This window comes from Quercus lobata, chromosome 4 (genome assembly GCF_001633185.2).
Source record: "Quercus lobata isolate SW786 chromosome 4, ValleyOak3.0 Primary Assembly, whole genome shotgun sequence".
Classification (NCBI taxonomy): Eukaryota; Viridiplantae; Streptophyta; class Magnoliopsida; order Fagales; family Fagaceae; genus Quercus; species Quercus lobata.
In genome coordinates, this window is record NC_044907.1 from 3,571,571 (window position 1) to 3,643,659 (window position 72,089).

The 72,089-nt window shown below is 36.7% G+C and overlaps 4 protein-coding genes, 1 long non-coding RNA gene and 1 pseudogene across 6 annotated transcripts; 2 read left to right on the plus strand and 4 right to left on the minus strand.

Moving 5' to 3' along the window:
- Positions 1-6,805: 6,805 nt before the first annotated feature.
- LOC115984404 (putative disease resistance RPP13-like protein 1) lies at positions 6,806-20,370 on the minus strand. The gene is made up of 5 exons (XM_031107437.1): positions 18,134-20,370; positions 7,150-8,215; positions 7,049-7,065; positions 6,903-6,960; positions 6,806-6,820 (listed from the first exon to the last, which is right to left on the minus strand). The coding sequence occupies exons 1-5, from the start codon at positions 20,257-20,259 to the stop codon at positions 6,806-6,808; spliced, it is 3,282 nt and encodes a 1,093-aa protein (XP_030963297.1). The 5' UTR covers positions 20,260-20,370.
- LOC115984068 lies at positions 10,001-11,599 on the plus strand. 2 transcript variants are annotated; one of them, XM_031106949.1, is made up of 3 exons: positions 10,001-10,375; positions 10,448-10,851; positions 10,931-11,599. In XM_031106949.1, the coding sequence occupies exons 2-3, from the start codon at positions 10,687-10,689 to the stop codon at positions 11,453-11,455; spliced, it is 690 nt and encodes a 229-aa protein (XP_030962809.1). In that variant the 5' UTR covers positions 10,001-10,375; positions 10,448-10,686; the 3' UTR covers positions 11,456-11,599. The 2 variants fall into 2 exon arrangements, with proteins under 2 accessions (XP_030962809.1, XP_030962808.1); XM_031106948.1 differs by having other exon boundaries at positions 10,001-10,851.
- A 1,628-nt stretch (positions 20,371-21,998) lies between the features above and the next one.
- LOC115984304 (clustered mitochondria protein-like) lies at positions 21,999-24,217 on the minus strand. The gene is made up of 4 exons (XM_031107276.1): positions 23,944-24,217; positions 23,689-23,775; positions 23,256-23,390; positions 21,999-22,190 (listed from the first exon to the last, which is right to left on the minus strand). The coding sequence occupies exons 1-4, from the start codon at positions 24,187-24,189 to the stop codon at positions 22,107-22,109; spliced, it is 552 nt and encodes a 183-aa protein (XP_030963136.1). The 5' UTR covers positions 24,190-24,217; the 3' UTR covers positions 21,999-22,106.
- Positions 24,218-24,710: 493 nt separating this feature from the next.
- LOC115984305 lies at positions 24,711-27,347 on the plus strand. Its single transcript, XR_004090471.1, has 2 exons — positions 24,711-24,898; positions 25,957-27,347. It is a non-coding gene; the product is annotated as an uncharacterized LOC115984305 (long non-coding RNA).
- Positions 27,348-29,551: 2,204 nt separating this feature from the next.
- Positions 29,552-31,460, minus strand: LOC115984303 (AAA-ATPase ASD, mitochondrial-like). Its single transcript, XM_031107275.1, is given in 2 exon segments — positions 29,552-31,097; positions 31,100-31,460. Coding segments are annotated over 2 exon segments (1,578 nt in total). The 5' UTR covers positions 31,356-31,460; the 3' UTR covers positions 29,552-29,775.
- A 6,891-nt stretch (positions 31,461-38,351) lies between these two features.
- LOC115984405 lies at positions 38,352-50,870 on the minus strand (annotated as a pseudogene).
- Positions 50,871-72,089: the final 21,219 nt, after the last annotated feature.

The following is a 72,089-nucleotide window of genomic DNA, read 5'->3' on the forward strand; positions in this document are numbered from 1 at the left end:
GAAACCCCTACGGGGGTTTTTTTTTTTTTTCCTTTTTCTTTTTAAAATTAGGGGCTTAAATATGATTTAGGTTTACAAATATGAACATTAACATGAGCATGAACATGAAGGTAGATTTCTATTCATTTTCTTGAAGAAAAAATATACTTACAAAAAATTCCAAAATTTATTAGGTAAAGAAGAATCAAGTTATAGATAGCAAAATCAACAAACCAAAAATTTTAGGAGCCTAAGAGGAGCCATTACTCATTTGAAACAACCCAAAATACTTAAGAACAAAAAAAAAAAAAAAAAAAAAAAAACCATACACTCCACACATCCATTGCAACTACTTTAGCTCAAGGAAAACAATATATATCTTTTTTTTTTTTTTTTAATTTAGAAATAATTATAGTATCTATGCTAACCCCACAACTTGAACCTTTTCTCCCTAACTCCCACAATTTGAACATTTTCTCCCTTAAACCCTAGACACTTTGTGTATGGGGAGGTGTCAATTTAGTTACATGGCCCTCGACATATATATCTCATTCAATAAATATAGAACTTCCTTTAAAAAAAAAAATTAATATGTTTATCATAATTAAGGGAAATCCTAATCGGTACTTCACTTGAGCATATGTGAAAAAGGCATATACATACCACAAATGGTAGAGAAAGAAAAAGTTGTTAATCCCTTTTAACATGGTTAATTGCTTTGCCTCAATTAGTCGCCCAAACAACATACCGCTTATTCATTCCACAACCACAAATGACAATGCAGCATTGGCCATCGGTAATTACTAATCTGAAAGTATAGATTTCTTTAATAGCTCTACCTTCGTTTCTTTTGGCTAATATGTCTTTACTAAATCCAAATCAAACCACAAAAATCATATAAAAATCACCAAATTAGAGTTTAATATTATAATTAAATTTTTAAAAGAAATGTAGGCACAATTGCACAAAAATTCCATGTAACTAAGTCACACTCAGGAATATTGGACCCGTTTTCCTTTGTATAAATAGGGGGTCCCAATGGGATAAGAAGGCTAACAATTTTCTCTCCAAAACATTTATTGTAGGAACATAAAAATTTTCCATCGTAGACTTTTCACGCTTAAAGAACATGACTTGCCAATTAATCAACCTATAGTTTTTAGTACCTACAGCAATTTCACAACATCAAGAACAAACCCCAGTGTATACAGTGTCAAATTCCATAGTCTCCTATTACATCAAATGAGGGTTTAATTTTTCTCGCAAAGTATTGAATAGTAAAGCTTCTGGGCCACAGTCTCAACTACAACTCTCAATCATGTTGGACTTGGATGACACCTTTCCACAACGTATCATTATGAGATGCAGAAAAAATTTGGAGTGTACACAACGTTTAGTGTGGACGGGAAGAAATTTCATCCTATTCCAATTGGTTAGGTCAATAAGGGACCTATTCCAATTTAATGATCTTGGAGTTTTGTATACAAGTAATAATCAAGGAAACTTCCGCCTAAAAGTCGGACTTTTGGCAAGAGAGAAAATTGATGTCTAAACAAATCAAGCCAACCAAAATGGACTATATTCTTAATTTCTTATCTTGATTTGTTCCATGTACAAGATTTACAATCAATGCTTCGCGTATAAAAGTTGAACATCTTATCTAAAGTTCATCATTTGAAAGCTTGAGAAAAAATTCATTTAAACCAATACAATATATAAATTATAAAGGAATCAAAGAAAAATTGTCAAAAATAATGAAAATTTAATCTGTGCTTAAATTCTTAAAAGGATGAACACAATAACAATATCCTTTTTTTATTTATTTAAATAAAGATAAAAAAAATCTATGCTTATTTTGTACATACGATAAAGCCCTATCACAAAGTTTTTTTAGACTCATGCTGATTAGTGATTAGAAGTTACAAAGGAATAATCATCAATACATATATATATATATATATATATATATAAAGCAGAGATCTCATGCGGGTGTGCATGAGATCTTGCCAAGTAACGATTTAATTTTGCATTTAGCATTTTTTTTTTTACCTCTTTCATTAAGTTTTTTTTTACTGCTACCCAAATATGCAATGAAGCTAAACTAATTTTTAATACCTTAAAATGTATATGTTTCTGTAAGGACTCAATTTGTAACGATCCCAAACTGATATTGGATTCGTACGTTAAAAGCCCAAACAATAAATTTGTAGAGAGTGGGCTAAAAGACTAGGCCTTGGTCACCAGACAGTGGTTAGTCATGATGCTCATGGTGGACGCACAAAGGTGAGCCATGTTTGCCTAAGAAGTCTTTCTCCTCGGCACGGCCTGAGAGGCTCTGGTTCTTGGCCTTTTTTCCCAACCTCCTTTCTGGATTGCTTACTTCTCTTTTTATACTAGCCTTTATCCTCCCTCCAACGTCCACGTGTAGGTTCAGCTTTCTAGGGCTGATACTTGTCCTATCAGTCCATACCCAAAATAGTTGGGGGTGGTTGTAAAAACTGAAAAGTATTGCTCTGTCAGGCACAGAGTATTTAATTGCAGTAATGGTAGCCTTTCCTTTGTCCTTTGTCGCCATATTGTTCAGGGGTCCTTTCTCCATCAATGCGAAGGTGTTCAGTTTTTCTTTAAACTGTTCCTATACCGTACTTGCCCTTTCTTTCAGGAGCGCTTTGGGATGCCGATGACAGAATCGTCCTCGGCTATATCTCTAGGCCATTTGGACTTTCACTGTATGTCCTCGGCAATGTCCCTCCTCGGCTCGGGCCTTGGGCCCTAACGTAAAGTGAGCCAGGGTCACAAGTTCTCTGGCCCCACAGTTTCTTTACTCTAATTTAATTTACTTTTTCTTTATAATATATATACACAATATTATCCAAAACCATCTTACATAAAATATTACAAAATTATCCGTGCATCGCACGGGTAACTTACTAGTTCCTAAAATGGCTAGTAAATTTTTCTAGGAACAAAGGATGTACAATTCTTCTCTATTTCTATTATAATGACAATCAGCTCAATGGTTTAAAGTATATGAGCTAATGCCATTTAGTTCCATAATCCATTCAGAATGGATTTTGATCTTGGCCTTGAAAATGTGGTGTACAGAGAATTAAAATGATAGGTGATGGTTAGGAATATGTTTAACGAGTACCAGTAAAAAAGAGAACTGATGCTGATCCATTTCTTTTTGGCATGTACCGGGCTGTAAAATGAAATTCTGTATTTGATAAACAACTTGGTTGTGTAACAGCATTATACTCCTTGCATGTAGTGGGTCTGCAAAACCAGTCTAAGCATCCACAAATGAGAAGAATCCAAGAATTAAAGAAATGTGGAGCAATTGTTAAATCAAAGCATACTCTACCGGATTGTGTAGAATATATACCTGACTATAACATTCGTTTGATGTAGCAAGCCTACAGTTTTGTGAATGGCAGAAGGTATTGGAGATAGGGTTAACTGGCCATAGCTCTCAATATCGACCATGTCATAGTCTTTGGTACTGTGTGAGTGGTCTTGCAGCAACTATATGCATCCCCTCTTTCCAGACAACTGATGAGACTAGCATACGGACTCCAGAGGTCCTGGTCGATGAGGTATAGAATCTTATATTTAAGGTAATAGCAACAATAAGTCCAATGTCCCCTTCCTTGAATATGGTATTTGCATCTAGCATTCGGATTATACCACGTCAGTAATGGACTTGGTGGAGCCTTAGGTGGCAATGGAGTAATGAGTCCTGTTGAGATCAAATCTAGATGTTTTAAGATAATAAGAGACTGACATTACTAACTTAGCTAGCAGAGCAAATGTCTTCCATAGAAGTTTTTGTTAATGTTTTATATGCTGTGAATCAATATATATGTTTGTTTTCCAATATAGAGGCTGAAATTTTAAGCTACTTTGGCTAAAGTTCCCTTATTGGAGATTGGTTTTATGAATCTCATTGTTGAAAAAAAGAAAAAAAGAAAAAAAAGAAGTGAGTTGGAGTAACTAACAATAAGATCATTGTCAAAAGCTACAAAATTGTTAAGGAAACTTGGATCAGAGTTTGGCCACAGTTCTGCAGGGCATCAAAAATAAATGCTGAGGTCAGTGGCCTTAGGAGAAAATAATGAGAATACAAACAAGTAGATCTGTGTAATATTCAACACAAAATGGAAAAATATGTATATTTTGGTCATGGACCTCCCAGATAGATTTGTATCTCTATTACATTTAGAGTATCAGGTAATTTATCTCTATTACATTTAGTGGCAAAAAGAAAACTATATTAAACAGACATGGCAACAAGCCCTACATAAGCAACATTCTCAAAAGTTTCTTAATTTTCACATTATTGTGATCAATGATAATTAGCAATGAATTATGGTAATTATGAAGATCATGGTCAAAAGCCCCAAAGTTGTTGAGAGAATTTTTATCAAGATCTACCAAAGATATTATAAATGCACAACCCTGTGGTTCATAACAACTCCCATCCTTTCCAACATAGCACCCCCCCCCCCCCCCCCCCCCCCCCCACCCCACCCCAAAAAGAAAAAATTTTCAAGAACTGGATTAGAGCAATCCTGCTATAAAGTTTTAACATGTAGTCAAGAGTTTTTTGTCATACTCCTACCTGTCCTTGACTATTTAATTAAATCTGGAAAAAAAAAAAAAAAAAAAAAAAAGGGTATGAAACTTGGAAGTGCAGTGATGTAGGGATAGATGGAGTACCTGGTTAGTTTGGAGTGCTGCCACTGTTAGTACTCCTTTAACAATACCTTTTCTCTTGAATTTCCTAACCTTACTTCTCTCACCAAGCAAACAACAAGTCCTACAAAATTTAAATGGAAATCAACACCTGTGTGCAATAGGAACAACAGTATAATTGCAGAAAAGTCCCTTGATATTCACATAGAAAATAATCGAGTTGTAGACATTTCAAGATCATGATTCATACTTGATTAGCTTGGAGGACATGTTCTTTTGATCAAATTTCAGTGCTAAAAATGAGGACCACCTGTGGTCATTCTTGCCATTGCTCTTGGGAGTCTTGTCCGGGAAAAAGTAAACACAGGCCCTCAAGGCCAACCTGCAGCTTCAGCAAGTACAAAAGCTTAGGAAAATTCTCTGTAGAAAATTAGAAATATCGAAAGAAGGATGAGGTGGTGCAGCTGCTTGCTGAAATATTGAGGGGAAGATGAGGTTAAATACTTACAGGAAGTATTGGGTGTGGTCCGTGCAGAGGGAGGTTGGGTAGGCTGGCTGCAGGCTCCCTGGAATTTAAAGCAAGGTAATAATTTTCAAAATCACAAACTGAAATCTCATACGACTATTGACAGCATATTGTTGTTTGAAAACATGTAGAATAGTGCAGCACCCCCTGGAAATAAATTAAGAAAGAAAATAAAGAGAATAACAAAAATCAAAGCAGATTCAGAACTGTCTTTCATTCCAAGGCATAACTTGTATCCATGAACTTAAGATTCAACTGGAGTTCGCTCCTAGAAATATAGCCATCCCTACCTCCTCATGCTAATCTCATGAACATTATAAAAGTCAAACAGCAATTGCTGGTAGTCAGCTGATAAATCCATAACATTCACAAAAAAACAAGGATTATCGATAGTCAAGCAAATGCTTAATTCAGTAGTAACCAAAAAACAAAGTCAAAACATACTATTAATCGTTTGAAATTCCCAAGGTGCCAAGTTAAATAATTGTCTAAATAATGAACAAGCTTATTCTGCAATGGACCAAATTAATGCCTCTTCCTAGGACTGGTCAATAAATTGCTATTTCTGCAAAAGAAAAAGAGAATAAATAACAATCATGGTTCTATCATTCACTAAAAAATTATTTCAAATAAATAATAAACTAATAAATGAAATCACTTATTTAGTATCTAGCTGTCCCATGTTACATCATTCCATAACTTTTCCAATGAATAGGGAAGATGAAAGCTGAATTATTTATTTTTTTTGGGTTATATTGTGATACATGAATTTTTGTTTGGAATTAAGGTTTAGTTGACTTCAGTATTAATAACAAAAGCAAAAAATTGGCCATTCCAGGGGGAACATTCTAGTGAATCTATAAGAAATGCAGGGGAAGAAATGAGTTGAGAAAAAATATTGGCCTGACCAAAAATAAAAGGCATAAATGCATAACTAAATAACTAAAACCAAGAAAATAGAATTTTTTTTCCTAATACACAATAATCTTCTAGTTATTTCATAAATGAACAGATTATTGGGAGAGAGAAATTCTCTCTCAAAAAACATGTTTTTACTGCTTCTTGAAGCACATTTCAGTTATGGTGCCAAATCAATATGACAATTTGCCAGTTTCTGTACAACAAGTACTTACCAAACTGTAATATTATGTTGCTGCATGTGAATGAAGAAAACAAGTGATGAGGACTTTGTCTACACTTTCAGTTTCATATGATCATCATCGATTAATATGATGGTGAAGTGAGCAATCTTGCTCCATTCTTTTCCCCTCTTCTCATCGCAGCACTGTTCCTTCAACAAAGGAGACTATTCATCAATCCTCAGTGTCGCAGCCCATCTCTCTAGATAACATGTACTTGAGCTCAAGGCAGAAAGTGATTGTCGCACCATTCCTCATCCAGTCCTTTATTAAGTGAAAATTTTTTCAGATATATTTATCAAAAAGATAAACGTACAAACAAATATAAATGTAATCAAACTAAAATGGGTAGAGTGAAACACTACAACACATTACCTGACTATAAAACAGGGGCGTGGGTCACAATTGATATCTATAAATTCATAAAAGCTATGCTTTCAGTCAAATCGAAAAGCTGAAATTGGACCTATGAGGCATCATTCTGCATTTCACAAACAGAAATGTCATTGCAGCTCATCGGATGTAATTTAGCAATCTGGAAGTTTTGATTGCAGGAGGCTTACTTGGTTTTGTATACTATTGTCTGAGGCCTCAACATTCACACATTTTGTGTCTGAAAACCTACAGAAGAATTGATAAAGATTTAAAAATCATTTATGATTGCAAGCCCAAAGTTTATTACCAACAAACACAAATCAATTAAACAAACCTACAGAGCATCTCTAGCTTTAAAAAGCATATTAATAATTCAGAATTAAACAGAAGAAAGTACAAATTAGTGCAGAAACAAATACCTTATGTGATGACTACACGGTCAATCCTTATGATGGGGACATGAGAAATTTTGCGCCATTCTTTTCCATTCTTTCTCCGATACCGCTTTTTTAGTAAAGGGCACTTATAAATATCTAGAATAGAAAGGGAGGCGGGAAAGCCCTCTTCTGGTAAGCGCTGGAGGTTATCGCAGTTCAAAATCTCCAACTGTTTAAGCAAGGTAAGGTGTTGAAATCCCTTGCCATTGAGTGATGTCAGATGTGGAAATGAAATGTCGAGGCGGATAAGAGAAGTGGGCAACAACGCCTCCTCCGGAAAGGAACCCACTTCTCTGCCGTAATACCGAATTATAATTTCTCTGAGAGAGTGAAGACTCTGTAAACCCCACTCCATGCGTCTGAGAAAGAGTTTCTCGCGCGACACAATTTCAAGCATTTGTAAATTGGAGGGCAAACCCCCTTCAGGAAATGATTCCAGTTCTGGACAATTCATCAAGGCCAATTCATGAAGAGCCGAAGGACTAGGAAGTGAAGCAACAAGCTGGGGACAATATCTAATTTCAATTACACTTAAAGAAGGAAGTAAACTGGGCAGATTTCCCGTAAGCTTGGGACATCCGATAATGCGAAGCTCTCGGAGGGTTGGGAAAACTCCGCCTTCAAATATAAACCATTCCTTCCACTCTGGCATCCATTTAAATGTTAATTTTTCTAGGGATTTGAATGGCTTATTAGTTGCCCAACAGCCATCCCCGTAGAACTCACTATCCACACATGATACTCTGCCCAAACCTTCAATTGAGAGTTCCTTAAGGGCAAGTAGCTGCCCAAGTGGAGGCAAGGAGGAACAGTATCTACAATCGTCAAGCTTTAGGGACACCATATTAGAGAATGAACATGCTCCTAACCAACTTGGATATTCTGCACCGTAATAAGATATGATGGAGAGAGATTTCAAGTTCGTATGAGGACACAACTGCTCAAGCACTTCTCTTTCTTGTCCTGAATCATAGTTCTCATGACCGCTTCCCCATTTCAACTTCAACTCTGACAAGCCCTTCTTATCCTTCAAATTAACCTCCTTTGCATCTCTTGTTTGATAAATGATGAAGCCGAGAATAGTATCACCAGTGAGTCACACGTTCCTCGTACGATCAAACGGCACCTGCACAACGAAAAGGAAGAACCTAGCAGAGAGTACCGGTGTGGTACCGGCCAAACACCCTCCGAAGGTCAAGTTAGAACTATTCTCACTGCTCTAGAGTGCTAGAGAGGGTAAATTATGCGTACCTTGTTTTGTGAGGGTGCTTGGGTTTTTATAGTAGTAGATGGTTGACCTCTCTTCCTTGGAGTAGAAGTCTTTTCCTTATAGGAGTCTTCTTGGGCGTATTTTACGGGATTCTTTCCATATAGGAGTCTTTAGGTTCCTTGAAACGCGGAGAGCAAGTTATTTTACTTATATACGTAAACGGGCAGGTCAATCAACTTGTAGACCCACGCCGTCAGTTTAGGATAACCCCGTCTGCCCAAGTTTTACTCCCGTCTGCCTAATTACTCCTGTCAGTCTAATTTTACTTCCGTCAGCTTCAGGATGCCCGGTTACATGTGTGCTCTTCCTTTACTCCCCCGTCAGTCTTGAAGACATGCTGACGGTACAGTTCCCTCTCGTCAGCTTTGTCAAGCTTGCCCGTCACCCTTATCTAACTAGTTTTATCCTCATCACTTGCCCCCTACTCCATACCTCCGTCAGACTTTGTACTGACGGGTTGTGGAGTTTGTTTTACTGGGATATCGTTCGCGTGGATTTTGTGCATTTAATGCCTTGGACAGGTGGCTTGCTCCTATTGGCTTTGCATTCGACGAGACGTCGCTTCGTCTTTCGCGCCATTTTTTTTATATATAAACAGCACCTCCCCTCATTTTTCACTATTTCATTCTTGCTGATCTTGTGGAGAGAAAGACCGTCGCCCCCCTTTCGTCAGCTTTACTTCCGTCGGTTTATTTGGCGCTGTCTTTTAGAGTCGTCCAGAAAGCCTTCATACCGGTAAGTTTTCATTTTTTCTTTCCTTCCTTCTTCTTTTCCCTTTGTTATTTTGCCTCATTAGTATGGTCGTCAGCCTAGGTACTTAGCTTAAGCCCGTCACTTGTAGGTAGTCAGATGTCGAGTAACGCGTCTTGTGAGGAGTCGTCAGTCCGCGAAGGAGCGGGCTACGACGAAACCTTTGGCTCTGGAGATGAGTCAAACTTCTCCCTTCCGTCAGAGAGAGGGTCGTCAGCCCAATCTCCTGACGACGATGAGAGTTTTGCTGAGGGAGATGAGGATGAGGGAAGAGGGGATGGAAATGGCGAGGATGGAGTGGATGTTGACGGAGAGGACAGTGACGGGGATGAGAGATCCAGTGAAGGGACCTCAGAGGGTCCCGGAGATAATCGTCCCTTCATTCTTCCTGAGGATTGGGCCGTCAACAAATTTTCGCCTGGGATGAGTGACAAAGTTTTTAGGGAGTTACGGGTTCGTTATCAAATTCCAGACCACATTCCCCTCCGTCTCCCTACAGAGAATGAGAGGTGTTATTCCGGGAGGACAGCTGACGTTGGCATGTATGACGCCATGTTTGCTGCCGGTCTGAGATTACCGTTGACGGCTCTACACCGTCAGCTTGCTGACTTCCTTGGAATATCCGTCACCCAGATCGCCCCAAACGCCTGGAGGACTTTTATAGGATCTGAAATCCTTTGGGGCAGTCTTATCGGAGGACACCGTCAGCTCACTTTAGAAGAATTCTTTCATTGTTATAGGCCTCACCACATCGCCTCGTCTAAGGGGACGTATCATTTTAATGCCAGGGAGAAAGGGCTAAGGCTAGTGTCGGATGTGCCAGACTCAAACAGGAACTGGAAGAGTCGGTATTTTTTTGTTGAGGGGACGGATTGGGTTTGCCGTCAGGAGGAGTGGGCGACGATGCCCCGTGGTTACTTTGACAATACCTGGGCCTTCGTCAGGGATTCAGGTTAATCCCGTCAGCTATGAGGCTCGTGTGTTTTCTGAGGCGATGCTAACAATACTTTTTATTTCTTTCAGCTTATACCCGTCCTCACATAACTGACGAGCAGGAGGAGTTTATCCAACGGATTCTGGAAATTCCTTTGGAGGAACGTAAGTGTAGGGATTTGATCACCCTCGACACCCTTCACTTATACTGTGGGGGTCCAGATCCGTCAGCGGAAGCTCGAAAGTTGGAAGAATTTGCACGCCGTCGTGAGTAGGCTTTAATTTATCCCGTCAGTTTTTTATTATTCCGTTACCTACCTTAATGGTGTTCTTTGTGTTGTAGAAATGGACTCTGCGAAGCAAAGGATAAGGGCCGCCGCAGCCCGTCAGAAGGAGGAGAGAAAGAATAAGTAGGCAGCAGGGGAGGCCTCGTCAACTCCAAAGGTCGTCGCTAAGGTGACGAAGAGGAAGCCTGACGGTGATGACAGCCGTCCCTTAAAGAAAGCTGCCGTCACTCCAAGGGACGAACCACTGAAGGAGAAGTCCCTTCCCAAGCCTAGTCATGGTGCGGGCAAGGGGGTGATGACTTCTGCCGGTCCCGTCAGCGAGGGCCCCTGCCGTCTCCTGACTCACAAGGATTATGCCGTCGGGGAGGTTGGGTCCCTGATTAAACCGACGGATATTGAACCTTGTGACCAGGTGGGGACGGAGGAACTAGGGGCGTCAGCCCTTTTTGACCTTACCAGGGTATGTTTACTAAAATTTTGTTTGGGGAAGCTTTGCTTTGCTTTGGTATACTTTTCAACTGACGGATGTGTTTTCTTAGGCCTTGGTTCGTGTCAAGGCCCTTCAAGATCGTTGTGTGGCGAAGGAGGGGGTCGTCACTCGAGTCCGCAGTCACAATAAAAGCCTGATGAACCAGCAAGCTCAGTACAAGGATGCCGTCCGTACCCTCAACACGGAGCTGCAAGAAGTTAAGGAGAAGCTGACGGAGAGCAGTAGTCGGAGTGATAAACTCCAGGAAGAGGTGACGGCGCTGGGCGAAAAGCTGCAGACGGCGGGGGCTGACGCGATCAGAGATTTCAAAGCGTCGCAGGCTTTCTTTGACTCGTGTGGCGAATATTATGGCACCGGGTTTGAAGACTGCCTTCAGCAAGTCGCGTCGGCCTACCCGGAGTTGGATTTATCCGGGATCACCATGGGTGATGGAGACGACAGCCTCCGTCAGTCTACTCCGAGGCGCGACGACAGCGTGGTCCTGGCCCAGCCTGCTGCTAATCCTGCTGCTTCTGATTCTCCTGCTGTGATTGTGGATGCTGACGGCAAGAATGCTGATGTTCCTGCCCCTTAGCTCTTATTTTGTATTTTGGCTATGTATAAAACAGTTGTAGTTGTAATTTTCAAACAATCTTTAAGTGTTCTCTTTGTTTCCCTTGGGCTTTTGTTTGTGTATAGTTGTGTTTAATTTCCGTAACTTTTATATCCCTTTGTTGATGGTGGCCTTAGACAAAATTTTGGTAATTATTCTCGTCTACTTGGATTACGTCAGCTATTTTGCACTGTTGGAAGCCCCCGTTGGCATGAATGTCATGCCTAGGCCTTAAGCTCCGTCGGCTTGATGACCGTTGGTCTACAGCCCTTGCTACTGTTTTAAGGTCGTCAATCTCTTAAATCCGTCATTTTGATGACTCATTATTGTATGTCTTGGTTTGAGGGCTACGTCCATACGATGATTGCTTCATCTAATGGTCGTCAGCCTTTTTAGCTTCTAGCTTCGATGTTTTTAACATCATTTTAGCTCGTCAGTTTCTTAGGACTTGATGTTTTTAACATCCCCCCTTTTTTTTTAGGACCTTGTCCCTATGATGATTGTTTCATCTTTTAGACCGTCGGCTTTTTAGAGATTTTTTGGACCGTCGGCCTTACCTTTGATGTTTTTGACACCTTTTTGGCTCGTCAGCTTTTTAAGCCTTGATGTATTTTAACATCTTTCATGGCCCGTCAGCCTTAGCCTTGATGTCTTTGACATCTTTCTTGGTCCGTCAGCCTTTTAAGCCTTGATGTATTTGACATCTTTCATGGCCCGTCGGCCTTTAAATTTCCCGGACCTTCGGCCTTAGCCTTGATGTCTTTGACATCTTTCTTGGTCCATCAGCCTTTTAAGCCTTGATGTATTTGACATCTTTCATAGCCCGTCGGCTTTTAAGATTTCCCGGACCGTCGGCCTTAGCCTTGATGTCTTTGACATCTTTTTGGCCCGTCAGCCTTTTAAGCCTTGATGTATTTGACATCTTTCATGGCCCGTCGGCTTTTAAGATTTCCCGGACCGTCGGCCTTAGCCTTGATGTCTTTGACATTTTTTTTGGTCCATATGTTATGGATTTAGTGGTTTTGGTTGCGGACTTACTAGATCGTAGAAAAAATACACTAGTAATTTCTGAAAAAACTCCTCTTATTACCATGCATTCAAAAAGTAATTAAAAGTAAATCCTGCCCCTTGGGCTAAAAAGAAGAATTATTGCAAAAAATTAAAGTAAATGATAGTTCTGAGGAGTGAGACTAAAGTCTTGCCGGAATGTAAAATAAAATAAGAAAAAGTTCAACTTCGTGCCGTCGCTCCTACTGGTAGTATTTTCGTAAGTGCTCGGTGTTCCATGGGTGCGGCAGTTTCCTTCCTTCCAACGTCTCTAGATGGTACGTGCCTTTCCTTTGCCATGACGTGACTCTGTAGGGTCCTTCCCAATTGGGGCCGAGTTTCCCTTGGGTAGGGTCCCTAGCGGCTCCCATGACCTTTCTAAGAACAAGGTCTCCAACCTGGAAGTCCCTGTGTCGAACCCGGGAGTTGTAATGTTTAGCCATACGGTCCTGGTACCGAGCGAGCCTTTGTTCTGCTATTGCCCTGATTTCATCTATCAGGTCCAACTGTAGTCGCATAGCTTCGTCATTTTTGTTCCCGTCGTGGTTGTGCACCCTGTAGCTTGCGAGCCCAACTTCTGCTGGAATGACTGCTTCGCCTCCGTACGTCAGCCGGAATGGTGTTTCTCCTGTGGGTGTTCTTGCTGTCGTCCTGTAAGCCCATAACACGCTTGGCAATTCATCGGGCCATATACCCTTTGCCCCCTCGAGCCGAGTCTTGATAATTTTGAGCAAGGATCGGTTCGTAACTTCGACTTGGCCATTAGCTTGAGGGTGGGCGGGGGAGGAATAGTGGTTCTTTATTCCTAGTTGCGAGCAGAAATCTCGAAAGGAGTCGTTGTCGAATTGCCGTCCGTTGTCCGAGACGAAGACTCTAGGAATGCCAAACCTGCATATGATGCATCTCCAAACAAAGCTTCGTACGTTTTTCTCCGTAATTGTGGCCAAAGCTTCGGCTTCTACCCATTTTGTGAAATAGTCGATGCCTACCACCAGGAACTTTAGCTGTCGTGCTGCTGTAGGGAAGGGTCCCATAATATCTAAGCCCCACTGTGCGAACGGCCACGGGGCCGTCATTGGGGTCAGCTCTTCGGTTGGTTGCCTAATAATGTTGCTGAACCTTTGGCACTTGTCACAGGCCCTGACATAGGCTTCGGCGTCCTTCTGCATGGTGGGCCAAAAGTACCCTGCTCGCACCAGCTTGTGTACCAACGATCTGGACCCTGAGTGGTTTCCGCAGATTCCTTCATGTACCTCTCTCATGACGTAGTCTGCCTCTTCCGTACCCAAGCATCTTAAATATGGTCGGGAGAAACCTCTTTTGTAAAGGACGTCTTTTATTAGGACGAACCTCGCCGCCTGGACCTTAAGTCTCCTTGCTGCTTCCTTCTCGTCTGGTAAGACCCCGTTTTTCAAGTATGAAACTAACGGCGTCGCCCAGCTTCTGTCGGAGCATATTTCCTGCATGTTGCTGAGGTTTATTAGTGGAGAAAGCTGTATGAAGGAGAGTACATTACCAGGGATGACCATTTGTTCTGCTGAGGCGGCTTTCGCAAGGCGGTCGGCTCGCTCGTTTTCTTCTCTAGGAATTTGGACGACTTTAGCTTCTAGGTCATCCACTCTCGCCTTTACTTCACCAAGGTACTTCTTCATCTTTTCGCCCTTGCACTCATAGTCTCCATTTATTTGGTTAGTGATGACCTGTGAATCGCAATAGATGACTACCCTCGCGGCTCCTGCCGCTTTGGCAAGGTCGAGCCCTGCTATCAGAGCCTCATACTCTGATTCATTGTTAGTGGCAGGGAAATCAAGACGGACCATACATTCAATGGTGTCTCCTTCGGGCGATAATAGCACAATGCCGGCCCCTGCGGCTTGTCTGTTAGATGACCCGTCCGTATATATGCTCCATTGAGGGGACTCTACTGCCCCCTTGTCTTCATCATGAGTGAACTCAGCTATAAAGTCGGCGATGACCTGTCCTTTGATGGCAGTCCGTGGGCGGTATTGAATATCAAATTCGCTCAGTTCTATGGCCCATAGTGCCAATCGTCCCGCGGCCTCGGGACTGCTCATTGCTCGCCTTAAAGGCTTGTCAGTCAGGACGTTCACCGTATGGGCTTGGAAGTATGGTTTGAGTTTGCGGGCTGCCGTAACCAATGCAAAGGCAAGTTTTTCCATGGGCGGGTATCTTTCTTCGGCCCCATGAAGCGCGCGGCTTGCGTAGTACACGGGCTTTTGCACTTTCTCTTCTTCTCTGATTAAGGCCGCGCTAACTGCTGCGGGGGAGACGGCTAGATAGAGAAAAAGCTCCTCTCCCGGCTGCGACGGGCTTAGTAATGGTGGGGAGGAGAGGTAAGCCTTCAATTCTTCGAAAGCTTGTTGGCATTCGGATTTGGTTGTACCCCGAGAAGGCGTCCATAAAGCTCAGCAGCTGGTGTTGAGCCATGGAGTCTACTAGGATATCGACCCTGGGGAGGGGGTAGCTATCCTTGGGGCAGGCCTTATTGAGATCGGTGAAGTCCACGCACATCCGCCATTTCCCGCTTGCCTTCTTCACCATCACCACATTTGCTAACCAGTCGGGATAGTATACTTCTCTAATAAAACTTGCTTCCCGTAACTTTCTGACTTCTTCTGCTATGGCTCGGTCTCGCTCGGGGGCAAACACTCTCTTCTTCTGTCTGATAGGTGGAAAGGCGGGCGATACGTTCAACCTATGCACCATGACTGAAGGATCTATTCCCGGCATATCTTCATGATCCCACGCGAATACGTCCTGATTGCGTCTGAGGAAGGTTATGAGCTCCTGACGGATGGTGGTGTTAGCGAGCGTTCCGATTTTGGTCGTTCGACTAGGATCGGAATTGTCAAGGGGTATCTCTTCCAACTTCTCGACCGGTTCTGTTACCGTCCGGCGCTCTTCTATGCTTAAAGCCTGAACCTGATCCTCCATTTCCATCATGGCTATGTAGCATTCGCGTGCGGCCATCTGACTCCCGCGCAGCTCGCCTACTCCGTAATCAGTCGGGAACTTGATCATTAGGTGATAGGTGGAAGTTACTGCCTTCCATGAGTTGAGCGTGGGTCGCCCGAGGATAGCGTTGTAGGCTGATGAGCAATCGACCACCAAGAATGTCACGTCCCTGGCTATTTGCTGAGGGTAATCGCCTACCATGACGGATAATGTTACTGCGCCTAATGGGAATACCCGGCTCCCGCCGAAGCCAACAAGCGGGGTGTTGGTTGGGATCAACCGCTCTCTGTCGATCCTCATCTGCTGGAACGCTGTATAGTATAGAATATCCGCTGAACTGCCATTGTCGACCAGCACCCGGTGCATGTTGTAGTCCCCCACACGCAGGCTGACGACGAGCGCATCGTCATGTGGATGGTGAAGGCGTCGCGCGTCTTCCTCTGAGAATCCGATTATGGGACCTTCTCTCCGTGCTATTTTTGGCACGACTCCCGTCAGCTGAACATTTTGTACCATCCGAAGATAGGTCTTGCGGGCTTTCTTGGATGACCCGGCGGCAGCCGTTCCCCCTATGATCATCCTGATATCCCCGATCGGAGGCCTCGGTCGCTCATTGTCCCGTCGGGGGTGCTGGTCTTGTGCGGGGGGATCCGCTCTCTCCTTGCTAACGAATCTCTGCAGCTTTCCTTGTCTGATGAGGGCCTCAATCTGCTGCTTGAGGTCATAGCAATCAGCCGTGTCGTGGCCGTGGTCGCGGTGGAAACGGCAATACTTATCCCTAGAACGTTTGTTGGGGTCGCTCTTCAGTTTTCCTGGGAACGTCAGAGCCTCTTCGTCCTTGATTTGCATAAGGACTTGATCCACCGGGGCTGTTAGCGGAGTGAAGCTCGTGAATCTTCCCCCCATTGGTCTAGGGCGTCTTTCTTCCCTCCGGTCTCCTGTTCTTGTCTTCTTGCGGCCTTGGTCCTGCCGATTGTCTTCCTGTCGTTTTCTTTTCCTGGGCTTCTCTTCCCGAGCTAGTAGGGCATCTTCAGCGTTCATATACTTCGTGGCGCGGTAAAGAACTTCCGACATGGTCTTAGGGTCGTTTTTGTATAGGGAAAACAAAAACTTTCCCTTCTTCAAGCCATTCGTGAATGCCGCAACAAGGATCTTATCGTCGGCTTCGTCGACTGAGAGTGCCTCTTTGTTGAAGCGGGAGATGTAAGCCCTTAAAGTTTCATCTTCTCGCTGTTTCATGCTCATCAAGCACGCTGTAGACTTCTTGTATCGATGGCCTCCAATGAAGTGTGCGGTAAACTGAGCGCTGAGCTCTTTGAAGGTGCCGATGGAGTTTGGTGCCAGTCGGCTGAACCAAATTCTCGCTGCGCCCTTCAATGTTGTGGGGAAGGCCCTACACATGATGGCGTCCGCTACTCCTTGAAGGTGCATTAGGGTCTTGAAGGTCTCCAGGTGGTCCAGCGGGTCCTTGACCCCGTCATAACTGTCTATTTGTGGCATGCGGAATTTGCTTGGTAAAGGGTAGGAGTTGACGGTGGCGGTGAACGGCGAGTCAGTTCGGTTGACAAGGTCGTCCAGGTCGCTTGATACTCGTCCCTTGAGAGCATTCATCATAACCTCCATTTGTTCCTTCATGGCCTGCATCTCCGCGATAACAAGTGGCGGAGCAATCTCTGCGAGGGAGGGGATGCTCGTGTTCTGCCGTTCTGGTTTGCTCGGGGCGTTGCTGGCCTGGGGGCCTTCCTGATTTCTCCTGTCGGCGCTAGTTCCCTCTTGCTCTGCTCCTTGGTTGTTGGGGGCTGCATTCTTCTGTCTCAGTTGCTCTTCTAGGTCGTGATTTTGTTTGGTGAGGCGCTCTACGGCAGCGGCGAGTGTCCTCACCTGTCTTTCAAGAGCAGTCGTAGGGGCTTCTTCTTCTTGAGCGTCGTTGGTTGTCGCCATTGAGCGAGTGAGTACCATGTAACTCTTTTGTCTAGGAAGCGAGAACGTGCTACGTTTCCCACAGACGGCGCCAACTGATGAAGCCGAAAATAGTATCACCAGTGAGTCACACGTTCCTCGTACGATCAAACGGCACCTGCACAACGAAAAGGAAGAACCTAGCAGAGAGTACCGGTGTGGTACCGGCCAAACACCCTCCGAAGGTCAAGTTAGAACTATTCTCACTGCTCTAGAGTGCTAGAGAGGGTAAATTATGCGTACCTTGTTTTGTGAGGGTGCTTGGGTTTTTATAGTAGTAGATGGTTGACCTCTCTTCCTTGGAGTAGAAGTCTTTTCCTTATAGGAGTCTTCTTGGGCGTATTTTACGGGATTCTTTCCATATAGGAGTCTTTAGGTTCCTTGAAACGCGGAGAGCAAGTTATTTTACTTATATACGTAAACGGGCCGATCAATCAACTTGTAGACCCACGCCGTCAGTTTAAGATAACCCCGTCTGCCCAAGTTTACTCCCGTCTGCCTAATTACTCGTGTCAGTCTGATTTTACTTCCGTCAGCTTCAGGATGCCCGGTTACATGTGTGCTTTTCCTTTACTCCCCCGTCAGTCTTGAAGACATGCTGGCGGTACAGTTCCCTCTCGTCAGCTTTGTCAAGCTTGCCCGTCACCCTTATCTAACTAGTTTTATCCTCATCAATAAACGTTTTCCAAGTTTGATATACACAATGATCCAGAAAGATGTGGAAGCTCTCCTAACTCTTTAATGCTACTCCCACTATGTTTTTCTTTTCCCACACAAAGAGCACTTAAATTTTGAAGACTTCTTAATTTACCCATGTGCATTGGCATCCCTTTCAAAGGGGTCCCTCTTATATCTAGGTGACGTAAGTTTACGAGTCTTCCCATGTTTGTTGGCAACTCTACGAGGGAACAACAATTTCTCAATAACAAGGTTTGCAAATTATACAAACCACACACAGAATCAGGCAAGCCTTTGATAAAGGTGCCATTAAGATTCAAATAGCGAAGGTGTTTCAAATTTCCAACAGAATCGGGCAACACATTTATTAATATGTAGAGAGACAATGATAATACTCGTAAACATTTAAATGTGCATAACAAATCATTTATCTCCATTGTTGATATAAAATTAATCCTGAAATTTGACGTAGATGGCGATTTTAGTCCCAAGAATGTTCGCAAATTCTTAGCTTCATAAGACTCCTTAAATTTCTTAGGGACAACAAATTTAGTTGGAAAATATGACAAATGACGCATCTTTTTTGTAATTTCATGTGAGTTATCAATCTCCAACCTAAAACAAAATTCTCCAGATATAAATTTTGCTAAGTCATTAAAAAGGTCATGCATTATGAAACATAGTTCATCATTATTTGATCGTTGAAAAAATGATCTCGATATTAGCTCATCAAAGTATTGTTCACCTATTTCTTCCATGCTTCCATTTCCCTTGGGTTTCAACAATAAATCTTCTGCCATCCACAACAAGACTAACTCCTCCTTTGAAAATTCATAATCCTTTGGAAAGATTGAACAATAAGTAAAGCATCGTTTCAAATGTGATGGGAGGTAGTTGTAGCTCAATCTTAGAGCTGGAAGGATACTACTTTCACCTTCTGGTAGATCCCATATATCACTCTCCAAAATATGATTCCACTCTCTTAGGTCTTGTTTAGATTGCAACATACCCCCAACTGCTTTTGCAGCTAAAGGCAAACCTTTACACTTACAAACAATTTTTCTACCAACTAGTTCTTTATCTAAATTCAATTCTCCATTCTTAAATGCATGCTTTGCAAATAACAACCAGCATTCTTCATCAGACAATTGCATTAGATGATGAATTGAAATAGGCTGCACAATTGTCGCAACATTTTCACTACGTGTTGTAATAATGATTTTGATCTCTTTTGCCCCACATCTAAGCATTGTAACTAACTTATCCCAAGCAATATATTCCTCATTCCAAACATCATCTAAAACAAGGAGAAACTTCTTTCCCTTTAAGCTCTCTCTTATTCTAATTTGTAACAAATTCAAGCTATGAATGTCACAGTTAGACGAAGTGATCTCTTCAAGAACAGTTTTTGCTATTCTAAAACTATCAAATGTGTCTGAAACACAAACCCATGCTTTGAGATCAAAATTCTCCTTTACTCGGTTGTCATTATATACAAGCCGAGCAAGGGTTGTTTTACCAACCCCACCCATGCCCACTATAGGAACAACACATATCTCATCACCATTTGCATTATCTAATTGCAACTTCTTAAATATCTCCTCCTTATCAATATCTCTACCATACACACCATATTCTTCAGGACAAGAAGTTGTTAATTGTCGTGGTGGTAGTGGTACTCCACCGGCAACTTCTATCAGATTATGGACCTTCTTTTGTTCTATGAGTATTTGTAATACACCTAGAACGTTTTCTAGCTTTGACTGTATCTTTTTGTCAAATAAAGTAGAGACAAAGCGCCATACCTTTTTAGTGCGGGTTTGGAGTTTAGCTTCTGACTTGGATCGTAAGGCTTCAGTGGCAATCTCATCCAGAAGGTCATCTGCAACATAAATAGCATCTTTAAGCTCGTCCAGCCATTTTTTCACAGCTGAGTTTGTAAATTGCTTCTCCTCTGCATCAATGAGCACTGAATTAGCAGATAACAGCACAAACTCCAAGTTTTGTAGCAATTTCTTATTGAGTTTCCTTCCCTTGCAGTAGTCTATGACCTCATGAGAAGCCAGTCTATCAAGTGCCACCTGAATAATTGAAGTGGCAAGTGCTTGTCCCAGGAAGACAGCCATGGTCTCTTGTTGCTTGAAGAAGGAAATAAAAAAGCCAAAGGGAAGCAATTGCAATTTAGGTAGAAAACCAGGGGAGAATGGCTTGCAAAGTGATAGATATATAATGAATGGCCCAGACCCGGTTATAAGCACAACAATTGAGAAAGAATTTGACATTACTTGCCTGTTACACAAGTATTGTAAACTTTGCATTATTTGAGATAACCTAGAATGAGACAGTTGAAGACTTCACATCCAATCATATCTTTCCACCCACCCCGTAGAGAGTTTTTATTTTTTATCTTTTTTTCAACCAAAATAAAATAAAAATGTGAAAAAAAAAAATGCATTGTCAATGAAGGAAAAAAAATTACCTTATAAACCAATCTCATGGATCATTCCTCTCATATTTGATGGTCCCCACACACTTGAAGACTCACATATTGTAAAAGGGATGCACCATAAGACAATCTCATAAGAAAATTTTCCTATAAATAGGGGAAAACCCACATGCTATAAGAGGATGCACCATGAAACAATCTCATAAAATAAATTTTCCTATGGATGGAGGTCATCGCATTATGCATCTCTCTCAAAATGCAAATAACTCTGAATTTTTTTTTAATGATGAAGCCTCATCATGTTTGCTAAACGGGACCATTCTTAATTTATTACTGCCTATGAACGTGACTTTTGCTAATGGTTGGAATAAATGCTACGAATGTGACTGTTGCTGTTGGTTTGGATGAGTGCTGCATTAGAATTTGAAAGTTGCCTGTTGAACTTATGTCATATTTTGGAATAAGGTAACTTGTTTTTATTGATTTGGAGTACCACCTCAATTTTAGTTAAGTAAAATTTTCCAATGAATGGAGGATTTTCTTTATCAAAACAATGATTTCTAAAACTATACAAAACAAAGAAGTAAAAAGAGAGCTGATTCTCAAACAAAGGAAATAAGCTCATCTCATATTTGAGGGAAATTAACACTGTTTTTCATATTAAACATTGAAATGCTTTCACATGATGCCCCAAAATTGCTCAAAATTTAATTAAAAATCAAAAGATAGGAAAACTGACAAGTTCATTCTTCAGTCAGAACCTAGAAGAATATATTTAATCTATTGGCATGAGAAATTGCTAGCATGATCTCCGGAGTATATGATCCTGATTATTGGTTAAAACGAAAAGGAATACCTGTCGATCAATGGGCACATCTCAATACCCTTTATAGCTTCTGAGAGCCTTTTCAAATAGGGACTACAAGCTACTGTTGGACACCAACGGGATTGTTCATCATTCTGACGCCACTACAGTTACATATTAAATTTAAGGTTTTTTTTTAAATTTAATTTATTTTTTAAAATTTTCTGACATGGCTTTTAAAAAAATATTAAAATGCTGACATAGCATTAAAAAAAAGCCAAATAATATTTTTTTAATAATATTTTAATTGCCACATCAGCATCACGTCAGTTAATAGGGTGTTTCGTCTGCCACCTAGGACTTTGTCATTAGAGCGCTGACGGTAGAGACAAAAACAAGATCGCATTTTTGATTTTAGGGACTAAAAGTGGTGAAAAAAAAAAGTTAGGAACCAAAGTGGGAATAACGTGAAAATGTAGGAACGAAAATGAGTTTTATGCCTAAATTTTTTTTGATATAGCATAATAAGTTTACTCAGATGCAACCCAAAAAAAAAGTATTTTTATTTTAAATAATTTTTGCAGGAAATGACTCGTTCAACCTTCTAGAAATATCCAGTGTCCTTGTAGAGACTTGATAAAAACTGATACCTGATATTTGAGTTTAGCAAATTCTTGTATGTCTGACCATAGAGTTTCTGAGCTAACATTCATAAATGACGATTAATTCATCCTTGCAGACGCCCCACCATTAAACCTTCCTTGCCCCTTAGAAGGCTTTCCTGAAGATTGATGGCCTCCTTGGTCCTAAAAAAATATGAAACATAAAGAACAGCCTTGGGTCAAGATTTCTCCATCAAGAGTAAAATTTCATGTTACCATTTCCATTTAAGAAAATTGAGTGAATTTAGGGTGCGTTTGATTCGACTTCAAACGAATTCCGGAAATCAATTTCCGGAAAATGGAGCGTTTGGCTGTGACGGAAAACGTTATTTTCCGGAAATCGAATTCCGGTTGACCGAAATTTGAAGCCTTGACCACGGAAAATGATTTCTGTCTTCATTTTCACTTCAAATGACTTCCGGAAAAAGAGAGAGAGAGAGAGAGAGAGAGAGAGAGAAAAGAGAGCCCAGATCAGAGAGAGAGAGGGACGATCGCGCCGCTCGTCCGACGATCGCACCGCGCCGACGAGCGGCGCGGTGGACGATCGCGATCGTCGATCGAGCGACGCGATCGACGATCGTGATCGACGAGCACAGACGAGCGCGCTCGTCTCTCGTCGATCGACGATCGCGATCGACGAGCGCGCTCGTCTCTCGTCGATCGACGAGCGCGCTCGTCCATCGCGATCGTCGATCGACGAGCGCGCTCGTCCATCGCGATCGTCGATCGACGAGCGCCGCTCGTCGGCCGCTCGTCGGACGCTCGTCGGCCGCTCGTCGGACGAGCGTTTCGCCGGATTTGATGTATTTTCTGGTAAACTGATTAAACGAACCAAACACCAAAATTAATTTTCCGTAAAATGAATTTTGTGACAGCCAAACACATGAAAACATTTTCCTTTCCGGAAAATAGCATTTCCGGAAAATAGCATATTTTCCGGAAATGATTTTACGCGAACCAAACACAGCCTTAGTAAAGATTTCAAATTCTAAACATCATTTAATATTTTAAGAAAAAATTTAAACTTTCTTCTGAAGAAAAAGATGCAACTTTATTGCTTTGATTGTTGTACAATTACAATGACAGACCACAAACTGAGGGAACATATGGCCTCAAGAGTTAGCTCACAAAAAGCTCAAAGCTGAAAAGCAGTAAAAGCCAAAAAAAACCATAAGAAATCCTGAAACTATTGATCCATGTTTCACATACCTTTTTGTGGGTTCTGGACTGCATATTATTGGCAACAACTTTTGAGCCAACAGCTTGAATACTTCCAAAAAAGCAGTTGAAGAAATGTGATATAGCTGGCGCAATATCATGATCCCCTACATCTCTCAAAACATCCTGCTCCAGAGGGAGTCAGTTTAATCAGACTAGGAAGGGAAGAGTGGATGTGAACAGGAAATGTGTTTCCACATGCATGTGTGCAAGCTATGCCAGACCGCCCTCTTGTAGGCAAAGTTGATGGTGTCTATCTCTAACACCAACGGCAGGAAAAAGATGTCACATTTTACAATTGACATAGTAACATGCGACACCTCTTTGCAAATTATTGTGGTGAAACTGTGGAATTAATTGAAACAATGTAGACATTTTGTAACATCATTTATAATGTAGAAGCTGCTTAGATTATGCTTATCACCTTGAGGATGTGCTTTGCAGACCTAACAACAATCTCATTAGAACAAAGATCCCACAAATGTGGTAAATGTTTTGTCCCATCAGCCACCTGTAGCAAAGCTCCAGACATGTCAAAAGCAATACAATCATTTGCAGAAAGATGGAAAAGTTATGAACATGATAGCTTTAACACAAATAATAAATTTCAATTCAGGCATTGATTTGTATATATTTTCCATAGTCATATGCTAATATTTAAGCATTCACAAACGCTTGCTTTTCCAATATAGCGAACATTAATTCCATGAGCATGGAGCGCTTCAGTTAATGTTTGTCCATCCATAGGTGAAACTTCAAGCGTGCAAAGATCTTGTACAAACTTTGGAAGCACAACATTTGTAAGATATGAACTCACTTTCCTTACATTTTCTTCATCTTCTGCTATGTCCTGGTGAAGGCAAAGGGTCAAAAACAAATCAGATATTTCTTGCTTGGGAATAAGCACAATCCTTAACATTCTCATCCCTGCCTTCTTTCGTTACATCCTGTGAACAGAAACAGAAAGAACAGAAATTGTAGATTACTAAAAGGAAATTCAGGGCACAAGCTATTTCTTATTATAATATATACCGAACAGAAATTGAACTGGTATTACATGATGATAGTAACATAAACATGTGATTTATAGTTTCATGCCCAAATCCAAGTAAATACACAATTCCTTAAATGAAAATGTACCCCCACAACTACTGCACCCACCAGATTTTTTTCCGTTAATTAATTTTAACAAAATATAAAAATATATACTTTAATTCAACCTTGGAATTTGCTTGTAACACCCCAAATATTTTTTAAAGAAATTTTTCCAATGAGAATAATATCTAAATTGGACTTTATTTTTAATCAGTGTGGTTAATTATTTTATAGAGGACTTATGAATACTCCAGTGATTTTTGGGGCTAGATGAAATATGGGAGGAATCTTAAGGGTGGAGTGGTAATTAAACAGAAGAAATTTTGGGGGCAAACTTGTAATTAAGCCCTCTCCCATAAGTCTACACGTTCTCTCTCTCTCCCACTTGTCTTCTCTTTTGTAATTTCTCTCTTCTTGTTCTCACTGTCCTCCATGGCTGATCCATTGAAGGCCCTATATCCTTACCACCAATTCAATAGCTTGAATCCAACAAGCATGATCTTCCATGAGTTTTGGCTGCCCCAAACAATGATTTTAAGGTAAGTTTTCCATTGACCCACTTCCTTGATTATTTCGTTTATGGCTCAATGCTCATGTGGGGTTGATCCAATGGATGGGGATAACACTTTGGTAGGGTTAACTACGATTTTTGGGATGTGGGTATGTAATAGTTGGTATTAGGGTATTCAACCATGGAGGTTTTGGGCACTTGGTTTATTGGAAGAAGGAGGGGCTGACTTTTATGTGTTTTATGATGATTTTTCTGTTTTGAGTTGAGTTGTTGTAATGATTTTTGTCATGAAGTTGATGAAATGTTAACTATTACTTGTTGTAGTGATTTGAGAATGTGCTTGTGCATGCCAAGTGTTTGCTATATTGCCTATATGAGTTATGAGATTGAATTTCTTGACTCTTGTTGTGATGACTATTATATGAGGTTATAGGTTTCATTCATAGTTTTTATCATGTGCTAAAATATGTAGCTTTGAGGTTAATCAAGTCTAAAAGTTTTTGGCATGATATTTAGATTATAGTAATTTTATTTTGGAATTGTAAATCTGTCAGTAACAGATTTGAGTAAGCTGCATTACATGATTTTTAATAAATTATAGAAAAATCATTTTGAGCCGAATTTTTGGTGGTACATACTACACATATAAGAGCTTATCCCTATTTAATTTCAAGTTGATCGGATAATTTTTTATAGACCAAACGGTTTTTACAAAAGGGCTGACCTGCTGTGTAGTGAATCTGAAAGTATGACGAGTATGTAAGGATTTTGTGAATTTAATTGAAACCCTTGTTGAGTGGGTTGGCTTGTAAATTCCTTGTACATGTGTTTTATTTAGTTAACTTTAATAATGGTTTGGTTTAATCTCTTGCAATAGTGTATTAAAATGTTTTGGTTGTGTTATGGTCCTTTGGATCACTTGTATGCTTGTTTGATGTCCCTTGGGAATAGGTGCCTTGGGATAGTCAAGTTAGGTTTTAGGCCATCGATTTGATTTTAGGGGACCATTTTCGATTTATGGAGACAAGTTTGAAGGTACTTTGTGATAGGCCTTGTTATTGATAGGCTTGATCGTTGTGTTTCTAGGTTTCGAGATTCTTGGTGATGGACCTAATTGGATTGCTTGCTTAGGTGGTGGTGCCCGGTTGAGGTAAAATTGGTTGGCCCCCTGAGGTAAGTAACTTTTAATGGGATTTTTTGAAAATGACCACATTGCATAAACTTTGTTTTTGGGCAAACACATTTTGGAAAATTATTTGTGGAACTATATTTTCTTAATAGGTATTGTGTTGTGGCCCTATTATATATGATTGTATATGAAAAGAGCATCATGTTTAATATTGAATATGGGGAAATGCATGATTTGTTAGTATGGAAGAGATAAACATCTTTGATATAATTCTTGGGAATGGATTTGATGCATTGTTTGCAAATTCTAAAGATGTTTTATCTTGACTTGTGATATTTTAGAAATGGATAGAAAATGTTATTGACAAGAAATGATTTTGAAAAATTTGGGAACCTTGTGAATATATTGGGTATTTCAAAGGTTTTTGTGTAACTACTTGAAATTGGACTGTGTTTTGAATTCATGTAATCTGTGAGCTCTTTATGTTTTACCCTTATGCTGTTATGTGTGATTACCCGGTGATCACCTAGCTAGATACTATAGTCTATGTGACATTGGTATCTTAGCACCTGTCTTTGTGACGGCATATGAGTTCCGTCTTTGTGACGGCGTTGAGTTTCGTCTTTGTGATGGTAGATTAGTTCCGACTGTGTATCGGCAATGAGTTTTGGTTGTGTGTCGGTGATGAGTTTCGTCTTTGTGATGGCAGATTAATTCCGGCTATGTGTTGGCAATAAGTTCTGTTTTTGTGACGGCAGATGAGTTCCGTCTTTGTGACGACGCTGTCACATGGCCTTGGGTTGGATTTTCAGGTTTTAAAACGATGTTTTCATAGCTCACAGTAAATAGTATGTAGTTTCATGTTGAAATATTTTGAGAAATCTTGGTGCTATATTCTTTTAATCATTCTTGTCATTTTATTAAGAAAAATAGTCTTTAATAATCCAAATGGAAATTCCCAAAGTATAACATGTTTTGTAAGATGCCCATTAGCTTATCCCACTCTCCAACAGTTTTTCAGATAACTTTGCTATACCTTGGGCATAGAGCTTGTTTTATTGGTGGTAATTGGAGCATCATGCTAATTGAGAGATTTATGCTATGATTGGTTGGTGACTCAACTTCCTAAATTTATTGAGGCCATAGCTAATTCTATAGGAGGTTGGGCCCTTGAGGTTTGTTAGCCTTGGGCATAGTAGGCATAGATTCTATTGTCGTGGTTGCCTTTCCTTGGAAGGATTGTGATATGATGTTGATCCATTTGGAATTTTGGAATTTTGTATATATTTGGAGACGTTATTTGTAATTCATATTATTTGTAAATGTGTTATAGAGTTTTGACTTGTAATATGGAGATTTTAGTATGGTTATTTATCCTTACCATGTGTTGAGGAGAAGAAAACACAAAATATATATATATATATCTCTTACATTCTCTCACTTAGTGGTTCTTCTCTCACGCTTTGGATCCTTTTGGGTTTGGGGCGTGACATTGCTGATTCTATAGGCTCGTAAATATCCCATTCACTGAACACTAGTAAATCAGAAATAATAATGACACAAGAAACAGACCATAGGCATGATGGAGGTGCTACTCCAGAACAATATCCATAAAAAAAATAATAATAATAAAAAGGAGAGAGAGAGCGAGAACACGCAGAGTTACGATTTTGAGTATGGCGACCTTCACTGCAAGAAAGAGGCAAATTGCTAAAAATTACTCCAATGGGGGTTAAGTGTATAACTCAATCTGTTGCTTCAACTATAGCAGCTATATTCACACCAAAGGAGCATCTAGAAACCCAAGCATGACAGATTCTGCTAATTCAAGGGCATTGAGATATTGTCATTTAATAAACACGCATGCATTACAAACAAAGAAAAAGTTCCAACCACTGCTAATTCCATTGTGAATCATACCGCAACATATATAATTGGCACATAAAGTGTGTTAGCAGTAGGTAGTCCAAGAATACAAGGTAGGGAAAAAAAGGGACAAAACCGATAAAATATAAATAAATATTTAATCACAGAATAAACTTTCAAGGTTGCAATACACTCCTAACAAAAACACCACTATACAGCAATCAAAAAGCTGCAGTTGCATTTGCCACTCTTCTCACCTGTTGAAGAATCAGTGGTCACAGGAGCATCTCCTTCAGACTTAAATTTTGATCTTTCTGCAGCTTGGGTCTTCTCCCATAAAGCAAACGTTCATATTAAAAATGGAACATATAAAACAAGTTCCAAAGTGTAGTTAATATCAGAATGTCATTACTTACCTGGCAAAAGGCAGTAATTAATTCTGGTCTCAAGATACAGAATCTGGATCCAGGTCCAGTATAGTTTGCATCGTGAGGAGTTACTCTCATGAAAAAAAACATAAACAAGTGCACATGCTTTATAAATATAAATAAGCATGTTATTTAACAGTTGTGGCACCATCATGAATAAAGTCAGAAACTAGGAGCATAGAAACAGAGATTTACTACTATATAGCTAATAAAATGTCAATATTTAAATCATCAAGCTAGCTAGCTAGCTAAAATAATGTTTAGGAAAATGGGTGCTTAAAGTGCTGGGTACAGGAGTTAAGCATATTTAACTAAGAATTTTTAACAAAATTTAGTTATATATAAAGAAATCCAAGCACTGAGAAGAAGAACGTAAGCAAGTAGTTAGGTTTGTATGACTAATAGACCAATCCAATAGAGTAATCACCTGTCATCACTACCAACAATACCCTTGCATTCCACTGGGGCAGCTAATTTGAAAACATTTCCAGATCCATCTAGGACAGTGTGTTCCTTCAAATGAAGGCGCTTAGCAGCCTCAAGAACCTAAGGATAATAAAAGCTTAGCACTTCTGACAAGGAAACTCATTTCACAATTCACGTAGACAAACCCAGAAAGAAAGATCAAACTGGAATCTTCATTGAAATAACATATTCTTATAAAGCATACCAATTTCATTTACACCATAAATGAAAATTATATATTATTTTTATAGGTTTTTTTTTTGGTTCCTACAAGTGCTTATATCCTTTCTTGTTGATAAGAATGTCAATAGAGTAAGAGTTGGCTGCAACAGGAAAACACAAGCATGAAAGAGAAAGCAATCCCAGTATTTTAACAAATACCTTTACACAAAATATGTGCTATATCATAAAAACACTTTAAGAATAAATGATGTATCAAATACAGTACAGATCTTATTTTTAATAATGGGCTACAGGCCATAGCTCAACTGGCACTTCTGTCTCCCACAATAATAATGAGATCAGAGTTTAAGAACCATTGGGTGCATGTGTAACTTAATAATAATAAAAAAAATTTGACTTCTATTTTGGCTGTGTTTTATTTTTTTATATTCAAAAAATAATTAGGAGCCTAGAACACTACTACAATCTACAAATACTTGGCGTTGCTTTGACTTCTCAAAAAAAAAAAAAAAAAAAAACATGAACAGTATGGTAAAGGTGATGAGTCCCGCTTGATTCATATCTTATCGGAACAGAGTAGTTCTTATTGAATCTTATAGGAACAGAGTAGTTCTTATTGAATCTTATAGGAACAGAGTAATTCTTATTAAACAAACTAAAAGCATACAAACATCTACACACTACCGCCTAGTAGATTAGTAGTTCTAACCACCATAGTACTATTACACATCTTTTCACATTCTTCAAGCATCAACATAGCATATGATGGCTTTTAATATGCATAATGCAGAGCACACAGGAACAAATTCAGTCATAATTGTATCCTAGTTTACTTCAGGCGGTGACTCCTTTTTCTTTCACCTCTTTACCCAATGTCTTGTCATCTTTCACAACATCAAAACCATTCTCTTTGACATCTTTAGCTAAAGACTCATCAACTTTCGCCTCTTCTTGAGTAGCTTCTTGCTTCTCTTTCTCTTCTTTCTCTGCCTTTAACCGTGCCTCTTCCTCAGCCTTCTTTGTTGCTTCCTCTTTGGCCGTCTTAATAGCTTCAATCAATTTCTTTAAACAAGTCTCAGCATCTTCATTCTGTGACTTAGGCATCAAATTCTCAGCAACATCAGCAGGAGTCATATCGGTTTCCTCCAACAAATGGTCAATGGTCGCAAACAATTCATGTGAGTCAACATCCAAATAATTCTTGGCAAGAACCTTGAATGCATCAAAGCCACAATAGGACATTTCTATGTGCATGTCCATACGTCCCCTCCTAATGAGAGCCGGATCAAGCTTTTCCACATAATTAGTGGTGAAAACAATGATCCTCTCTCCCCCACAAGCTGACCAAAGCCCATCTATAAAATTCAACAAACCAGAGAGAGTGACCTTACTACTACTTTCTTCTTCTCCTTTGGCCATTTTACTAGCGGGGTCCTTCTTTTCTTCATCCTTCTCTTGCTCCTTTTTCTTTTTTCGTTGACCCGTAAGATCAAGTGAGCAATCAATATCTTCAATCACAATAATAGACTTACTTGTCGTCTCGATCAAAAGCCTCCTCAGCTCCGTGTTGTCCTTAACCGTCGTCAATTCAAGATCATAGATATCATAGTTCAAGTAGTTAGCCATAGCAGCAATCATGCTAGACTTACCAGTTCCGGGAGGACCATAGAGAAGATAGCCACGCTTCCAGGCCTTGCCAATCTTAGCATAATACTCTTTTCCCTCCCTGAACTTAATAAGGTCATTGATGATTTCTTCCTTTTTCTTCGAGTCCATGGCCAAAGTGTCAAAACTTGCTGGGTGCTCAAAAGTGACATGGCTCCATTTGGTTGATCTGTAGCCACCCCAATTCTGACTAGGATTGTTGATGCACAGCTTCCTTTGTCGATTTCTCACCGTTATTGCTTTTCCTTCTTGCAGGACATGATTGATGTATTTCCCACAGAGAGTTTCTCGGTGAGATTTATGGAAAGTGAGCTTGTAATACCTCTTCTCCTCCATCTCTGGGTAGAAAGAAAATGACTGTGTTCTTGGGGGGATTTTCTTTACACCCCACCAAACCTTCATGCCTTCAAATTCATCTGTAACTTCTTCGTTCTCGTCCATGCTCAGTTGTACAGGTTGACTGCTGTCTTTGACAACTACTGCTTTAAGATTTTAGCTTCGCTGGAGGACTTGCTACTGAGGTATGTTTCAATGGCAGCATAGGCTTCACTGCGCTTAAGATACTCGCCAGTGAATTCAGGGAACTTAATTTGGATATAAGGGTACACGAAACTAGTCAATTTCTTAGCATGACTTAGGATTAGGCTACGAAGATGTTGAGGGAAATATTTGTCAAAAATGGCCCAAAGAAACATTGCGGTTGCAATCAGTGAGCCTAGTTGAGACCATGTTTCCCCCATCATCATCATTTTTCTCTTCTGAAACCTTTTATGAGAGTTGTCAGAAGAAAACGTTTGCTGATGAAAGAACAACTCCGAGCTACGTTATATATAGAAATTAAATTGTACTGCTAGCTGTTATTTCTTGTTGAGTAAAAAATAGAATTCCTTATTTATTTATTTATTTGATTTGTCAATAAAATTCTTGTGTGCTAAGCTTTAGAAATTGACAGTGATTTAAAGCCAAAACTTTTAACAAAAAAATGATTTTAAACGGCATCCATCCAGAGATTTTAATACACTATGCTGTAGCACCAGGATAAAAAGACCTGGTTTTTAAGATCTTAAACCAGAAATGTAGGGGGTAGACACCATACAGAGAATGAGAAATGGGCCGTGCGAAAAGAACAAAAGCATGAGCACAGTAATTTACCCAAACTCCTGACATGTATGATAGGAAATATTTAGACAAAGCAGAGAATAGCATGAGAAAGCACCAAGCATAAGAAGGAAAATGCATAAATGTAAGACATCATATACCATAAATATGCAATTTAACTAGTCTTAAAGCTATCGTCCATCCTTCAGAACATGTGCTCAACATAAATTTTTTTTATCTTTTTTTTTTTTTTAACATTAAGGAATAGCATAAAAATGGACAATCATTTTTTTTTTTTTAAAGAATGGGCAATCATATTACAAAAGGACAACACCCCTAATTTTCACCGCAATTTTTTTTTTTTATAAAGAATGGGCAATCATATTGCAAAAGGACAACACCTGCACCATCATGTATATCTTGAGTTTCAGCTTTGAACATATGTCGTAAAGATGTTCACCTGAAGTGACAAGTCAGCATGAAGTGAAAAATGTTTGTTTTTATTATTATTATTATTTATTTATTTCTTGCTTGCCCCAACAAGAGCCTTGTGTAAATGTTAGGGATAGGTTGTCAAAACAATCATTAAAAAAAATAATAATTAAAAAAAAAAATTTGGTCGCATTTCAATCATCTGATTTTGAATTAACTTGCATCTCAGGGATACACATTTCCTATAATTCTGAATTATTTGTGGGGACTTATATTTCTTATTGCATTCTTTGTATTTGAAGAGTTATTTGTGGATGAGTAGTGTGTTGGTTTCTTTATATGCATGTTTGTGATAAAGTTGACATTTTTTTACAGGAAACTCGGCAATATTGTCTCGACAACTATGATATGTACTAAATATTTTTATTGTTTCTTGTTTATTGCTACGGGATGTGGATGGTTAGATCTTTTAGATAAGAATCTTTATGACTTTGATTTCAAATTTGAATTCTATTTTGAATTTAAACTTTCTTTTGGAAGGAAATACTAAATTAAAAGGGTGGAATAAATTCAAATTACATTTCCTAAATAAGTTGGGTCATTATCATTAATAAATTTAATGCCAAAAGATTTTCTCTTAAAAGTTAAATTTGAACTTGAATAAAATTTGACAAGTGAAAAAGTGTCGTAAATATTGAGATTTGGTGATTTAGTCAAGTTTTCAAATTGGAAAGATATTTGGTAATAATGCCAATGTTATAGAAAATATCACAAAAATAGCAAAAGACCCAAAAATAGGAAAATACTGAGAAAAAAGGAAACCCGACTCGAGACCCGGAAAACCGACCCGATAATTTCAGCAACATCTGGGGCTGGTCAATCACCTATACGGGTGGGTTTTTGTGTCGGGTTGCAGGTAATTCTAAACCCGACCCGACCCGACCCGCTATTTGCTCAGACCCAAAATTATCCAATGTCCTTGTAGAGACAAATATTCGAATTTAGAAGGCTTGCCTGAAGATTGATGGCCTCCATTAGTGGGTGAGAACCAAGACAAAATTTAAACCAATCCCGATTGGGTTTCAATACCCAGAATCAAATACACTGTAAAAATTATTGGAAGAAAAAGAAAATGCGAGCAGAGTGTAACAATGAAAGAGAATTGAAAAGTGTAAACTCATCTTATTGGTTATTGAATTCATACCTCAGATTCTGTATTTACAAGAACTAAGTAACAAACTCAGCTTTCAGAACTGCATGAATTAGTAATTGCCACAGAGTATTGATCAGTTGAGAGGGAGCAATATGTTGTCATTGCAATCAAATAAAACAACAAGACAAAAGACCAATGGCAAAATTTTTATTAAATTATAAACCAATCCCAATGACCAAATTTCTGCTAACTGTGGTTCTATATATCATTTGTCTAAAGTAACTTTTAATTTTTATCTTGTTTGTTTGTTTGGTTTTTTTTATTTTTTTATTTTTTTTTATTTTTATTTTTTATTTTTTATATTGCAGGAAATTTTGGGAGGAACCATCCAAGTCCCAAATCTCACAGGAGATGTAGTCCTTAATGGGAAAATTTCATTTATGACGTTTTCTCTGTTGGGGCTCTGTCATTTCATTTTCAATTTACTAATGCAGCTCATGAGACTTGATTTTCGGACTTGACCCCCACAATGGAAAATGTTAACGAATGCCCTAAGGGCATTTGTTAGTAAACTATTTTAAGAAAAAATTTATGGGAAAAGATAAAAATAAAATAAAATAATTAATATTTTGACAGTTTTTTTCTATTTCTCATAATAGTCATTTCAAAACTCCCCTAAAATGGTTTGTTAATAATTGTTTTAAGGACATTCGTTAACTTGGCCCAATGTTTTGTACTAGATGACTACTTGTTCATACTATTTTGTATTTTGTGTTTTGCATGAGAAGACCTATACTCAACAAAAGACCAAAGACTTGGAATCAATTGTGCTTTCCCAACTTGTATTTAGTGCCTTGTTGGAAAGGGTATCATAGTGATTAGTGAACACTAGCTCATGATATTTGAGAAGATGCACACTCAAGATGAGGCCAAAAACTTCAGTTTCAAATTTCAATATGGGAAGCACCAAACATTTCATTTGGGATGTCATACTTGTATTGGACATTTGACATGCCTAAGCCATTTCTACTTGGGCATTTTTTAAATTAAAAACAAAAATGCAAAATGCAGTTGGGACACAAAAACAAAAAGAATTGAATACTCTTTCAAAGTAGAATCATAATCTATCTTCTTGAATACAGTGCTAATCTCAATAAATTCATAAATATATACTAAATCAAAACATATCTATATGAAGATACTTTGCAAGCAAACAAAATATCAATAAAAATGCTTAATTTGTTATATATTTAACATTATATAAAATATAAGTGCTTAATAATATATAGAAAATATAAATAAAAATGTATTGTATTTTATAATTTTTTATAGGCTTGTCCTGCGGTACTCATGTCTTATTTTTTAAGAAAAATTATGTGCTATTGTGTCATTCCCATACATGTGCTTCTTAAGTTTCAATGGTGCTTTAATTTCATGGGAAAAGTTTCATAGCGATGACTAGTCCATAGCATTGGTATTTTAAACTTTGCATCATTTGAGAATGCCCTAAGTCAAGAAGATGCCAAAAACTTTGGTTTCAATGGTTTAGAGTTTTTGCATTATTTGAGAAGATGCACACTCAAGAAGAGGCCGGAAACTTTGATTTCAATATTACTTTCACGGAAAATGTTTTGTACATAGTGATGACTAGCCCATAGCATTGGCATTATCACTCATGTGATTTGTTTTCTTTCATCTGTAATTTTGCAGCTATGTCCTACACAAGAAGAGGCCCAAGTCTTTGGTTTGAATGGTACTATCTTCGAAAATGTAGTTGTGACAAGTCTATTGGTGCCAGCTTTGAATTAATTGACAATACCTAAACTCAAGAAAATTAAGGCCAAAGACTTTTGGGCAATTGTGAAGACTTGGACTCAACTAAATGCCAAGGACTTAGGTCTCAACAAACCAACTACCTTTATAAATTCGTATCTAGTGCTTTCTTGGAAAGTGTTTCATAGTAAATGCTAGTCGATATCATATTATGAATTCTGAACATAGACCACAGGAGTTGAAGACTTTGACGTACATTATATCTTTACACCAACCACCATGGAATTTGCCTTTCAATAAAAAATAAAAGGTGGAAAAAAAAATTATTCATTTTCATTGTGAAAAGGAAAAAGACTAAAAGCATATGTGCTCTCACCAAAGAGGTGAAAATGCTATGACTATTTAAAAAAAAAAAAATAGGGATGTATCTTCAATGTGAAAAAATAAAAAATATTGGCGTAATGAGCCTGGTCCACCCTTGGGCAAAGGCCACTTAAGCCATTGCCTAGGGCTGCAAAAATTTTAAATTATAATTATTTTTATAATTAAAAAAAAAATGTGAGTTTCGTCACTTCAAGAAGGCCTCTAAAATGGTGGGATTAATAAAAGCCCAATTCATTTGAAATCCTGAATTTTTTAACAAAAATAAAATTACATGAATGCATTAAATTATCATTAAAGTTAATTTTTTATAACGACTTGAGATTTCAATTTTTTATGTCTCTCTTCCACACAATGGATTGTGTCATCCAATCTTTCACATGACCACACACAAAATGATATCTCTCTCAATACCAAAATCAAATTTGGAAATTAGATTTCAATTTTCTTTCACTGTGTATCACTTTATTTAAGGTAAATTAAAAATCATTTAAAAAATATGTTAAAGGTAGATGTTAGAAAACTTAAATTTAAAAATATAATTAGTAATTTTGTATATCAAAAAGCGAGAAAATGAAATTAAAAGCAAAGTTAAAATATAAAATTTAATAATGATATTTAAATAAATTAATAGAGGTCATCACAAAAGGAAAATACCCTGGATTTTCAAATTTTAAAAAATTGCTAGCAAATGTGGCTTTAGTTTCTTCCCACAAAGCATCTGTAAGAAATTTTTAATTTTTTTAAATGATGAAGCCTCATCATATTTGCTAAACAGGATTATTCTAAATTCAAACACTCATTAATTAAAATTTTAAAATCCATCAATCACACTTATTACCACATTAATTTATAAAAGTTTATGTAGTAAAATGTGTAATATTTTTAATATTTTCCAAAGAAAAGGGAAATCCTAAAAACCCAAGGAAAAAAATCATAAATGTGGTAGACATTAGATAGCAGCGTAAGAAATACACCTTTTAGATTGCACAATTTTTTCACTTGTATTGTGATCAAGGATAATGATAGCCTTACATTGTGTGTGTGTTGAAAGACTTTCCAAGAAAGCAATAAATATAATTTAAGAAAGGATAATTGTTGCTTTCTTCAACTGTCATGATCCAAGTTATCTCAAATAATTCAAAATTCATAATACTAGTGATATAGACTAGTATTCACTATGAAAGAGTTTCCAAAAAGGCACTAGATATGATTTATAAAATAATTGGTGCTTTGTTCAATTGTCATGGTGTAAGTTATCTCAAATAATGCAAAGTTCATAATTATACTAGTGATATAGACTAAATTTATTATGAAATTTTTTTTCAAGAAGGCAATAAATACGAGTAAAGAGATGACAATTGGTGTTTTTGTCTTTTGTTGAGTCTAGGTCTCCTCAAACAATGTCAATGGCATGGGCAACCCATCACAACGAAACATTTTCCAAGAACATAATACTTATTAGGATAGAATTTTCCTTATGACCAAGAGTTTACATAGACAACTAATTTTATAAAGGGAAATGCTAACAAGTGCCCTAATTAATAAAAATTTGTCAATTCAATTCTTGTAAAAAAAAAAAAGTGAAAATTGTTGTGTTTGTATTTTGAAGTATTGCTCATTATGAATTGTGTATTATTTGAGATAATTATATTGACCATGACAACTAAAAGCTTCTTGTCCATTGTATCTTCCACCCACCACCATGAGTGTTTTTTTTTTTTCACTAAAAAAAGAGGTAGAAGAAATTTTTTTCATTTTCATTGAGGAAAGAAAAAAAAAATACTGGAACGGACTAGTTTATGTGCTTTTTACCAGTGAGGTTTTTTTTTTTTTTAGTAACAAAGGACAAGAGGTGAGATTGGCCCAACATGATAACAACTGAGCCAAATTTATATCTCTTTATAGAAAAGGGAGAGAGTAATGCTAAAGATACCATAAATTTTATTATATTGTTTTTATAAAATGATGTGTTATTTATCACAAAAAAAATATATATATATATGTATCAAATATTCATATATTATGTTTTAAAAATCTATTAATCACATTCGTTTATTGTGTATAGTAAAATATGTAGTATCTTTAACATTTTCCAAAAAAAAAACCCAAAAAGTCAAGGAAAAAAAAAATCGTTTGTTTGATATTAAATAGCATATATGAAATACACCATATTGATTGCACAAGACCATCCTTCATATATGAGAGAAGTTATCATATTAGATCGTCTTGTAGAGTATCCCCTCTCATATTTGGAGGCCTCTACACATTTATGAGACCTATGTATTGTAAGAGAACACACCATGAAACAATATTCTCATAAGGTTCTGCATTATGGCATCAAATTGTGCATCTCCCTCAAAAGTAACATGGCATAACCCTTTATTTTCATCTTTTAAAACTGCTAGCAATGCGAGTAGCTTCCACCAACACAGTATCTCTAGGATTTTTTTTTTTTTTTTTTTTTAATGACGAAACCTAATCATGTTTGCTAATTGAGACTATTCTTTATTTATTACTGCCTATGAATGTGACTTTTGCTAATGGTTGGAATGAATGATACGAATGTGATAGTTGTTGGTTTGGATGAGCGCTACAATAGGATTTGAAAGTTGCCTATTGAACTTATGCCATATTTTGGAATAAGGTAACTTGTTTTTAGTGCTTTAGAGTACCACGTCAATATTAGTTGAGTAAAATTTTCCAATGAATGGAGGATTTTCTTCATCAAAACAATGACTGCTAAAACTATACAAAACAAAGAATTAGAAAGAGAGTTGATTCTCAAACAAAGGAAATAAGCTCATCTCATTTTTGAGGGAAATTAACACACTGTTTTGCATATTAAACATTGAAATGCTTTCACATGATGCTCCGAGATTGCTCAAAATTTAATTAAAAATCAAAAGATAGGAAAACTAACTAGTTCATTCTTCAGTCAGAACCTAGAAGAATATATTTAATCTGTTGGCATGAGAGATTGCTAGCATGATCTCTGGAGTATATGATCCTGATTATTGGTTAAAACGAAAAGGAATACCTATCGGTCAACGCGCACATCTCAATACCCTTTATAGCTTCTGAGAACCATGGATAAACGGGATTGTTCATCACTCAAACAGACAAAACAAAAGGCTCTGATGCCATATTGGAAATCATTCCAAATCTCATAAATAAATAAGCGGTTTCCTTATCGATCAGCATAATCTCAACTGTGCAACAATTCAAGCTGCAGCTTTGGCTTTTGCTTTTTGTTTCTTGGCATCTAATGATGCTAAGCCTATGCCCAATCCAACAGGAGCCTGATCTTCTTGCCCTGATGTCAATTCATCATTTTTGGAATCCACTAGGCTATTTGAAGGATGGCCATTGGCTTGCTTCTTCACTCCATCAATTTCCCCACCTTCTGCCGCATCAGGGGTCATACCTGAATTGATAATATTGAGGAGTTGAGTAAGTGGTGGCGAAGCTTGTACCAGAACGCCATGTGGACGTATCAAGAGGCCCCTAGCTGCAGCTTTTTTTCTGACTTCAGCTGCTAGACAGGCAGCTCTTTCATCAACTCCCCTCCCTTGAGGAGGATTGTCACCAATTATCGCAACATTAAGAGATTTATTGACAGAAGTGCCTGAACTCCCAGACCCTCCAGCTGTTGCAGCAGCTTGGAATGCCTGTATTAAGTCAGGATGGGCCTGTCGTGCAACATCAAACATCAAATGAGAAATCCTAAGTACCCACCAAAAAAGAAATAATATATCTTTTAGGCAAGTTAGGACAGCTCCAAGCAAGAAACAAGCATCTGATTGATACCTAGAAGCGTTTTCAGTTCTCAATTTTTCTTTTTGATAATTCAATACTTGGGGGTGGGGGAATATGAACCTTGGACGTCTCCGTTAAAAACACTAGAAGGTACCAGTTGAGCTACAAGGCTCTTCACAGTTCCTACTTTTTCTTTTTTTCTTTGGCCAAATACACTGTTAGTCCCTAAACTTTAGTCCATGAACAATTTTGTTCCTAAAGTTTTAAGTGCTAGCTTTTAGTCCCTAACAAACTTGGCGAGATCCTTTTTAGTCCCTAGAAAGCTTAAAGTTTAAAAGTGATCACTTTTAGTTCATAATGTATCTAATTGAGTGATGACATGTCAGTTTTTAATTTGGTCGCATCATCTGAGTAAAAGTGACTATTTTTAAACTACAGGGACTAAAATTTCTTGGGCACTAGACTTATAAATTAAAAATTAAAATTTTTTTGTGTGCTAAACTTTAGGGATTGACTGTGTATTTAAAGCCTTTTTCTTTTAACAAAAAATATAATTTGAAAAGGCATCCATCAAGGGATTTTAATACTCTATGCTGTAGTACCAGGCTAAAAAAACCTGGGTTTTAAGAACTCAAACCAGAAATGTAGGGGTTGTAGACACCATACAGAGAATGAGATGCCGTGCAAAAAAGGACAAAAGCATGAGCACAGGGAAGCATTTATATCTATCAAGCAGAACCGGTTCTGAGATCTGATCCCCTCCCTTTCATCTTGGATAAAGATGAAAATGTCCACAATAAATAAGCAAAAAGAGGAATCCAAAAGTACCTTTAAAATATCAATAGCTTTTTGAGCAGAAGCTGCATTCAAAGCTTGGCCTTTTTGCTTTTGTGCATACATCTGTCAAACAAGGTTCACAAAATTCAGAAACCAAAAGGGAATACAGAATCTCATTAAGAACACAAAACAACTGTCCAAAAAAATCTATCACAAGTTCACATCTACTCAAGCAGATCATATATTACCTGTAACTCACGCATCTTAAATGTTTTCATCCAGTTTTGGGAGTCACGTGTCCTCCTCACCAAGTTTTTTGACAAGTATTTCATAGGTTTTCTTCTCATGCTGGCATGCCAAAGGCAAAAATTAGTGAATTATAATTAATTGTATCCCAATTATACAAATTAAATTTTACTAAGGCACATACCTGGTGAGAAAGCTTGAAGGCACTCATACAATTGAAAGCAATGGCAAGAGCATGATAGCATACAGAAGTTTGGATATGTTCCTCGCCTAGAAGCCTTTCATTTTTTTTCAAAGTTTCTTGCAGATAACGAAGAGCTGTGTTCATATTTCCAATGTCTTGGTACATCATTGCAACATTTATAAAAGTTGCAGCAACATCAGGGTGATCTGGGCCTGATGGCAAGCTTAGCAAGAGCAATGCCCGAGACATGTGCCGTAATGCAAGTTCTGTTTGGTTAAGTCCATGGTAGAAAAGAGCCATATTGCCATAACTGCAGTGAACCAAGAATTAGATCTCTATGTGACTCTGTAAGAGAGGGTTGCTTGGACACTAAAAAGAAAACAAAAATTTTCTCCTGTTATACACAGAAATAGAAACATATCTTCTTCTTCTTCTTTTTTTTTTTTTTTGTTTTTTTTGTTTTCAATAAGTAATAGATAGAAACAAATCTATTACATGTTACACATGATTTTTATAACTCACTCTGAAAACCGCATCCACTTTTGATTTCATTATATGAGAATTCTTATTTTTATTGGTAAATTATGTACGCATAAAGTGTCAGTGCATTAAAACAAAAGAAAAGAAAAGAAGAGCATGCCTGTGAGCAGTGTCAGGGTGGTCCAAACCTAGGCACCGTTCATTTATTATCAGTTCCTTGTGCTGTTGCATTATCGCACCAGCCATGTCTCCTGCATGATACAAAACCATGGCCAGATACCTGAAAAGTTAAGAAAGGGAACACCGGTCAGGCTCAAGCAAATCATAAACAAATTTTCATATTGATCTGCTTTACTCTTGTAAGTGCAGATCACTGAATCGAAAATCAATCTTATAACCAAATAATAGCTAATTTAAAGATGCATAATCAGTCATGTCTTGCAGGGGAACATTAGTGCCTGACAGCTATGATCAAAATCAAAGTACAAGATGCATAAATTTTTATATCACTAAGGTCAACCAAACAATATTAGCAACAAATATGCAAAATCGTTTTAGTTGAGATGTCTACCGACAGCAATTAGTAACTTCCCGATGAATTGGACCAGTAACCTGCAACACAATTAAAAAATAAATTTATAAACCATACTAAAGGAATTCAAAGAGGGCAAATAATGGAATAACATACCTGCTGAAGTATTGAAAATGCCTCAGAAAATAATGTGTAGGCTTCACTAAGCATTCCCTGGAACAAAGAGTCACATGACTAAATACCATATCTTTCCATATAAGAATCAATCAATCATCATCATATCATCATATATTACTAAAAGCTGAAGTGTAGCATTTAATATTGCTAGCTCCCATTAATCCACGTCAGCAGCCATGTCATTATCAATTTTTTATACAATTTTTTAACATTTAAAGTGAATTAAAAACTCTATTATATTACAATCAAAATATCATATTTAATTTATCTTATTTTTAATTATTCTTATTTATTATTAAATTTTCAATTCCATTTTAACTTTTCATATCCCCACTACTCTCTACCTTAACTTTCTTCAACCTTTCTCATTCCATTTCAACTTTTCATATCCCCACTACTCTCAATATTAATATTATTCTATCTTTTTATCTTCCTTTATTTTTTACTCTTCTTATTCTTATCCTCATGCTATAAAATTGTCATTCTCCCTCTTATTCCATGCATAATTTCTATTTTTCCACACACAAAAGCCCCTCTCTCTCTCTCTCTCTATATATATATATATATATATATAGTTTCCTTCAATTTTTGGTATATATATATATACATATATATATATTTTTTAATTTTAGTGTAACAGGTTGACCATCAAAACATACTAATGCAGTATTGAAAGCTCCACCAAATGCATCGCAGAAATCAGTTTTAGACTACTAGAAGTCAGTTAGTTTGCTAAAATTGGAATTGACAGGTAATCCAGCTTGATATGATTTAGTTTTATATTTTATGTTGTTATCTTTTTTATTCTCATTGGTTGTTAAATGTTATATTATTGCATTATAAAGATAGTATATAAAAATATAATATTATTTTATTACATAGCATAACTAAAATAATATGGTGTTTATTGCTATACATTTCATTTTTATTATTTTATTCTCATCTTATTTTATTCAACATTTAAATTTAGCAACATCCTCCATATCATAATTATTTATATTTTGTCTCATTTTTTTAAAAATTAAACGTATAATATTTTATTCAATAAATAAAAATTGTTCTTATAAAGTCTTCCCATGAAATGTTACAATGCATCAATGGAAAAATGAAATACAAAACAAATATCAATTTAGAAACACTCAATTTAAAAAAAAAAAAAAGAATAAACAATTTTCTTATAAAGTATTCCCATAAAACGTTACAATGCATTAATAGAAAAAGAGAATACAAAACACATGCTATTTTAGAAACACTAAAATAATAATAATAATAATAATAATAATATCAAACCAAACATATCATAAAATAATAAACTAATAGTTATGGATGTACTAACTTCATGGCAGCAAAATGGAGTAAAATAAAAATAAAAATAAACGTTACAATATGCATATTTAGGGTCCGTTTGGATACAGCTGAAAACTGAAAACTGAAACTGAAAACTGAAAACACTGTAGCGAAATAATTTTTAAATGTGTGAATAGTATCGTGGGACCCATTTTTAATGAAAAAGTTGCTGAAAAGTGAAATTTGTGGGGTCCGTGAACAGTACACGATGTGCTGTGATTGGTCCAAAAAAATTTGAAAAGTCAAAGTTTGCGGCTACTGTTCATTGAACAGTGCATGAACAGTAGCCGCAAACCCAAAACGCGTGAAAAAAAAAATAAAAAAAAAATAAAATAAAAATGAAAAACGCAGACGCAGGATTGGGCGAAAACGCCCAATCCAAACGCACTCTTAGTACATTAGAATTATCATCAAATTTGGGAAAACAATAGGATGTTAATAAAGAGGGAGAGAAAGAGATTAGTAAAAGAAATCAAACGTCAATTAAATAAATTAATTAGTAACCGTTAATTGGAAAACAAAGAGACTGACGGCTAAAGGAGTAAAAATTTAATTAAAGATGACCCTATGAATGTTATTATAAACTTTACAATGCAAATAAATAAATCGTTAAATTCACTTAATTAAATCATATAATCAACAATTAAATAAAATAATACAAAATTTAAACTTGAAACTAATCAAACTTTAATCTAGAAAATCATATTTATTTTCAAAACTAAAAGGAAAACATTCTTCAGTAATAATAGAAATATATAAGAAATAAAGATGAAAATTTTCAAAATCTTTTTTTTTTTTTGACATTTCATTTAACATTATTTAAAAATAATAAAATATAAAAAAAGTCCTTAAATGCTTATATTCTTCACACACCATGACTTTTAAAATCTAATGAAAGGTTCGAAGAATTTAACTCTCAATTAATGCCTCTATTATGAAAATCAACAGCCAGTAAAATATGATAATAGTAAGAAATGTTATAAATGAGAACATGAAAAAACTAATTAGTCACTATTATTATGGAATAGATGTCTTTTTTTATGCATCTAAGAAAATGAAATGTATAAGGTTTACTTACTAAGGTATATGTAAAGATTCACGTTAAAAAAATATGTAAAGGTTTTTTGGAAAAAAAAAAAGTAGATGTAAGGTTTTTATTAACTTAAAAGACAATGAAAAACCAATTTTTAATTACTACAACCGTTGCTACTCTATAAATCACACACAACACTATATTAAATATCCTAAATAATATAGTTAGGCCCTCTTGGATATACACCACCATATTCAACTTATAAATTACAACTCAAATCAATCATACAATTACACAATCAAAGCATAAACATGTAACATGTATTACCTTCTGAATTATTGCTTGAAATTTTCACAATTATTGAAAAAGAATCTCCAAATTTAATTTTTAGAAAACATCAAGACAAGGTGAATTTATTCTTTTTAACTTCCATAGAAAAAAAATATTACACACATTATTTCAACCCTTATGGAAAAGAAGGTTTACATGTAGCATGCAAAACGTGTTTAATTGACTTAGAGATGTAAAAATTAGTCAACCAACTATGGTAGAATTAAGGTTTCAAATTTTAAATATAACAATTCTACAATAATAAAAAATTATTTTGTGATAAATATGATTATGAAATGCATTACTTTTCATCAAATTAGTTCAAATTACAAAATAATAATAATAATAATGAGATCACCATAAAAAATAATCACGTGCAACACGCGGATCTGTGACTAGTATGAAATAAAAAGTCATCACGACAATCACTCAGCAGAAGTTTTAATCTTCTGCAATAGGTATCATGTGTGAGTTTTCATGAAATCTATCTAGACTGGTTCTACCTAGTGTACGTTTTATCTTAACAGATGCCCCAGAAAAACTCTTTTAAACATTCAAATAACTCCAAAATAACAGTATATGCTTTTTCAATAGTAAATAATAGCTTAAAACCAATGTTGATTCAATTTTAAACCAATTTCACCAAGCATTATTATAATCAAGATGAATATCACAATTGCCCCCAAATTTGTGATCCTAAATTATGTTTGGGATTGTAAGTTTTTTTTATGATTAATGTGGCATTCTGTTGACTAGACAATACATATTCATGTAAGGATATCAACAATAGAGCAAAGCACAACTCATACCTCAGCCAATTGGATTTTACCCGTTTCCACAAGATCCTTGGCTTCTGAACATAAGGGAACTGAATGTTTCACTACAGGTTGGAGATTCATGATGTCGGACATTTGGAAAGGTGCTGCAGAGTTAAAATCATATATGCGAGCTGCAATAGTTATGCCTACCTGTAAAGAAAACAATATTCAAGCAAGTTGTATGCTATTTCAAAAGCTTAAGCTATAGAAATATTAACATGAGATACATGATTAGTTTCATTAAGGCAGATAAATTTTAGCACTTGAACTAACCGGAATTGAGCAGGGTTGCAAAACAGGAAACTCACATATACAAACTAAATCAAATTAAGCAATCCCAGGACCCAACATATTAAGAATTTTGGTGGTTGTACTCAGGTTCCATGAACTAATCTTATTCCACAAGTACTTATCAAAATAGGCAGTGTATACCAAGAAAAACATATTAGAAAAGTGCTATTTCAACGTGTTGGACAATAGCTAGTTTGGCAAGTGTGGTATAAGTTTTCCAAATTCTGGAAGTGAAATTTCCATCTAATACTTGGGTTTAAAATGAATTTTGAAGCTGAGTAATCGTGGTAGACAAACTGTGGCAATGAAGGAACAAATAACATCATTGTTCACACAGGTAACGTGGGAACCAAAATGGCAAAATATTTACCTCCATTTCTGTTGTTGTGACTATACATATTGTGACTGAAATAGCATATTCTGGGACTCTAAGCACAGTAATTTACCCCTATGATATATAGTAGTTGCTTATGTTCAGATATTAACAAATCAATACTCGTGGAACATAATTTAAGGCATAATAACACGTCCAACTATAAAAGACCCGAACTCCTGACAAGTGTAATAGGAAATATCTAGACAAAGCAGACAATAGCACGAGAAAGCGCCAAGCATAAGAAGGAAAATGCATAAATGTAAGACATCATATACCATAAATATGCAATTGAACTAATCTTAAAACTATTGTCCATCCTTCAGAGAATGTGCTCAACATAATTTTTTTTTTTTTTAAACATTAGGCAATAGTAGCATAAGAATGGAAAATCATTTTTTTTTATAAAGAATGGGCAACCATATTACAAAAGGACAACACCCCTAATTTTCACCGCAATATATTGTGGCATTATGAAATTCAAATGGGTATCAATTTGAGAAGATGAACTTATAATTACCTTCTGGCAAAGATTCCGTATAACAGAAACTCTAGCAACTCGAACTACAACTATGAGAAAATATATTTCAAACATATACCAACACACATTAGACATGAATCATGGAAGGAAGAAAGAATGCACTTGAGGATCCCATATGATACAGATTAGTCCATTTTATTTTCTACAGCATCAAAAGGAAAAGGACCAATCTAAAATGTGATCCCATTTCAGAATATGACCCCTTGACGTCAGATGATGTACTATTGGAAAAAAAAAAAAAAATCACAGTAAAAGATCTCCCAATTGCACAAGTTTTTTAACTGAGCATAGAAAAAAAAAAGTAATCATAATAATCACCTAATTAAATTTTTTTTGATATAGCCTAAGAAATCTACTCAGATGCAACCCAAAAAATATATATATATATATATATATATATATTTTTTAAATACTTTTTGCAAGAAATGACTCCTTCAACCTTCTAGAAATATCCAGAGTCCTTGCAGAGACTTCATAAAAACTGATACCTGATATTTGAGTTTAGCAAATTCTTGTTTGTCTGACCATAGAGTTTCTGAGCTAACATTCATAAATGACAATTGATTCTTCCTTCCAGACGTCCCACCTTTAAACCTTCCTTGCCCCTTAGAAGGCTTTCTTGAAGATTGATGGCCTCCATCAAGAACAGCCTTGGCTCTTGCTAAAATAATATGAAACATAAAGAACAGCCTTGGCTCAAGATTTCTCCATCAAGAGTAAAATTTCATGTTACCATTTCCATTTAAGAAAATTGAGTGAATTTAGTAAAGATTTTAGATTCTAAACATCATTTAATATTTTAAGAAAAAATTTAAACTTTCTTCTGAAGAAAAAGATGCAACTTAATTGCTTTGATTGTTGTACAATTACAATGACAGACCACAAACTGAGGGAATATATGGCTTCAAGAGTTAGCTCACAAAAAGCTCAAAGCTAAAAAGCAGTAAAAGCCAAAAAAAAAAAAAAAAAACCATAAGAAATCCTGAAACTATTGATCCATGTGACACATACCTTTTTGTGGGTTCTGGACTGCATATTGTTGGCAGCAACTTTTGAGCCAACAGCTTGAATACTTCCAAAAAAGCAGTTGAAGAAATGTGATATAGCTGGCGCAATATCATGATCCTCTATATCTCTCAAAACATCCCGCTCAAGATGGAGTCGGTTTAATCAAACTAGGAAGGGAAGAGTGGATGTGAACAGGAAATGTGTTTCCACATGCATGTGTGCAAGCTATGCCAGACTGCCCTCTTGTAGGCAAAGTTGATGGTGTCTATCTCTAACACCAACAGCAGGAAAAAGACGTCACATTTTACAATTGACATAGTAACATGCAACACCTCTTTGCAAATTATTGTGGTGAAACTGTGGAATTAATTGAAACAATGTATACGTTTTGTAACATCATTTATAATGTAGAAGCTGCTTAGATTATGCTCATCACCTTGAGGATGTGCTTTGCAGACCTAACAACAATCTCATTAGAGCAAAGATCCAACAAATGAGGTAAATGATTTGTCCCATCAGCCACCTGTAGCAAAGCCCCAGACATGTCAAAAGCAATACAATCATTTGCAGAAAGATGGAAAAGTTACGAACATGATAGCTTTAACACAAATAATAAATTTCAATTCAGGCATTGATTTACATATATTTCCCATAGTTATATGCTAATATTTAAACATTCACAAACGCTTACTTTTCCAATATAGCGAACATTAATTCCATGAGCATGGGGTGCTTCAGTTAACGTTTCTCCATCCATAGGTGAAACTTCAAGCGTGCAAAGATCTTGTCCAAACTTTGGAAGCACAACATTCGTAAGATATGAACTCACTTTCCTTACATTCGTAAGATATGATCAAAAACATATCAGATATTTCTTTTCAAGATTTTATTTTCTGGCTGAATATTAGCAAATTTAGAATCCAATAAACTTGACAAACAATATTAATAGGTTCAAACTTGCCTCTTGACTCCCGGATAACTTAAATTCAGTTAGGACATTAGGGTTGAAAAGAATGTCCTCATGTGGTTCAGTTTCAGCTTGGGAAGAAGCACAATCCTTAACATTCTCATCCCTCCCTTCTTTCGTTACATCCTATGAATAGAAACAGAAAGAACCACATATTGTAGATTACTAAGAGGAAATTCAGGGCACAAACTATTTCTTATTATAATATATAGCGAACAGAAATTGAAATGGTCTTACATGATGATAGTAACATAAACATGTGATTTATAGTTTCATGCCCAAATCCGAGTAAATACACAATTCCTCAAATGAAAATATACCCCCACAACTACTGCACCCACCAGATTTTTTTCCCTTAATTAATTTTAACAAAATATAAAAATATATACTCCAATTCAACATTGGAATTTGCTAATTCTATAGGCCCATAAATATCCCATTCACTAAACACTCTAGTAAACTAGAAATAATGACACAAGAAACGGACCATAGGCATGATGGAGGTGCTACTCCAAAACCATATCCACAAAAAAATAAATAATAAAAGGGAGAGAAAGAGAGCGAGAACACACAGAGTTACGATTTCAAGTATGGCAACCTTTACTGCAAGAAATAGGCAAATTGCTAAAATTGACTACAATGGGGGTAAGTGTATAACTCAATTTGTTGCTTCAACTATAGCAGCTATATTCACACCAAAGCAGCTTCTAGAAACACAAACATGACAGATTCTGCTAATTCAAGGGCATTGAGATATTGTCATTTAATAAACACGCATGCATTACACACAAAGAAAAAGTTCAAATCACTACTAATTCCATTGTGAATCATACCGCAACATATATAATTGGCACATAAAGTGAGTTAGCAGTAGGTAGTCCAAGAATACAAGGTAGGGAAAAAAAGGGACAAAACCGATAAAATATAAATAAATATTTAATCACAGAATAAACTATCAAAGATGCAATACACTCCTAACAAAAATACCACTATACAGCAATCAAAAGTTGCAGTTGCATTTGCCACTCTTCTCACTTGTTCGTTAACACCTGCAACTGTTGAAGAATCAGTGGTCACATGAGCATCTCCTTCAGACTTAAATTTTGATCTTTCTGCAGCTTGGGCCTTCTCCCATAAAGCAAACGTTTATATTAAAAATGGAACATATAAAACAAGTTCCAAAGCGTAGTTAATATCAGAATGTCATTACTTACCTGGCAAAAGGCAGTAATTAGTTCGAGTCTCAAAAATTGCTAATAATAAATAACAGGCCATGTAACTAATGTTACTGTAAAAAATATTTGCCAACGAGTCCATCAATAAAATTAATAATAATAAGTTTTTTTTTTTTTTTTTTTTTTTTTTTTTTTTTTTTTTTTTTACAGTGTTTATATCCTTTGTTGTCGATAAGAATGTCAATAGAGTTGGCTGCAACAGAAGATGTAACTAAGACTTTATGTGAGAGAGAGAGCTGGGAATAGGAAAATACAAGCATGAAAGAGAAAGCAATCCCAGTATTTTAACAAATACCTTGGCAGAAAATATGTGTTATATCATAAAAACACTTAAAGAATAAATGATATATCAAATACAGTACAGATCTTATTTTTAATAATGAGCTATAGGCCATAGCTTGACTGGCACTTCTGTCTCCCACAATAATTAGTTGGATTGTGAGATCGTGAGTTTAAGAACCATTGGGTGCATGTGTAACTTAAAAATAAAATAAAAAATTTGACTTCTATTTTGGCAGTATTTTATTTTTCTATATTCAAAAAATAATCAGAAGCCTAAAACAGTACTACAATCTACAAATACTTGGCGCTGCTTTGACTTCTCATCTGTTCTTTTTATATAAAAAAAAAAAAAGCGTGAACAGTATGGTAAAGGTGATGAGTCCCGCTTGATTCATATCTTATCGGAGCAGAGTAGTTCTTATTGAATCTTATAGGAACAGAGTAATTCTTATTAAACAAACTAAAAACATACAAACATCTACACACTACAGTCTAGTAGACCAGTAGTTCTAACCACCATATTACTATTACACATCTGTTCACATTCTTCAAGCATCAATATAGCATATGATGGCTTTTAATATGCATAGTGCAGAGCACACAAGAACAAATTCAGTCATAATTGTATCCTAGTTTACTTCAGGCGGTGACTCCATTTTCTTTCACCTCTTCACCCAATGTCTTATCATCTTTCACAACATCAACACCATTCTCTTTGACATCTTTAGCTAAAGACTCATCAACTTTCACATCTTCTTGAGTAGCTTCTTGCTTCTCTTTCTCTTCTTTCTCTGCCTTTAACCGTGCCTCTTCCCCAGCCTTCTTTTTTGCTTCCTCTTTGGCCGTCTCAGTAGCTTCAATCAATTTCTTTAAACAAGTCTCAGCATCTTCATTCTGTGACTTAGGCATCAAATTCTCAGCAACATCAGCAGGAGTCATATCGGTTTCCTCCAACAAATGGTCAATGGTCGCAAACAATTCATGTGAGTCAACATCCAAATAATTCTTGGCAAGAACCTTGAATGCATCAAAGCCACAATAGGACATTTCTATGTGCATGTTCTTGGGGGGATTTCCTTTGTACCCCACCAAACCTTCATGCCTTCAAATTCATCTGTTACTTCTTCGTTCTTGTCCATGCTCAGTTGTACAGGTTGACTACTGTCTTTGACAACTACTGCTTTAAGATTTTTAGCTTCGCTGGAGGACTTGCTACTGAGGTATGTTTCAATAGCAGCATAGGCTTCACTGCGCTTAAGATACTCGCTAGTGAATTCAGGGAACTTAATTTGGATATAAGGGTACACGAAACTAGTCAATTTCTTAGTATGACTTAGGCTTAGGCTACGAAGATGGTGAGGGAAATATTTGTCAAACATGGCCCAAAGAAACATTGCGGTCACAATCAGTGAGCCTAGTTGAGACCATGTTTCCCCCATCATCATCATTTTTCTCTTCTGAAACCTTTTATGAGAGTTGTTAGAAGAAAACGTTTGTTGATGAAAGAACAACTCCGAGCTACGTTATATATAGAAATTAAATTGTACTGCTAGCTGTTATTTCTTGTTGAGTAAGAAAGCAATATATATATATATATATATATATATATTGCCTGTTGAACTTAAGTCATATTTTGGAATGAGGTGTGTGTTTTGCATTATTTGTGAAGGCCTAGACTCAACAAAAGAACAAAGACTTGGAATCAATTGTGCTTTCCCAACTTGTGTTTAGAGTTTAGTGCCTTGTTGGGATTTGGGAAGGGTTTCATAGTGAGCATTAGTTCATGATATAATGAGTTTTGCATTATTTGCGAAGATCCACTCTCAAGAAGAGGCCAGAAACTTTGATTTCAATTGTGCATTCATGGAAAATAATTCATAGTAATGACTAGATCATAGCATTGGTGTTATGAGCTTTGCATTATTTGAGAATACCTAAACTCAAGAAGGTGCCAAAGACTTTCGTGTCAATGGTTTGGAGTTTTGCATTATTTGAGAAGACGAACACTCAAGTAGAGGCTGAAAACTTTGGTTTCAGTAGTGCTTTCAAAAAAAATGTTTCGTAGTGATGACTAGCCCATGGCATTGGTGTTTTCCTATTTCATATGTAATGCGTTCTAGTAAAATGTTTCGTAGCGATGACTAGTGACCGTTCTTTTGTATTATTTGAGGAGACCTAGACTCAACAAAAGGCCAAAGACCTATCCAGTGCTTTCTAGGAAACTATTTCGTATTAAATACTAATCTAGCTATAGCACTAATATTATAAACTTTGTATTATTTGAGATAACCTAAACCATGACAATTGAAGACTTCGTGTGATTATACCAAAAAGAAAAAGAAAAAGAAGACTTTGTGTGATCTTGTCCACCATATCTTTCTACCCACCACTATGAAAGTTCTTTTTATTAATTTTTTCCTAAGACTCATATTTGATAGTCCCCATGATAGTCCCTCTCATATTTGATAGTCCCCACCTATAAGACTCACATGTTGTTAGAGGAACATACCATGACACAATTTATTTTTCTTAGTTTAGTTTGTAACTCTCATATGTTCATTTGTACTGAAGTGAAATGCATGGTTTTAAAAACCGAACCGGTCATAGAACCGTTTTTTTTTTTAATTTCCGGTTGGACCCCGGTTTTTGGCCGGTTTTCCGGTTGTTGACCGGTTATTGACCGGTTTTGGAGCTTTTAACCGGACCGGATGGGCTCCCGGTTCCCGGTTGAACCGGTCGGACCGGCCGGTCCGGTCCGATTTTAAAACAGTGGTGAAATGTCACAATGCTCATAGCAAATTCCGACACATGCTTACAAATCTATATAGGTTTCCTTTTGTAATCTTCATGGGATCAAATATTTAAGTTACGATAGCAAGTAAAATAAAATCTCGAAGAAGCAATTTAAATTATTTAATGCCTAGTCAACAGTTATAACTAATGATGAAGGAAGCACCTTATGAGAATTTCCATTTTCAAGATGCAAGATATTTCTTGAGTTTTAACCGAAACCCTCACCATTAAATCACATCTAGAATAGCAACACAAAACAAACTCAATCATAGATCAATACTATATCATCTATTGGAGCTTTGTCATATACAATCTTAGCATGCAAGGAATTCATGCAGCCTAAGCCAAAAGCAAATGCATATATAGGTATTCTCTAGATGGAAGAGAGAACATTCTTAACCTTTGGTAAAAATAAAGATGATTTGATAGTAATTCTAATTTGTTCTGCTTCTATTGGATTTGTTTAGGAGAATTACTGCAGAAGGAAGTGTTAGAATTGTGTGGTTAAATGTTAAATTACCGATTGTCCCTAAAGTTTAAGCAATTAGAATATGGTAAATTTATTCATTTAACCACAACAGTTTGATTAGTATATCAAAGAGTAAAAATGCACCTTAAAATTGGGATTTCATTGAACAATGAAATCTGAAGCTGTATACCTACCATTCCCTCACCATAATGACAAGTCCAACTTAACATGAAGATGCATTCAATCAAAGCATTCCAGACTTGATGCAAATAGATTTTGTCTAAACAGCACGAATTGATTACCCTTAAATATGCATGACAAAAAAAAAAAAATCCTATCAAACTTAGAAAAAGGAAACAACTAGCAAACAATAAAAATTTGAAGCATTTTGCCCTGCTTCATTTGCAATGGGGGAAACTGTTTTGAAGCACCATAAAGCCCTGGTCTTTTCTGGCACACATCATTTTGAAAGCAAACCCATAAAAGTCATATGGAAAAAGATAATACCACATTAAAAGCATGTTGTTTTACATAAGAAAAGAAAATAAACTCACCTCATTTTAGAGGGAAATTAACGCTTTTTTATATATCAAATATTGAAATGTTTTGACATGGTACTCCAAAATTGGCTCAAATTTAAAAGTAGATGTTAGAAAAACATAAATTTAGAAACATAGTAATTTTGTATATAAAAAAGCAAGAAAAATGAAATTAAAAAAAAAATAGAGTTACAACTTACAATATAAAATTTAATAATGACATCTAAATGATATTTGAATAAAATAAAATATTAAGTGTCAAATAAAATTGTTGCCTTAGGCATAAAATTGTCTTAGTCTGACCCTCGACTATACTATATTGTCTTTACAAACTATTGTGTTGCAAATCACCAAAAACAAAAATTTTCAAATATTCATTTATTAAAATTTTAAAATCCACCAATCGTACTTAATTATTACCACATTAATCTATAAAAGTTTATGTAGCAAAATGCGTAATATTTTTAATATTTTCCAAAGAAAAGAGAAATCCTAAAAATCAAGGTAAAAACCATAATATGTTAGATATTAGATAGCAGCATAAGAAATACACCATTAAGCGCAATTTCTTAACTTGTATAATCCCTTCTTGAAAAGTTTTAATTTAATGAATACTGAAAGTTCAAAAATGTGTATAAAACACCCTTGAACGTTTAGACCCCCAAATACAAAATAACCAATTCAAGCTTTATGACAAACAACAAGTGTGCGGAAATTGAACATAAGCTATAAACAAAATTGGAAATCAATCTAAGCCAATTATAAATCACATCCACAGCAGAAAATAAAAGGCAAAGATAAAGGGAAGAGAGATGCAAACACAAGGACAGCACACGATGTGTTATCGAAGAGGAAACCGAAGCCCTCGGCGTAAAACCTCTCCGCCGCCCTCCAAGCGGTCAATAATCCACTAGAAAATGTAGTTGGGATACATGAACAGCAATAGACCCTCCAAGCCTAATCTACCCGATGTACCTAAGCCCTCCAAGCTTCTTGCTCTAACGAGGTTGCGCCGAACCTTTTTCTTTTCTAGCTTACCGGATTCCGCTACTAAACCATAGCATCCGCCATCCTTAGCATCTTCCAATGCTTCCCAAAACTCCAAGAACACTCAACACTCTAAATGGGTGTGGGTAGTGTTTGGATAGAAATCTCCTCTCAATACATATGACAATGAGAGAGGGAATGAGAAGAGACTACAAAGATTTCTCTCTAAGAATGAGTAGCTCTCTCTAATTGGGTGGGTGTTTTGAAGAAACCTCTCTTAGGGTTTTTCTTTCTGAATAGCCACACATATCTTGTGGGAATGAGGAGTATTTATATTGATGTGAGAATGGAATACGAAGAGTCAGTTTTTCCAAAAACAGGGCTGGCTGGCGACTTGACCTCGCGACTTGACTGAGTCGCGAGTTCAAGTCGCGAGCTAACTTAATGGCCAGTCTGGATTTTTGTCGTGTAGTGCTCCAGGTGGCGTGACTGTTCAGCTCCCCTGCATGCTCTGCACGTGAGCAACTTTTGGCGGCTTGCAAGCCGCGAGCCACCCGCGAGTCCTAGCCGCGAGTCTCTGCTTCACTGCATTGTCTTGAGCATTTCTTCACACTCTCTCACACACTACCCTTACATGATTCCCACCTAAATACAAGGTTTCTAAGTGCTATATTACAAGCAAATTTGTCATGGAATAAAGCCAACACATGGTTGATTAAATTCAACCTTACAATCTCCCCCTTTGGCTATTCCATGACAAAACACCCTAAAACAGACTCTAGACTTAAACGTGAGTTTGGGAACAATGGCAAAACTCACTCACACCTAAATCTAGAAGCTGTGCAGCTCTTGAATCATATGAACATGAATCTCCTGAAACACAACAATACACCATGATCATTGTAAGCAGAAAATCATAAAATGCATATGAAACAGGCAATATGTGATCAAGCAAAAATGGAGTTAAGAAACACACCATGGCTTGATCAACCAAGTGAACACCACAAGGTAGTGATCACAGTGCTCATTCACACTTGGAATGAACACAAGAACATACAAGTTAACAAGCACAAGGCAAGACACTTGTATGTACAACACTCAACCAATGCATAACATACAAGGTATATGCATCTAGGAACAATCCTACAAGGGCACAAGAGTGACAGTACATAAACCAAAATGCAGGACATTTAGATTAAAATACTGATTTCAACATAGCATAAAGGCTGCAATAAGTAAGGTACAAATCATAAAGCCTACAAACTATGCATAAAACATTAACCCTTAAAGCTTACAAAAGCACATGGGTACAAAACACATTATATTGAATAAAAACTTAAACAATATAAACTAAAAGTGCTTAAAGTTTCTTCCCTTCAAAATGATGAGAAGTTGTGATGCACTTAGAACATATATACTTGTAACCTGAAACACTTGCACAAAACACATTACACCTTCAAGGTAAAGCAAGTAATAAAAGGACAAGTATAATGTAACAAGCAAATTGCGATCAAGTAAACATGATGTAAAACATATGAGCAACTTGATCAAACACCAAAACAGTCATATAGAAATGACTACAATGAACACATAGCAAAGCAATTGATCATCCGAACATGCATTCAATGAAGCACAATAGCATACGGAAGTATGCATGTCCAAAGCACAAACATGATGCAATGAGAACAACAAAGCATAATTCAAAACCCCATAAAGCCAACAAGAAAACAAACATAACAAAGTTTTCTAGTTAACATAATGTCTTCTCCCCCTTGGTATATGCATCTCCACTATGGAAAATCTCTCCCCCTACAAATGTGCACGAGAAATAGAATTTCTCCCCCTAAGGATGTGCACAAGAGTCATATAGAAATGACAAAACACTCCGGAATACTCTCTAGAGTATACTCTCCCCCTTTTTGTCAGGAATAGACAAAGGGTCAATGAGAAAATAGGGCAAGAGAAAAAGGTATGAACAATGCTAATGATGCATGAGGGGTGTAAGATGAATGAGAAAATGAAACTCAAACCCATGACAAAGTAAAATGCTACAAAGCATAAGACAGACATGACATGCTAGGATGAAGAAGCAATGTGTAGACCAATGCATGACAAGAGTAGCAAAGGTGTGTGCAAGAGGTGGCTGAGTGCAATGCATGACCAATGCATGAAAAATGCACATGTGGGGCAAGGTGTGTTAAATACACAACCAATGAACCAAACATGTTCCTAATGAGGAAACATGAGAAACCCCAAAGTTTGGTACTCATCGGAGTCCAAACAAGCGAGAAAATGTCTAAAAGGCATTTTATCAAACACCTAGCATGCACACTATGAACAATAATGTGAAACAATGCATGAACAACATGAAAATCACCCTTAATACATGTTCTTTCTGCCACAAGGGGCCAACATCCAATGCAAATCAACAAAAGAAACCAATCCCAAGAAGAAATTTGACAAAAATTAAGTTTTCCTAACCCCTATGATGAAAATCCCAACCAAGAGCACAAAACTCTCCAAAACATAATCTAAGGATCAAAATCAATGAAAAGAGTTTATAATTACCTTAGAGATGTTAATGGATTGAAAAACCATTCAAATTGGTTGGGTTTTGATGTAAAAATATTGAAAGAGGGGTTTTAGAGAGGATGGGAGAGGTTTAAAACAAGTTTCCCACGAAAAAGCTCTTTAAAAAGCTGATTCTGGGCGACTCGCGACTGGCGAGTCGCGAGCCAAGTCGCGAGTGAGCCGCGAAACCTCTCTGTATGAAACTCGCGGCTTAGACTCGCGGCTTGCAAGCCGCCAAACCGAGTAGCCAAAACTGGCAGCTTGCTGGCAGCTCACGCAAGTAGCCAAAATGAGTGGCCAAAAAATCTGACACTTGTTTTTCAAACCAGAACATGTTTAAACATTGAAAAACAAAGTAAGCACTAAACATAAACACAAAAAGTGATAAAAATCACTTCCAAAAACATATAAAATGATCAAAAATATTTTTGGATTAATCCATATAAGATTGAGCACACACACATCACATTTAGACAAGTACAATCTAACAAATGAATAAGACATTCATTGAACATTAGGCATGTGTGTTGTGTGTGTGTATCAAATGTGGAATAGTCCTTAGTCTAGAGTGAAGCTTCAATGATCAATTCAATCAAGTCATACACAACTAGTGCTAAATCAAGTGGTCTATCTCAATTATAGAAATGAGCATATATGACCTCCCACAAGAAAAAGATTACATATGATGAAGCTTTTCATTTGGCTTCTTTACAATTCATAACATTTGATCATTTTGAATCAATACAACTCATTTTGAGCAATACATCTCATTTTTGAGATTGATGCTTGAAATTTTTGATATTTCAAATTGATGAACAAGCCTTTGGCTTTTTGGGCATCATACATTTTCATATAAGTCGCTTTCCCTTTTTCCTAGTCGAATACTAGTATGTGCGACGGCTTTTGCAGCTCATTATCTCTTTTCATTTTAAGATTTACATTTATTGAGCTCTTTAAACAATAAAAATAAAAGAGTGGGAAGAGATATAAGCACGAGTCTACGCATGTATCAAAACCAACATGACTATTGACAAATCATTCATGACAAGCTTGAAGATCGATTTACAACAATCACACAAAGATGTCAAGATTTTTCCCACAAAGATATAAGTGCAAAAATAACAAGCTAAGTTCGTAAATGCACAAAGCCATTTGTACAAAGGTACAAGGCCAAACTCACATGTGATATGTGCTCAAACATATACGATCAAACTTTTTGAATTTTTCACTTTTTATGTGGTTTTGGATTTTTTACTCACACAAAACTGAAATATAAAAGTAAGATCAAAAACAAAACAATGCATATAAATAGATGCAAGATACACAAAATGCATGAAGTTATGACATTTAATGCATGAAGGGTCCTACAAAGATCGAAAGAATTAGATCAAGGACCAAAAGAGCAAAAGCTCAACCATAGGAACCCTTCCTCATCCAAACGGAATGATTGTTTGGAATGAGTGTCTCAAGGGAAGTGAGACGAGGGTTGGAAGAATGAGAACCGGAGATGCACATAGTCAAGGAGTTAAGAGCATTAAACATTTTCTTTAACAACATGCTATTTTCACTCAAAACCGGTTTACTCTTTTTAGCACTTCCAAAAAGCTCAAGTTTCTCTTTTCTTTTGATTCTTTTAAAAGCATGAAACTTAGAGCATTGAGGTCTTAGATGACCAAAGGCACCACAATGGTGGCAAACAATGCGTTTAGGTCCACTAGGCTTTTTGGAAAGGGATCTAGTAACATGGTTTTGTTCCCTCTTCAACTTATGACATTGAGGTCTTATATGACCAATCACACCGCAATGGTGGCAAGTTGGAACAAACTTAGATCCATTCAAAACCTTAGGTTGAGACCTAAACGAAGGCTTTGACTTAACAGCCTTTCTCTCCACCTTTTGATTTCTTTTATGTGGAGGAATGTACACCGATTTGTCCTTTAAGGTAGAACACACACTAGGCACAAAATCGGGTACCACAACATGATTGCAACAAATATTATCATCCTTTTTAACAATAGGTTCAGCAATCAAACACTTGGCATGCATCTTAAGAGATTCATTTTCACATTTTAACTCATCAACAAGTTTGTTAGACAAAACAAGTTTAGCATCCAAGTCCATATTCAAACATTCAAACTCTTTTAGCTTTTCAAGAGAATCTTCAACAAGTTTTTTATATTTCTCAACCAATTTGTTGGATTCATTGAGCTTAACAATCAAATCATCCTTTTCACAAAACAACTTGCTTAAATTCTTTTGAAACTTCTTAGCATTTTTCTTCAAGAGTTTGTCAACAACACCCATAGATTCAAATAACATGTCATCACACTTATGAGGATTAACACTCATAGAGGTATTTTCACAAACATGTGGCATGTTACATTCATCACCAACCAAATCATGCAAAGAGTCATACAAAGCACAATCCATGGCAAATAAACACAAGGGGTCAAGGATCACACTTAGGTATTTAAACCACAACAAGTGTACTCGCTCTGATACCAATTGAAAGTTCAAAAACGTGTATAAATACCCTTGAACGTTTAGACCCCCAAATATAAAATAACCAATTCAAGCTTTATGACAAACAACTAGTGTGCGGAAAATGAACATAAGCTATAAACAGAATTGGAAATCAATCTAAGCCAATTATAAATCACATCCACAACAAAAAATAAAAGGTAAAGATAAAGGGAAGAGAGATGCAAACACAAGGACAACACACGATGTGTTATCGAAGAGGAAACCGAAGCCCTCGGCGTAAAACCTCTCCGCTGCCCTCCAAGCGGTCAATAATCCACTAGAAAATGTAGTTGGGATACATGAACAGCAATAGACCCTCCAAGCCTAATCTACCCGATGTACCTAAGCCCTCCAAGCTTCTTGCTCCAACGAGGTTGCGCCGAACCTTTTTCTTTTCTAGCTTACCGGATTCCGCTACTAGACCGTAGCATCCGCCATCCTTGGCATCTTCCAATGCTTCCCAAAGCTCCAAAAACACTCAACACTCTAAATGGGTGTGGGTAGTGTTTGGATAGAAATCTCCTCTCAATAGGTATGACAATGAGAGAGGGAATGAGAAGAGACTACAAAGGTTTCTCTCTAAGAATGAGTAGCTCTCTCTAATTGGGTGGGTGTTTTTAAGAAACCTCTCTTAGGGTTTTTCTTTCTGAATAGCCACACATATCTTGTGGGAATGAGGGGTATTTATACTGGTGTGAGAATGGAATACGAAGAGTCAATTTTTCCAAAAATAGGGCTGGCTGGCGACTTGACCTCGCGATTTGACTGAGTCGCGAGTTCAAGTCGCGAGCTAACTTAATGGCCAGTCTGGATTTTTGTCGTGTAGTGCTCCAGGTGGCGTGACTGTTCAGCTCCCCTGCATGCTCTGCACGTGAGCAACTTTTGGTGGCTTGCAAGCCGCGAGCCACCAGCGAGTCCTAGCCGCGAGTCTCTGCTTCGCTGCACTGTCTTGAGCATTTCTTCACACTCTCTCACACACTACCCTTACATGATTCCCACCTAAATACAAGGTTTCTAAGTGCTATATTACAAGCAAATTTGTCATGGAATAAAGCCAACACATGGTTGATTAAATTCAACCTTACAAATACTAGTCCATATCACTAGTATTGTGATTGAGGATAGTGATAGACTTACAGTGTGTGTAAGTTGAAGACTTGGCGTCAATGGTGTCTTTCCATGGTTCCACCCACCATCTTGACTTTTATCAAATTATTTTGTCAAATTAACCCAATCCAGATGCAAAGAATGACATCTAGTTGTCCGCAACTAAGACTTCTTTCTTATTCTTATTTATTTATTTATTTTTTTGGTGGGGAAAGGCTAAGAGATATAAGGGTTCATGTTTAAGGGTTAGGCCAAAGTTTTGTACATTTTAATCCATAGAATACACTATAGTAGGGCCTAGGGAATTTTTTTTGGTCTTAGTTGCACAACAATTTCATCATCCACTTTATCATAATTTTTGCCAAGCCTAGTGTTAACATTACCTGCATTTGGAGCTTTTTGTTGTTGCTAATGTCCACACTCCACAGTGTGGTTTAAGGATGAGAGGATGCAGACATTGAACCAGAATTTGGAGTTAGGGGGAGTAGCTTTAGCAATGCTAGCTCTATACTATAAGCAATTCAGGCAATTGCTTAGGGTCCCAAGTAAATAAAAGGCCCCTATATTTTAACCAATAAGATTATTTCTTTTATTGTAATAGTATTAATTAAATCCAAATATTAGCAAATAAATAAAATAATATTTTTATATAAAACGAAAAACAAGAAAAAAAATAGAGAAAGAAATACTACATCTATAACATTTTTTACAACACTTTTACAACAAATCTTAAAGTAGCATATTGTTACGAGCTATTATTGATAGCAAAAAAATAATTTTAGTTGTGGGTTCAAATTATATTTTAGAACCAGTAATAACTTAACACCTAGGATTGATGTAGCACTTCTAAAAAAAAAAAACAATACACAAAAAATTTACAATATTTTTCATAACAGTTTAGTTGGCAAAGTTTTTACTTGTTTTCGTCTAAATCCACTACTAACATTACACTTTTACTTACCACTATCAATCCATATTTGGTGCCAAATTCTTGTAATTAAAATTTCAATTGCTTTGGAATTTGTATTTTGTGGGTTACTTATAAGTGGGAAAAAAAAGAAAAAGAAAAAAGATACAACCTGATAACTTACTACAGGCTCAAACTCCAATTTGGGCTAGAATGGACCGAAATAAATTAGAATGGCCCGTAATTTTATCCAAAGGAGAAAGGGGGGTTTCTTAAGAATAATGTTAGCGATACAAACCTTTTTACAAAAAAATTTAGAAACTGTTGATATGATGAGTAATTATTGGTAAATGAAAAAATGATGTTAATGATGGGTCAAAATGTTGTAAAATAGTTTGTACCTGTGGCATTACTCGTTCCTGAATTCCATTAGAAAGGTATTGACAACATTGATAGGAACCCAATTGACTACATGACTCAATCATTTATAACAACTTAACATTTCCTTTAAGAAGACCTACACGACAACAATTGAAGACTCGGCGTCAATGATGTCTTTCCACGGTTCCACCCACCATCTTGACTTTTATCAAATTATTTTGTCAAATTAACCCAAACCAGACGCGAAGATTGACCTCTGGTTGTCCGTAGCTAGGACTAGTCCTTTGGATTAGCAGGACTTCTTTCTTATCTTTATTTATTTTTTTTTTTTCGTGGGGAAAGGCTTAGAAATATAAGGAAACATGTTTAGGAGTTAGGCCAAAGCTTTGTATATTTTTAACCCATAAAATTTTCCTCCAAATCTGGAATTCCAACTCATTTTGTGACCCTTTATAAGACCGTATATAAAAATTTTATTAAAAAATATAATTCATAAAATTATTTAAATAAATCTCATAATTATTTAATAAATTATTTAACTAAAAAGTATATATACATGGAGACAAAACAAAAGACTTTGGCTATACACAGTATTTTGTCTTCACACCGTCCTCTTGCTAGCGCATTTGCCACCTAATAAGTGGTCCAACTTCACTTTCATTAAATGCATAGCGTACACTATAGTCCAAGTTCACTTTCATTGCACAACAATTTCATCATTCATTTTTTCTCCAAAAAAAAAAAAAAAACAATTTCATCATCCACTTTGTCATAATTTTTGCCAAGCCTAAAGTAAACATTATCTGCATTTGGAGCTTTTCTTTTGTTGCCAATGTTCACAGTATGGAGCCAGTACTTGGAGTTAGAAAGAGCAATTTATAACTATATAAGTAATTAAGGCAATCGTCTAAAGACCCAAGTATATAAAAGGCCCCCAAATGTTTAACTAATATGATTATTTTTATTATTGTAATAGTATTAATTAAAATCAAATATTAGCCAATAAATAAAATAATATTTTTTATCACACGAAAAACAAAAAAAAAAAAGAGAGAGGAAGAAATATTATATCCATAACATTTTTCATAATATTTTTACAACAAATCTTAAGTAGCATGTTGTTACAAGCTATTATTGATCATAGCAAAAAAATAATTTTTGTGGTGGGTTGATATCAAAATTCAGAACCAGTAACAACTTAACACCTAAGATTTGATGTAACACTTCTCAAAAAAAAAAAAAAAAAAAAATACAATACGCAAAAAAATTCCCAACATTTTTCATACCAGTTTAGTTAGCAAAGTTTTACTTGTTCTCATTTAGGTCCACTACTAATATTACTCTTTTACTTACCACTATCGATTCATATTTGGTGCAAAAATTTTCTTGTAATTAAAATTTCAATTGCTTTGGAATTTGTATTTTGTGGGTTACATATAAGTGGGAGAAAAAAAATATTTGATACAGCCTGATAACTTACTGCAGGCCCAAACTCCAATTTGGGCTGGAATTTACTGAAATAAACTAGAATGGCCTGTAATTTTGTTCAAGGGAGAAACCCAATTGGCTATGTGAATTGAAAGAGGATGCCCAATTAAAGTCAGTCTATCATTTCAGAAATGATGAGCAAGAAATATATCAATTTGTTTTATTGTTTATTATTCTTCGTTTTTTCTTGGTTCAAAAAAAAAAAAAAAAAAGCCGGTAACTTGGATGATATAAGAATGTTTAAAAACCTGTCCAAATTGTAGTTTTTTGTACACATGTATCGGCCAACACTTTTGAATAGGTTCGCACATAACTTGATGAGGGAGGAATTTAATTATGAGACAAAAACGACCACGTTTGGTGTGAGATCTAATATTACTTTGCCTTTGTCTAGCATGTTAATTGATCTGTTTACATTTTAGCCATGCACGTTTGGTTTTTTCTCACTTCAATGTTAGCATCGATCGTAGGTTTCCTTGTTCTTAGTCATCGTTGTTGTAGCCTCCTTGTGTTAAGAGCATTCTTCCGTTTTCTATAACCATGCCGTTTTGTTATCTATTCGTAGTATAGACCCTTGAATGTCGTTTGCAGGCTTTATTTTATAATTACAGGTCTCTTTGTATCAGGTAGCAAAAGTCATATTTCCTTTCTTTAGCTTTAAGAAGAAAGAAAAATAACTAGTTTTACTTGTATCCAATACATTCTTGGAAAGTGTTTCACAGTAAATATTATTCTATATCACTAATATTATAAAGATTTCAATATTTGAGAGATATATAGCCTAGACCATGGTAGTTGAAGACTTTGCACCATCATACCTTTCCACCCACCACCATGAGAAGGTTTTTTTTTTTTTTTTTTTCCAAAATGTTATTAAATAATTATAATTCAATTTCATTGAGAGAATACAATATAAAGAAATTATCTTACAAAATAGTCTCAAGGGACACCCCTCTCATATTTGATAATCTCACCTATGAGACCCACATTCTGTGAGAGGAATGCACCATAACACATTCTAAATTTCTCATTACATAATATTTTTCATGCATAGGTCAATCACATTGTGCATCTCCCTCAAAAGTAAGATAACCTGGATTTTCAATATTTAAAATGGCTGGCAAATTTGGCTTTTAGTTTCCTCCCAAAAGGCATCTCTCTAGGATCTCATCATTTATGCTGAAAGGGGTTATACTTATTTCTTGATCAGAACATGAGTTTTAAAACTAGACTACGCAAAGAATTAGAAAAAGAAGTGTTTCTCAATGTTTTTACTCAGTCTACTAATTGTGTAACCCTCATGGGCATTTATAATGAAATACCGCTAATAGCAAATTCCATCCCATTCTTACTCACACTAGGCTTCCTCTTATTCACAATTTTCTACTTTTCCATGCTTAAATTTCAATGCAACACTTTATGAAATCATACACATTCAAGTTATGATATCCAGTGATATACAATCTTGAAGACGCAATTTATTGCCTAGTTAGCACTAAGATGAGGGAATGGAAATTCATGCAGCCTAAGCCAAAAACCATTGGATAGGTATTCTTTAGACGGAAGAGAGTACAGTCTTCACCTTTAGTGAAAATTTTGCTGATTTGACAGTAATTCTAACTTGTGCTGCTTCTATTGTGTTTGATTGGGAGAATGAAGGAGGAAGGAAGAGAGGTTTGATTAATATCCAAGAGTAAAAGTTAACATGAAGTTGCATTAAATTAAAGTATTCCCTACCAATTCAATCTTTTTTATATATATATAAAAAAAATATAAAAATAAAAATAAAAGTATTCCCTACCAAATGCAAATAGCTTCGGTCTACCACATGGATGGATTATCCTCAAATGTGAATGAAAAACATTCTTAAATAAACCAAATGGACCAAAGTAGACAGAAACGGACCAAAGGGACCGAAGTGGATCGAGTTACATTGAGATGAACCAAATGGACAGAAGTGCACCGAATGGACCAAAGTGGACCGTACGGATCAAAGGGGCCGAAGTCGACCGACTTAGATCAAAATGGACTAAATGGAAAGAAGTCTATGGAATGGACCAAAGTGGACTGAAACGGACTAAAGGGACTGAAGTGGACAGATTTAGATCGAAATGGACCAAATGAACAGAAGTGGACTAAATGGACTGAAGTGGACCGGAAAGACCGAGTTGGGCCGTAGTGGATTGTATAGACCGAAATGGACCGCAGGGACTGAATTGGTCAGAAGTGGAACAAATGGGCCTACTTGGACTGAACTGGACCAAAATGGACCGAAATGTTGTTTTTATTGATCTGGAGTACCACGTCAATTGTAGTTCGTGATTAGCTAAAAATTCCCCTAGAATGGAGGATTTTCTTCGTCGAAACCATGATTTCTAAATTTATACAAAACAGAGAATTAGAAAGTGTGATGTTCTCAATTTTTTACAAAAGAAAAGGAAATATGCTCACCTCATTTTACATATTAAACATTGAAATTCTTTCTTTCATATGATAACCCGAAATTGTCTCAAAATTTAATTTTAGGAAAACTAGAAGATGGACACATCGAATTCAATTACCAGTTTAGAGTTTTACTGCTGGCAGATATTTTTCCAGAATTTTGGTCGTTTTGCTCTGTTTGGTTGGTTGTTTTGCTACCGATCCAGATTTCCATGCAACAGGGCCCATTTATGGTGCAGATTACTTGTCCTCAGTGTCATGGAGAACTGTCAGGGAGATAAACACCTTAGGGAGCTTTCTTGAGTAATTAATATAACATATAGAGACACACTTTAACCCAAAAGGCCTAAGCCCCAATGGGTATGTGCTCAATTATGTTATATTAACCACTCTTTCTTCTCATCTTTATTCAATGTGGGACTTCACTCACACGTGTAACCCAACAATCTCCCCCTCACGTGTGAGTCTACCTCTTTATAGGCTTCAAGACCTCTCTGTGGGCCATGAACAAGTCCTACTTACTCCCCCTTGCCTAATGGGCTTTTCACTTCATCGATGCATCATCCATGAGTCTCTCGTACGCCATCCATGGGAACCACGTGTCAACCCCGCACGCACATCCATGGGAACCCCGTACGTCCATGTCCATGGGAACCTCGCACCACACCATTATTTAGCACCATTAGCAATATTCTTTGTTGGGCTATTTTCTTTTTTCTTCTCCAGGATTTTTATGTGTGGGCCGTTTAGGCTTTCTCTGTCCCCGCTGGGTAGGGACCATGAACACCTCACCACCTTCGCCGCACACCACCATGGGCTCTGATACCATTTGTCAGGGAGATAAACACCTTAGGGAGCTTTCTTGAGTAATTAATATAACATATAGAGACACACTTTAACCCAAAAGGCCTAAGCCCCAATGGGTATGTGCTCAATTATGTTATATTAACCACTCTTTCTTCTCATCTTTATTCAATGTGGGACTTCACTCACACGTGTAACCCAACAATCTCCCCCTCACGTGTGAGTCTCTGCCTCTCTGTGGGCTTCAAGACCTCTCTATGGGCCATGAACAAGTCCTACTTACTCCCCCTTGCCTAATGGGCTTTTCACTTCATCAATGCATCATCCATGAGTCTCTCGTACGCCATCCATGGGAACCACGTGTCAACCCCGCACGCACATCCATGGGAACCCCGCACGTCCATGTCCATGGGAACCTTGCATCACACCATTATTTAGCACCATTAGCAATATTCATTTGTTGGGCTCTTTTTTTTTCTTTTTCTCCAGGATCTTTATGTGTGGGCTATTTAGGCTTTCTCTGTCCCCGCTGGATAGGGACCATGAACACCTCACCACCTTCGCCGCACACCACCATGGGCTCTGATACCACTTGTCGGGGAGATAAACACCTTGGGGAGCTTTCTTGAGTAATTAATATAACATATAGAGACACACTTTAACCCAAAAGGCCTAAGCCCCAATGGGTATGTGCTCAATTATGTTATATTAACCACTCTTTCTTCTCATCTTTATTCAATGTGGGACTTCACTCACACGTGTAACCCAACAAACGGGAAATTGTGCTGGTATGTTGCATTTATCTGAATTTACTCGCAATCATTAACGTAAATCTGAAAGTAATCAATTGAATTGCACTTAAAAAAAAAAAAAAAGTCATCAATTTAATTGTTTCTCACTTTTATGTGGATGTTTCATAATGTCTCTTTGGAAAATACTGAAGAAATATATGTCTAGTGCAAACAACTATTGAAGCAAGAATCCAATTGTAAACAACAGTAACAGAGAAACTGAGAAGAATAAAAGGATGGAGATGGAGAAGAAGAGTGTGAGAGAAAGAGAGAGCAAAGATTGTAAAACTGAGTAATTCTTGCTTAATTAATTTCAGTGGTATACAAACGTATTTATAGTACAAAGCCCAAGCTTAACTATATAACAACCAGTCCACATTATACGGATCTAATCCGTGATTCAAGGAGTTTCGCGCCAAGTCTAACAGTTTCTGAGTTCACAGAGAACGACACCATTTTAAGACTCAATTAGTAATTGACAATTACTAACACATATGACATAAGCACTACGGTGCGTTCTGATAAATACATTGTAGAGAGAAACGGTGCGTTTTGCTTCTTAATTCAAATTCTAACGGTAACTCCCAAATTCTATCTTCAACCTCAGGCGCTGCAATCCCTAAAACCAGACTCTTCGTGCTTTGCTTTTTTGAGGACCAAGATATAGGGCAGGGACCCTATATCTTGGTCCTATACATGAATCACAGTGACTTTATTAGGCATTGATATTAAGTGGTTTCTTCACTTCCATTTGTGTTGATTATGTATGATGCTTATTGTTTTTTTTTTTTTTTTTTTTTACTGGTTTGTTATATTAGAGATGAACAGATTTTTGCGCCAAGTCTAACAGTTTCTGAGTACACAGAGAACGGCACCGTTTTAAGACTCAATTTCTAACACATATGACATAAGCAATACGGTGCGTTCTGATAAATGCACTCTAGTGAGAAACGGTGCGTTTTGCTTCTTAATTCAAATTCTAATGGTAACTCCCATATTCGTTTTTTAAGCTTTAAGAAGAAAAGAAAAATATAACCGGTTTTATAGGTTTTGTATATGCTAGTTTTTATAGATGCTTGACTCTCCTCCTTTGCCATTTGCAGGAGTAGATAATGATGAGACCATAAAGGTGAGTAGAAGTGGTGGAGCAAATCTTGATGGAAAACTATCTCATTTTCCAAAGAACATTTTTTGAAAAACTATCTCATTTTACGGTGTTTGATAAAGACCTTGAAAATGAGCTTGCGAACGTTTTCTTGTGTTTGGTATGCACAAAATTTTTATAACATTTCTTGTATAATTTAAAACATGTATATTATTATTATTTTTTTTTTTTGAGAATCAGGCCTGCCCGACCAGGCCGAAAAAAAATTATTTTATTACTGGAATGTCAGATACAAAGAAATGATAAATATTCGCTGGAACGGAATTCATCCAAACTAAAGTAGGAAAAGACAATCTCGCTCGTCTAGCCAACGCATGTGCTAAAACATTGCCATGCCGACGCGTATGAGAGAAAGAATAGTATTGGAACATACTGACTGAAGACATAATGTCTTGAACTAAATGACCCACAACTGGGTGCTGAAAACTTTGCTTCTTAATAGCTGAAATAGACTCTTCCGAATCCCCTTCAAAAATAGTGCCACTGAAACCAAGCTCACGGACAAACAGGACAGCCCGCCTTGCTGCAATAGTTTCCAGAGCAACAATGGATGAAGGCAGAGGGATAATTTCAGACAGTGCAGCCAAGACCTCACCCAGAGAATTACGCATCACCACTCCAATTCCGACAGCTCCCAGATCGTCAAAAACCGCACCGTCGAAATTAGTTTTCAACAGAGCTGCATCGGGAGGCTTCCAGATGACTTTCCTCGCCAACGTTTTTGATTCCGGTTTTGCACACAGTTGCTGGAAATCCGTTAACTGCTTCTGTGCCAACTCCGGGATCTTCTCAAGGGGAGCAGCGACCTCATTAACTCTGATTTTGTTACGCCGACTCCAGATAGACCAACAGATCATGATGAAACCTTCAGCTCCACATGGATTCTGCAGCGCCAACCTGAAAAGATCAACAAAAAATAAATTTTGATTCGTTGCACTCCGCAACTCATCAAAGTTAGTACCCCAGGCCCCCTTCACCTTCTCACACCCCCATAGAGCATGAATCACTGTCTCAGGCCCTCTGTTACAACTCGTGCAGCTGTTTGACAGCACCACCCTTCGCCTAGCCAAATTCACCATCGTGGGAAGGGACTCAGAACAAGCCCGCCAAGCAAAAGTCTTGACTTTGCTGGGCACCTTCAGTCTCCATAAACCAGACCACATCCTCTAGTTCACCTCATTAGATGATCCTGACGCTGAACCAGAGAGCTCCTTGGCACACAACAATTGGTACCCAAGCTTCACCGAATACTGGCCATCCTTAGTTTTTGGCCAAATCAAAATGTCTTCTTGTGGGATGAGACAAAGAGGGATGGATTTTTTTTTTGTGCCTCAAATGGCAGAAAAGCTCTTTCCAACAGATGCAAATTCCACCAGCCCGAATCAGCGTCAATAATATCTGCAACTCTCGCATCAGCAGGTAACAAAGAGGGGGGAGAGATCACCTTGCCTGACCCATCACCAGGCAGCCAGCAATCTTGATAAATCCGAACAGATTGGCCATTCCCCACCCTATATCTAGCACCTTCAGCAATTAAGTATCGAGCCTTGAGGATACTCCGCCAAGCATAGGACCCCGTTTTGACATGAGCTGAAAAAATATCACCCGAAGGGAAAAACTTAGCCTTAAAAACCCGATAAAAGAGAGATTTTTTGTCATGTATATTATTTAAACCAACTAATGTAATCAATATAAATAAAAAACCAAAAATGAAATTAGTTTTCATACTAAACTTTTGACAATATCTACAATAAAAAATAGTTATTCAATTTTCATGATCTCTATCAATCATCTTGCTCATATATATGGACAGTAATTCTCTTAATTCAAAATAACCATAAGCTCCACTTTAAATAGTTCAAAATGCCACATAGGCCAAATAGTTTGACCTACAAAATAATCTAGTACAAATAGTTTGATAAATACCAAAATACCAAATTGTTCAAATTGACACATCCAAATTCTAACAAAATGCACTTGCATAATCAAAATTGGTTTAAATAGTTGTCAAAGAAGTTCTGCAGCCATTGTCTACGAAGCTTGTCATTTTTCAACATTAATGTATAAGTATAACTTACACTTATTTGATATTAGACTAATGGGCAATTTAGTAATTTACAATTACAAAGTGAATAGAGGTTAAACTTAAATGTTAGACACATGGGAAACTGATCTGGGGATGCATATATATTCTTAACATGTATTTGTGGTTGATTGAATCAACATTTTTGGAGGTTAGCCTATTTTCTGTCCTGTGGACAGAAACTTCTCAAATAGTATATATTTAACGAATGAAAGAAGAGTACCCACAATATACTTCTTCTCACTATGTATACCAGGATGAAGATTGGAAATGGACTAAGAGTATGGTGGGAAAAACGATAAGAACAAACACTTGAAAATGTGGAAAATTATCTTTACAGAAGATTTTCCAACGAGTTTTTAAGTTTTGTAGATGAATTCCAGGAAATAACCTGTTATGCTGTTTCTTAACACCACCTCAGTCACTTGTTATCAATAAAGGAAGAAGGTTTTAGGGTCAGTAGGTTCATTATGGTTTCAAAAAGATGGAATATAAAGCTAAAGATAGTTGTTCTTAAAGATACATTTTAGGAATTTTCTAGCAGTAGAAAAATTTAGATAATTTTTGATTTGTTTCTATAATTATTAGATTGCCAAAGGCCGTTAGAGGAATGATAAAAATAATTGAATTACATTTGTAGAAACTATCTGTTTCAGTATGGAATAAAAAAAACCTCCTAAGATTAGTAAGTTTCTTGAAAATTTTTATTACTTATAAGCCAATCCCAATGACCAAATTTGGTACCCTATCCCCTTTTTACAAGTTGGCGTTCAATATTTCTGATAGCTATAGTTGTATGTATCATTTGTCTCAAGTTACTTTTATTTTTGATGTTCAGTCTTCAGTTCATCTTTCTATTTGATTTTCTTGCATTTGTTTTTAGGTGTTTTGTGTTTATCATTGCGAACATAAAGTACTTTTTTTTTTCTCCATTTGTAAAATCTTTATTACTAATCAAAAAAAAAAAAAAAACTTTTATTTTTGATCTAGTTGTTTATTTTATTTTATTTTATTTGTGTGTGTGTTTATTGGATTGCAGGCAATTTTGGGGGGAACAATCCAAGTCCCATCTATCACAGGAGATGTAGTCCTCAAGGTTTGTTTATTGTTTATATATGATTTGTACTTGTGCAATGGGAAAATTTCATTTATGACTGTTTTCTTTGTTGAGATTCTGTCAGTGCATTTGGAATTTACTCATGCAACTCATGTGACT

Coding starts and splice junctions, on each gene's coding strand:
- LOC115984068 (XM_031106948.1), top strand. CDS start 10,687: ATGACTTCTGCCGGTCCCGTCAGCGAGGGCCCCTGCCGTCTCCTGACT. Junction 10,852..10,930: donor CCCTTTTTGACCTTACCAGG/GTATGTTTACTA, acceptor GTGTTTTCTTAG/GCCTTGGTTCGTGTCAAGGC.
- LOC115984404 (XM_031107437.1), bottom strand. CDS start 20,259: ATGGCTGTCTTCCTGGGACAAGCACTTGCCACTTCAATTATTCAGGTG. Junction 8,216..18,133: donor ATATCAAACTTGGAAAACGT/TTATTGATGAGG, acceptor CGGCTTCATCAT/TTATCAAACAAGAGATGCAA.
- LOC115984304 (XM_031107276.1), bottom strand. CDS start 24,189: ATGAGAATGTTAAGGATTGTGCTTATTCCCAAGCAAGAAATATCTGAT. Junction 23,776..23,943: donor ATGTTCGCTATATTGGAAAA/GCAAGCGTTTGT, acceptor GCTTTGCTACAG/GTGGCTGATGGGACAAAACA. Junction 23,391..23,688: donor CTGCAAAGCACATCCTCAAG/GTGATAAGCATA, acceptor CCTCTGGAGCAG/GATGTTTTGAGAGATGTAGG.